Source organism: Mirounga angustirostris, unplaced genomic scaffold (genome assembly GCF_029215605.1).
Source record: "Mirounga angustirostris isolate CCGP_5_RB_7025 unplaced genomic scaffold, mMirAng1.0.hap1 SCAF_3, whole genome shotgun sequence".
Classification (NCBI taxonomy): domain Eukaryota; kingdom Metazoa; phylum Chordata; class Mammalia; order Carnivora; family Phocidae; genus Mirounga; species Mirounga angustirostris.
In genome coordinates, this window is record NW_026991711.1 from 160275099 (window position 1) to 160347187 (window position 72089).

At 38.7% G+C, this 72089-nt stretch overlaps 1 protein-coding gene and 1 non-coding gene across 2 annotated transcripts; both read right to left on the bottom strand.

Moving 5' to 3' along the window:
- Positions 1-6175: 6175 nt before the first annotated feature.
- On the bottom strand, positions 6176-6248 carry TRNAR-CCU (transfer RNA arginine (anticodon CCU)). Its single transcript has one exon. It is a non-coding gene; the product is annotated as a tRNA-Arg (tRNA).
- Positions 6249-18436: 12188 nt separating this feature from the next.
- On the bottom strand, positions 18437-58049 carry FTCDNL1 (formiminotransferase cyclodeaminase N-terminal like). The gene is given in 4 exon segments (XM_045868282.3): positions 18437-19620; positions 52841-52942; positions 55779-55900; positions 57751-58049. Coding segments are annotated over 3 exon segments (486 nt in total). The 5' UTR covers positions 55891-55900; positions 57751-58049; the 3' UTR covers positions 18437-19348.
- Between the last annotated feature and the right edge of the window lie 14040 nt (positions 58050-72089).

Consider the following 72089-nt stretch of genomic DNA (forward strand, 5'->3'; position numbering starts at 1 on the left):
AAGGATGGTTTATCCAAGGAATGCAAGGTGGCTTAATAGTAGGAAATCTATCAACTCAATCCCTTATATCTACACATTAAAGAGGACAAATCATTAAAATCATTAACAAATGTCAAAATGTTATTTGATGTGACTCAGCAGTCCTCTCCAATTATAAAAACTAAGGATAACAGCAATAAAAAACAACTTATAGTACAGAGTGCTTATAAAAAATCAAGAGCATATATTATTCTAAATAGAAAACATTGCCACCACTTTAATTAAAATTAGGAACATAGCAGATATGCTCATTGTGTTCATTATTATTTACTGTCTTGGTGATTTTTAAGGAAAATAAATAGCTGACCTAAAAATTGGACAAGAAGATGTAAAACTGTGTATTTTGTTGGTAACATGAATGCATAGCCAGGAGCCTATGAAAATGCAAGTTAAGAAAAAAACTCAGGGGTGCTTGGGAGGCTCAGTCAGTTAAGCGTCTGACTCTTGATTTCAGCTCAGGTCATGATCTCAGGGTCATGGGATCAAGCCCCACATGGGGCTCTGCGCTGAGCATCGAATCTGCTTGAGATTCTCTCTCGCCCTCTCCCTCTGTCCCTCCCCCCCAGCTTGCTCTCTCTCTCTAAAAATAAAAAAACTTCAAAATTAACAAAATTGGCAAGACAGCTGGATATAAAATAAATATCTATCAACATGTTTTCTTCAGTTAGGGATCTAAAAATGAAAAAAATATTCTATTTACAGTTGCAACAATAAAATGCATAGAATACATTTTCCTAGAAAAATGTAGGACCTGGGGGTGCCTGGGTGGCTCAGTCGTTAAGCATCTGCCTTCGGCTCAGGTCATGATCCCAGGGTCCTGCGATCAAGTCCCACATCGGGCTCCCTGCTTGGCAGGAAGCCAGCTCTCCCTCTCCCACTCCTGCTGCTTGTGCTCCTGCTCTCGCTATCTCTGTCTCTGTCAAATAAATAAATAAAATCTAAAAAAAAAAAAAAATCCCCATGATAATGAAGACTTAAAAAAAAAAAAAAAAGAAAGAAAAATGCAGGACCTGTATGAAGAGGACCATAACACTACGGAAAGTTATCAAATAAGGTCTGGCCAGTGGAAGGACATACCAGGTTCTCGGTTGGGAAGACTTAGCTCCATAAAAATGTCAATTGTATCTTGTAATGTCATTCAATTAGAATTTCAACACGGTTTGTTTTGGGGCAGTGAGAGAAGGATTAGATAATTTTATTTTTAAATATTTTTGAAGGGTTATGAAAAAAAATTTTTAAACTTGTGTATAGCATGAAACGCCTAAAAGGCAAAGAGAGCCAACAATGGATATAGAAAAAACATATTTGCATCAGAGATGATATACAAAGGGATATCTATAATATACAAAAAGACCTCACCATTTGATTTTTTTAAAGGTAAATCTAATAAGTGGGCAAGGATATGAATACACAATTCTTAAATAGATATAATTTTTCAATAAACATTCTTTAAACTCATCCAAATTTTCAACCAACAAATTCACTAATAGGAAAATTCAAATTAAAGTAACATTGAAACCTTACACCTATGAGAGGAGCAAAAACTAATGAGAATTATAATAACTTATTGCTGGTAAGGACAAGGGGAAAAGATACTTGCAAATACTGCTAGGTATAAACGTAATGTGTTACAGTTCCTTTGGAAAGTAATATGGTAACTTCTATGAAAGTTTAAAATACATAATATATTCTTTGACCTTACAACCCCAACTTCTTGGAATCTATCCCACAGAAATAAAAAACCACCAGTGAGGACATATGTACAATGATTTTTATTGAAGCATTATTCATAGTAGAAAAAGAAATGGAAACAAAATGGTTAAATAAATTATGGCCCATTCACAACATGGAGTATTAAGTAGCTATTAAAAGGAATAAATAGGAACTACTGTATATCAGTTAATTTGGAAGGATTCCCATGAAATCCTGCTTTATTTTTGTATAGGTCTGTTTGTAACTGTATGAAAATGGAGGAAAAAAATAAAAGACTACACACCATTTGTTAACATAGATTACTGGGATGGGGCAGGAAGGGGATGTAGGAATCCAGCGAAAAGAAAAAGAGAAAAAGAAGACTTCAAGAATGTGTAATATGATCAAATTATACATTTATGCTGTTATAAAATTGTATGTGTGTATACATTTTTTAATAGGAAAATTTAAACGTCACCTATTGGATTGTGATTGAAAAAACATGCAACTGAATTAAGACCCAGGGGAAAGACAACATCATAAAGCACTACAATTTAGTCACTATGGTAACTTGCAAAGTATTTTTGCAGAGCTCTTCTCACAGCTCCCACACGTACAATCAAAACAAATATGCTAAACACTAAAATTTAAAGAGAATTGGTCATTTTATGTGTTGTATTAACACATTTAATAGTGTCATTGTACATAATGTGAAATTTATGTTAAATCCATATAATATACAGTCAGGACCATCTATTTTGTTTACTTTGATGACTGGTTTTCAAAGGACTAACGGTATAAAGAAAAACTTTTGATGCTACAGTACAAAGTAATGAAAGATATCACAAGCAAATATAAGGTGTCCCTTTCAAATATATACATACACACATCCATGTATGTCTACATACCTATTTACATATACTATATGGCATAGTATATGCTATATTTGTATATACTATCAGCTTTTAACAACCCCATCTCTTCGGTATGTTAATTTCCATAATGGTACTAAAAGAATGAACTATGCTACCCCCATTTATGTAGATAAATGATGTGGAGTTGATTTCCATTATGAACTTTGCCTTTTTTCTCCTTACAATTTTATACGTAAAAAAAAAAAATCACTGTGAATTTTGTTGAAAAGGGAAAACCCAAAAATAACCTAAAAATGGTAGAAGATGGAATTTGGGGAAAACTATAATTTTTCTATTATACTTGATGAACTGTTATCAATTTTCACAAATACTTGAAATAATAAGTCCCAAAGCAATTGTACGACAAAGTCTCATAAGGTAGTAGGTCTTTTGGTAAATTTAGAAATAGCTGATACTAGATGAATCACAGACCTATACCCCTGAAACAAATAACACATTATATGTTAATTTAAAAATTTTTTTTAAAAATAAATAGCTGATACTAGATTTTAAAAGTACAAGGAAGATTATTTCCCACCAGAGAGCTCACTTCTATCCAACTATATCTCATATTCTCTTTGCCTGAAAGTCCCTGTCTCCTTCTTCAAATTTTACCTCCTCCTTCAAGAAGCCTTCCCAGACTCGCTCCACCAGAGAATTTTTTGCTTTCTATCTATCCTCACTTACCACTGGTGCTATGAGTGGTTTGCATATTCTTCCCCCTGCTTGGCTGTGAGCATTTTGAGGGGGAAAAGAAAAAACAAGGTCTGGTCTTTTCTGGACCTTCTGTGTTGACTGCACACATGCTTATCAATGGCCCATTTATGTATCACTTATTTCCCATTTTTGTGTTCTTGCTCATATTTCATTCTTTAATATTCTCAACCTTCTCAGCAATCTGTGTTTCCTGCAAAACTGATTGTCTTTCCCTCTGATGTTTTCTTGTCTCTACAGTCCATTTATGCCCAGCATAGAGATTTATCTCCTTCTTGTGTCCACGCACGACTTCAAATTCCTCTCTAATTACTCCATATGTGCATACTTCATATCCAAAGCAAGATCCTAAACAGAATTCATGGGAACTATTTTAAAATTTTTCAAATATCCTAGTACCAAGCATAAGTAATTTCATCATCGATTCTGGTTAAATTAAGGAACACACCCTTCCCCCCCGCCACCAGATTCTCACTGTACCATCAAATATGTTATTAAATTTATAATTTTCTGATTTGTATTTAATGGGTGTATTAGGGATCACACACACAAAGACAATGACTTCAAAATGCGTCTGGCATCATACAATGGCGACAGCAGACCCTGGGAAAATGATGAAATGAGCCTTCCTTTACCACTCTAGAAGAGAAGCCAAGCTCTGTCCTCCTCCTAGAGACGGCTCTTGCTCCTAACTACCACGCTCGTACATGGGGAATTCACATTTCCAACTGCCTGCAAGTATCTCCTTAGAAACCTGATGAAACTATTCTGGAAATGATACATGAGGTCAAAAAAAAATAATAATAAGTCAGGTGAAAGACAAATAAAGAACAAATAATCCAAGTCATAATTCTTGTTTAGTCTTCCAGAGAAACCCTCTGAGAGTTGATGCAAGTTGCCTGGGAATAGATAAAGGAGGGGGATATTTACTCGAGAAGCAACTGACAGAAACATAAAATATATATGAATGTTCATCCTCAATTTTAAAAATAATAAAATTACCAAAAACAAACTAGAGAACAAAGAGGGGATGAAAGTATTTTAAGTTTGGTGTAGTGTATTTATATAGACATTCTGCCCTTGTGAATCTTTACCACAAAGTCTCATCCACTCTTCAAAGCTAATCATGATTTCATTACAAAGAAAATTAAAACTCTAAGCCAGTTTTTGATATAGACATTTTCATTTAAAAAAAAAAAAACAACAGAGTCCGGTATCAAAATATATGTGTAGCACACATGAATGAAGGCAGGGTCTAAATAGCTGTTGGAATGATATTTATTCCCCCTAAACATATGGCATTGACATCAAGAACTTACAACTACTTGGGCCAAGACCTAAAACCAGCTGTAATGTGAATCTGCTAAAGAACTAGAGAAAATTGCTGTGTTGCATTAAACTTCAGTTTCTTTCCAGAGCTATTATTTTAACAGATACTCATTATGTGTGTACTTCACTTCATTATCACTTCTTTCTCTGCAAGGTTAGTTCAAAGTGTAGGACCAAAATCTTAGAGAAAGAAGCAGCATAGCAAGTAAGATCTGTATCTCTAATTAAGCCAGTAGAAGATCACTTTTCCACACATCAATGTTCAAGGGAATCAATACTCCAGCTGATGTGTCTTAAATAGATAGAAATCTTTACACTTCATCATTGAAAATACAGATGCCCTAAAAAGGGTATAGTTCTGGATAAATAGTAACGGATATTAATCTTATCATCTGTTTGAATACAGATTGGTAAAGTTGAGAGCTGGCAAATTTTTAATACATTTTCAAAGCTGCTTAAAGGAGCTGGGTGGTTTTTACTCATAATAGTGGGCTGGCTATATCTGCATAGAAGAACCAGCATTCCTAATAAAGTACATAAAAGTTTAAAAATGAAAAAAGCATTGTGGCCAAAGCAAATATTTCTCATTTGAGAGGAGAACGGAGTCCTGCATTATGGGGATCAGTGGCCCTACATGTCCAAACTTACAAGATAAGAGTCACGTTTCCACTTCTCTGTGATAGAAAATCTTGCTGTCTTTAATGAAGCCAACCAACGGTTGGTAGCCATTTATTTTTCTGAAATTTTCCAGTATAAAATTCAGCCTTTCTCACTAGTTAAGAACATTAATATCTGTCACATTTTGAAGCTATTTAAAAAATTCATTCACGTTGCCATTTCCCCATGCATTTTACCCTCTTGGAGAGACAACAGCATGCACAGAGGGACTCTGGTGTAAGACTGACCCCAGATCATATGCTGGCTCCACAATGCAAAGCTCTATGGGCCTGAGCAAGTCACTTCATTCATATAAAACTGTTTTTCCAGGATGGTATGTACTTGAGAATACTCTCGTAAGTTGTCTCTTACCCACTTGTTATGCTACATCAGACATGATCGCTGAATACAAGGTGGCTAGAGAGGAGGGTTTTGCCTGCTTTATTCTAGGGGTCTTACTGCCTTGCCTTTCTTCCCATACCAGCACACTCTGTTCTTTCTGCCCTGTCTCTGCTCAAAAGGCATCTTATCAATGAGGCCTTCTCTGACCACCTTACAAAAAGACAAACGCACTCCAGGCCTGATTTTTTTTTTTCTTCTTCTTCTTTTTTTTTTTTTTAAGATTTTATTTATTTATTTGAGAGAGAGAATGAGATAGAGAGAGCACGAGAGGGGGGAGGGTCAGAGGGAGAAGCAGACTCCCTGCTGATCAGGGAGCCCGATGCGGGACTCGATCCCGGGACTCCAGGATCATGACCTGAGCCGAAGGCAGTCACTTAACCAACTGATCCATCCAGGCACCCCCTTTTTTTTTTTTTAAGTAAGCTTTATGCCCAACATGGGGCTTGAACTCATAACCCTGAGATCAGGAGTCACAAGCTCTACCAACTGAGCCAGCCAGGCACCCCTCAGACCTGATTTTTAAACAGGACTAAAAATAATCCTACTCTGCTTTATATTCTTATGTGGCACTTAGCATCTCTGACAATTTTTCTATTTCCTTGTTTATTTGTAGACTGTCATTAGGCAGCAAGTTCCCTGAGGGCAGGGAGCACTGCTTCTTAGAACACCACCTGACACATAATAGATCCTCAAGTTATTGAATACTGTTCTGGGAAGAATAAGCTGCCTCCTGCCAGGTAACGATCTGGAAATGCCAGAAGACTGGCACATTTTCCAAATCCCCTGTTGGATCTCCTTCAAAGATGGGGACCTCTATGCTCGCCTTCAGGCTGAAAATGACAATGCAGCTTGAGGAACACTTGTCCCTCTGATCTGTCGGTGCACTCATCTATATCACACTGTCATTCATCCTACTCTTACTTGTTTGGATAAGTGCCATCTCTCTTAATTTCATGTTCTTAGGGAAAAAGCACCATGTCTATATAACTCTCTACCACCACTAACTTTTAGGTGCTTAACAAATGCTGAGAGGTGATGATCTTTGCTTTGTGGAAAACATGCAGCCTTCTTAATTTTGGCCTTAAAGACAATCTCTACTTTCTAGAAATGGTACACAACATATTGGGATGTATCTTCAATCTCTTCCAGAGATTTATGTTATGAAAAGGATACAGCAGAACATGTGGAAGTGACTTTAAATTAAGTGATTTTAAAATTTCAAACAGGATTGAAAATGATTTTTTACTTTTTTGTTACTGTTCTTTAAAAATCTTGTATAAGTTTGTCACGGTGACAATAAAAACAATAAATATACCAAATAATTCAGAAAAACCAAAATTTCATCTGAATTATTTAGAATTTTGCTCCAAACAGCTACTTTCCTATATGTCATATTAAATAATGAACTAAAAAATCAATAGTAATCAAAATATACTCATTTATGGACTTATCCTCAAACTGAAGCATATTTCTCTAGCAAACAGTACCATCATTGGAGTTAAAATATGTGAACTGTATTTATAACACTCACAAATTGTATACTACTTAAAATTGACTTTATTGAATTACAATTAAGAGACTATTGACCTTCTGGATGTTGAGTGCAATTGGTTTTAACTTTAAACAATCAACTCTAGGTCAGTCATTTCTTCAAGTCGATGTCCAGATTTTAACGGATAATTGAAGATTTCAGGTCACATACTCATAAGCTGATTAACTGTGATTGACACAGTCCCTGCTGCTAAAGTCTGGATCAATGGCAAATTTACTCATATTACAAAATTTGTTCATGCAGTGGTTTCCTTTTGCTAAGTACTATCCTTAAAAAACAAAAACAAAACAAAACAAAAGAAAACACCCCAATCAGCTTACACTAAAATGCCCTTCTGGCTCAGAAAACAAGCAGTAAATATTTAATAGCCTTTTAAATGCCTAATCCTTTACAAAGTAAACTGTATTAAATTGTGGGACGATATGCTTTAAGCCCTCATTGACCAACTCCACACCATGAGATCTAAATGTTAGCAGTACCGCTCCCTCATCTTACAGCTTCTCAGGGAACTGGCACTAAATATTCCAGAAAAAAAAAAAGTAAAACATAAACAAATGCTACATTTTCTCTTATTAAATATTAGGATCACAAGCACAATTACAGCAATAGAGCATTATTGATGTGTAGTATGTATGCTCATAAGAGGCAGCAATCATTTTTAATGAGAAATATAATGTTGAATAGTGATGAAAGATACACTTTCTATTTCATTTTCAATCTATGTTCATTAACAATAGTGGAGGCTAAATCTTATTTAAGTAGAAATGAATTTCAAAACACAGGACAAATGAATCCATTTATACCACAGGTGAAATTCCACAAGATAAACATATATTTACTTTAAGTAAGTAGAAAACTACATATTCCACTGTCTGGGTAGGAATACCTGAAATTTCATGCAATTTTGAATGCTTTAATTCTTTTTTTATTTACTAAAAAGTCACACACCCAAAATGCTATTTTAAAATCAAAGAAATCTGTTCTGAATCTCATTTTACTATTTAATAGAGCAGCTGAAAAATGACTTAAAGATGTGGCCATATGGTGTGAAAATCCAGAATCAAGGAAAGAATGAGATACTATAAACATGCAAAAAGCAATAAAAGGAGGCAACTCTGAGCTCAGTTAATGAAAAGCTGATGATGGAGACTGTCTCTTATTCATGACATTTGAGGACAGTGACTCACTGGTGTTTTCCAAAACACGAATTCTCCATTTCAAGTGTTTGAGAGATTCAGCTAAGTCTCTTTCCCTCTGCCTGGGATTGTTTGTACAGAAAGACTCCATAGAATAAATTACTGAACCTTCCAGCACAGCTCAATTAACTGAATAAAGCAGGGAGAGAAAGCTCCAATCTGGTAGCCACAGAACAGAACCTGGCATCATTTTTGCTTAACGAGTTTCCAAGTGGATCATGGGGCATTTAAAAGACAGCCTGAATTTAAGAGTAAAGATGACAGGAAGAGGTGTGAGCACTCAAGCTAACACTTCATCCTCTGCTAATGTTTCCATGGGAAGTCAGAGTCAGGTGTTTGCATTCTGGAGTCATTTTACTGCCTTTCTTTATGAAGAATTTTGGTGTCTCCATCCCGTTTCCCCAACATCACACACCAGCTGAGCCAAACTTTGTGTTCCCTAGAAGTTCCAAACAGCTCCTTCCTTTAAATATACCTCCAAAATGGAAGTTGACTTCAGGCAAGAAAACATCAGGTCAGTTGGTAAGTGACTAAACCATCTATGCCTAGAGAGTTGTCTAGTTCTGACCCAACACAAGGACTCTGAATTCAGTTATTTGCACATTAATTTATTCAACAAAAATTTTCTGATGCCAGACACTGGAATTACCAAGGTGAACAAAGCAGTCTCTGTTCTCAAAGAGCTCACAGTCAAGCAAGGAAAACACCCTTGCACACAAAATTTATAATAAATGAGTTAAGTACACCAGCCAAAGTGTGTAGTAAAGTTTTCAGAGGAGACTTCCGAATTGGGGAAGTGCTACAGGTTCTGCTGAGTTTTAGTTTACTCATGTCCACAGAGCAATTTTAGATTTAACTTCTTAGGAAACATGTGGATCCTTTAAAGCATGTGAGATGTTTCCCTTGCGTCCTTGAAAATGTGACCCTTCCCAGCCAACCCTTCCTCTTAATTCCAGCATGTAGGTGGCAGAGAGAGATCAGAAGGGACTGCTCTGAGGTTGACTTGCAGAACAAGGCACTTAAGACTCTGCCCCTTGGCTCTCCCAAACCACTTGGTGACAAGACAACAATAAAGGAAGAATAATGCTAACAGTGGTAGGGTTTGCTTACACATTAACAACTATTGCCCTCGACCATACATGATCCCACAGTCAAATAAGTCAGTAGCTGGGGAAGGGGGGAAAACCACAACGAAAAGGCTGAAAGCCCCAAATTGTACCAATGGTGTTTTCTTACAAATAGAGGACATCCTCATCAGTAGCAAGTGCTGAAAACACAAAGAATGACTGAAAGATAGGAAGAGTGGGCATTTGAGAAAGGAAAGAGATGTTTTTGAGAGTGAGAGGAAATCCTGACATAACAACCTGACCCCTTCCCCCCAAATTTCTAGGTCTTCTTTCAGCCAACTCCCTCCTGCCTGGGGAATCTGGCCTCATTCCAGTGGCAGTGCCCTAATGTGCTACACCAAAAATAAAACAAAGGATACCATTCATCTTATTTTTCAACAACTGGTTTCTTAGTTTGGAAAAAAAACTTGGCAATCATAAAGCTAAGTTTTTTATTTTTATATATTTTCTTCTTAGTGTCAAAATAAACTGAAAGAGAAAAAAAAAAACTTGCCCAATGGTAAGAAAAGAAAAATACACAAAACCCTTCAGAGCTCAGTCGGCCACACACTGCCATTCGACTGACACCAAAGCGTGGAATGCAATACTCTCAAGCTCTCCCAGTCCAAAGAGCCGCCTGCCTTCTGCTTCTGTAAGATGTGGCTACTTAGGGAAATTCAAATAGGCTCCCAGTGTTAACTATGTTGCATATTTACTTTAATCAAAGTGACATTTCCCAGATGGTGTCATCCAGAAAACCTCATCTGAAATGGGGAGCATAAGAGAACTAAGTTGCACATTCCAGGGAAAATTGCATACAGGTGTTTCCCCATTTTAAGATGACTCAGTTTATGAAAATACAGAACTATGAAACGGATGCACTTGTGGCATGAAAACCACCACACCTACCACCTTGGAAATGGGTCCCTAGTACCCAAAATGGGTACCAGACATCCGTTTGGGGGAGTGAATGAGCAAATAATAACATCTCTCCAGGACCAACTGCAGAACCCTAACACACTCGGGGATGAATTCTGAGCCTAATGTTTTGTGTTCCCGGACGCCTCCTTTGCCTGGGAGGAGGAAAGTGAGAAAATGTTTGAAGCATGAAGCTGTTCTAAGGTGCCTCTGAAAATTAGTAAACCTAAAGGAACGAATTCATCAACTGTACATGCTGAGTCCCTATGTTGTAAACAAAACAGCTTCCTTCATGGAGGCTGAAGCACAGTGATGACATTCTCTTTAATAATTCAATAATTTACAAAATAATAATAATTCAATAATTGATATGGGCTATGAAAGAAAGGATGGATGAGCATGAATTTATATATATAAATATATAAATATAAATATATAAATATAACTAACCTGGTGATCTTAGAAGACTTTTTTAAGGAAATGTCTCATTGCTCCAGACACTAGAGAACAATATGTAAAAAGCATGAACTTTAGAAAGGTCAGACCTAAACCTGGTCCTACAATCCACCAGCTTATGACCTCAAGGTAACCTCTCTGAGCCTCAGTTTCTGAACCCGTACAGCAGGAATAGTATCAACCTCAGATGGATGTTGTGAGGATTAAATAAGATAATGTACGAGTCAAGTACGCAAATGTATTCAGCGCACAGGTGTAGATCCAGGTTTCGGCAAGGCCTGAAACTCGTACAATGTTGAGTGCCATCTTTAAGGAAAATAGTCATATGGTGACAGATGTTACTGGACTTGCTGTGATGATCATTTTATGATACATACAAATAACAAACCAATATATTATACAAGTGAAACTAACAATGTCATGTCAATCATACCTCAAAAATAAATAAATGAAAAATAAAAAATAAGCTCATAATTGAATTTAGAATGAGAAAATAAATCACAATAAATTACACATTTTTAAAAGCAGAGAAATATTATCATTGTGAATTCCTAAAAAATAACGTGACATTTTTATGAATTATTCTCTAATACTTCTCTACATGTTTCCCACAGTTTTATGGCAGCATACCCTTTGATCACCTATTCAAATGACAATGATTTATCATTTATATAAAGAGAATATAAAGCCAATTCATTCTTTTTTCTAGAATGGTTGATAGAAATCCATTTATAATTATTAATGTTTGGAATGCAACTTCCCACACAGACACAGTTGCTCTTTGTAGTTCTACCAGAGATTTGTTTCCCCCCAAAAAACAGGAATTTTGAGTTCTATTTCATATAATTATCATGAAAAAAAGGAAATAACCTAGTGTATTTACAACTATATACACTACATCAACACATATATTTCTGCAGAACAGAGTTTCTGTTTTGGGTGGGCATTATGAAGAACCACATCCTCTGCTTACAGTTTTACGCTACTAATAATTGGAAGGATTTTCCACAGACTGGCCTACGTTTTTCCTCCTGAACCTTGTTTTTCCTCCACAACCTACGTATTTCTGGTGCTGGCACCAGAGGACACATTCACTTGTGACGATGCTCTGGCCCTGCTTTGTGGTGAACCATCACAGGGGGTGAGAGGGGTCCTGAGGGCCATTCCTCCACTGCAAGAGTTGGCACTAACTGAACTGTGTATGGAAGTGACTGTGAACCACATACATATATCCTGCTAAACCCAAATTACCTCCGGCTCAACTTCCCCTTTAACTGGGTCCAAAAACGCCCATGGCTACTCCTAGAACCAGCTATGTAATTTGTGGGACCCGGTGCGAATGAAAATGAGGGTCCTCTTCTTAAAGTGATTCAGAATCTCAGGGACAGCAGAGCACTTAAACCAAGCACAGGACGCTGCGCTGCTGCCCAGGCTGCAAGCCCATGAAGTGGGCCCTGGTCACTTTACTGCCACCTTCAGAAGAGGATGTTTAATGGAGAAGAGACAGCAGTTCCAACAAACTGTGGCTAAAATAGCATGCGTTTGCCAGGTTTACAAAATCATACAACCTTATGAGCTTATTACCAGGGCCTGTCCCAGGCCTCACAAGGGCTTCACGCAAGTGAGGGTACCTGTGGCTTCTGTGTCATCAGCATCATGGTAAAGCGGCACCACTAAAACATAATAGGTGCTCAATAAATACTGTGACCGACGCCTAAGAGACTGTGCTGTCTAGCCAACACAACAAGGGAGAGATGAATAAAACACTGCCACAACTCAATGTGTCAAGTCCAAAAAACATTCTTGCATAAAATATGGGGATGTGAAGTCAAAGCAAAAGAAATAACCCAAGTAACTCTCTCCGGTCAGGCAGTCTGGAGTTCAGGGGGGCTGGCTGCACAACCCAAACCTACCTGGTCCTAGCTGCAGTTCTGGCACCATCTGGTGGCAATTTTCTTCCCTGATTTCAACACTGAGGGGACCATTTTAGATCCTGTGGCTGACTTGGCTCTTTCAGGACAGTGGGAGTGATTTCAGGAATCTCCTAATTAATTGGAGCAAGTTTTGAGCCTCAATCTGGGAAATTCAGCGGGGAGAAATCTAGGGATGTGGGGCCTCATCTTCTTCTGCTTCCTCACTTGCTGAGGCAGGGTTGTGCCCAGCAGCACAGAATCGGGCCTGCAGAGGAGGCAATGATAGTCCAGGGGAGGAAGCTATGAAATTAGATGCTGATGCATCTTCCAGATACAGGAAGGAATAAATGGGCAAGAATTCAGTATATTCTAGCTGTGCAAAAGACAGATCTGGATGAAATTTTAAGTGAGAAAAGACTGTAGAAGCACTGGAAAGAGTCTAAGGTCTGGAAAAAAATGTCAGGATTCTGAGGTGGACTATCCTATAGAAGCACCACAGAAGGGGAGGATCAACCAACTGGATGTCCAAATCTAACCAGATCACCAGAAACCAAAGATAAAAGCTGACCAGGCCTAGCAGGAGAGGCCTGGAGTTCTGAGGATCTGGGTTCAAGGGTACTGTGTTCAGGGTTAGAGTGGCGACATAAATCTATAGGATATGAGATACGGTAGGGAGGGGCTCCTGGTTGACCCAGTGGACTAAAAAAGAATGTGGGGAATTTTATTACTTTACAGTCACCTACTCCAGAGAGTTGTGAAAATCACATAAGAGTACCTGACACTTACTAAGAATTCAATAGAAGGTAGCCACAATTAATGATGCTAAAAGAGTTCACTAAAGACTTCTGTTCCCATGTTTCTATTTCATCTTCCTTTTATCCTTATGAAATACTGGTGTGGATATGGTGAATGAAGATGAACTATGGAACATAAGTTTGGGACGGTGAGTAATGCCAATTACGAAAAATTCTTTATACTCACTAGAAACAATACAGTTTTATAACAGTAAGTCATTACTAGACTATATCAGTAACAATGATGACTTTTTTCCCAAAGAAGTTGGTCTTCATGAAGATATAGGCACTTAAGAAGTTAGGAAACAGTGACTGGCTACATACGGGGTTTCCTAAGAAAAAGTTAATAGGATGCTACACAGAAGGTTTGGGAAAGGTGTTTGGCAGGGAGTCTACCATCAGCTAAAAAGCATCATCTACCTGGCAGGGGAAGATGGGTGCAAAAGGAAAGACACATAACTGTTATAACAGAAAAGAATTTAAGTTTTAGGGATGCCTGGGTGACTCAGTCGGTTAAGTGGCTGCCTTCAGCTCAGGTCATGATCTCAGGGTCCTGGGACAGAGCCCCGCATCGGGCTCCCTGCTCAGCGGGGAACCTGCTTCTCCCTCTGCCTGCCGCTCCCCCTGCTTGTGCTCTCTCTCTCTCTGACAAATAAATAAAATCTTTTTTAAAAAGAATTTAAGCTTTAAAATTTAATATTAGTCTACACTTCTAATTGTAGAATAAGCTATTACATGAAAGGCATTCATTGGAAAACTCTGCCCAATAGTTTACCATAATACTTCCCACCCTTACCCCAGATCAATATTCAGACTCCATATTAGCTGAAGGAACAGCAAGACTGTCAAAGGGAACATAGGATTTGACAATAAAGAAAATAATGAAATTAGGAGAATAAAATGCTAACGAGAAAAGAAGGCGAGTAATCTTCAATGGGCTGTTTTTAATAAAACTATATTCAAACTGAGTATTTTCTGCCTTACTCTCCCTTCCTTCGATTCAGTCTGCTAAGAGATTTATTCCTGACAGGATCCAGTCAGGGAAACAGAAACCCCATTAAGTATTTCAAAAGAGATAACATAAAAAATTGGTCAACCAAGAGTTGTTGGAGAACCAAAAGCACAAAGACAGAAAAGGGTACCCCAGACATCCAAGGGCAGGAAGCAGTACTCCCTCAGGCATAAAGGGAGGAGGCTGGGGTTCTCAGAGCCTAGAAGCTAGAGGAGAGCCCTTGCCCAGAGCCCAGAGCCCAGAGCCCAGAGCTGGGGCTCAGCCGCTGCTGGGGCTTCTGAGGAACAGGATGAGGTCAGTTCTGAAAGTGTCAGGAAAAGAAGCTGGAACCTAGAAGCAGGAGCTACTACTCTGTCAGTTCAAGAGCCACTGCTGTGGTGGGGCTGCCAGAAACAGGAAGCAAATAGGAAAGCGCAAGCCCCTTTCTCTCGTCCTGCAGCTCGGCAGCCTCCCCATCCAGCACTGGCGGGGCCCAACAGGAAACCAACCGGCATGAAAGAAATAGGGCTTGCAGAGTCCCAGCGGTATAAAGCAGTGTGTGGAAGGGTGGGCGTGTGGCTGAGAGACAATAGCTGGACGACGCATGCACTACACATTTAGAAAGAGAAATTTATTCCTGTTCAGGTCTCTGACTCACATCTTAATTTACAACAAACTAATTTGCCTCAAAATACTGCGAACAGGGACAAAAGAAGTGGCAGGGTTATCCAACATCAGACAGAGTCCAACAGAACCATGCTTGCCAGGACCTTTTCTTACACCTTAGAGAAGTATTCTAATTCTGTCCTAATTGTTCTTACCTATGAAAAATGGGCTCCTACGAAGCCATATGCAGGCCTGCTTAAAACAATAAGCTTTTCTAACCCCCCGAGCACAACATACTCCGGGAGCATGGTCTGGATGCTTATCAAACAAGTTCCTGAGCTGTTCTCTGAAGTTTCTGGGCAAGTACAAACAACAGAGTCAAATAAATGCCTTTTAAAAGCAAGGCAGTGGAGCACGTACCCTGTCAGTGAGATCCTCATATCCCCACAGAGTAAACAGTAACATGAGAATATTTATACTAAACAAAATTGTATATCAAGCCTGCTTTGGCTCAGCCAGAGGGAATGATAAATTCCTTGCAGATCTCTCATAGAGTGGTCCTTTGTGGGCCATGGACGCCACTTCCAAGACAGTACAAACCAATTACAGAGCAAGGCTTTTCATTATGTTGAGGAATGAAAATATCATCCCCCGCCATTTTGTTTTATTTTGCAGTTGTATTTTATTTAGCCCACCCCCTGCCCCTTACGTTGAAATAATTTTAATTTATTGGTGAGTCAAGCCCAAATTCAGGTTGGAAACAAAGGCCGGCCCTCCCTGCAATACTGACATCAAAAGTCCTTATCACCCTCATAACCTAGCTTTCTGCTTTCCTTGTCCTTCTTCCAAGAAACTAAAAGTTGAAGTTCAAAATGGGATAGAAGAATAGCACTAAAGAGTCAATAAACTGTAAAATCTATTTGCCCACATCAATTTGTTCTATTCGCAACTGGCACAGGTCATGGGCAAAGCCCTCGGGTAGGAGCCGGAGGTTAGACAGGCTAGGAAGCCACACTCCATACAATGTCCACTCTGTGGCCCAACGAAAAGAAAAGTACTGCCGAAACATTTCCACAAACCGTCAGTTTGCTTTTAAGAGGCCAATAAGAGAAAAGGTTAATAGGAGTCAGGGTGTTTCTTAGCTCATTTTGTCAGATTTTCTCAACCCAAGCTGATAATCCTTAGTTGTTACAGACCCACCCCAGCTACTTCCACCGGCTCCTGCACAGAAAGAGCTGGGGCACATCCTGCAGCTGTCCACAGCGCAGACCTCCAGGGACTCACAGCTGCTTCAGACTTCCCAAAGAGCTGTGCTGGGGCAACGGGGAGGGGGAGGAGATAAAGACAACAGAAGGAAAAGGGGAATTACAGTATGGACAGGAGGTAAGAAATGTGATTGTGCTGGTTTTGAAAATTACTTATTTAACAAAAATAGCAAATTATTGCTTTTAAATAGACAGCTGAATCAAAGGCCAAATTTAATTAACTCTATTTTAAACCATTAACTAAACCTTACATGCAGGGCCAGAGTCCATCATCATAGGTTTAAAGGGAAAAACAGGTCTTAGATGCTTGTATACTTCACCAGATATTAGAAATTTGCCAACATTTTATTTAGAAAGTGTAGGCTTAGTAAAATCAACTCACTCAGATTTTTTTTTAACTTTTGTGAAATTAGTTATATACTTTTTTAATTAATTGTAAAATACACATACCATAAAATTTACCATTTAAACCATTTTTAAATACAGTTCAGTGGCATTTAGTATTCACATTGATGTGCAACCATCGCCACCATCCATTTCCAGAACTTTTTTCAACTTCAAAAACTGAAACTCTGTACTCATTAAATGGGTATTTGGCTTTATATAGGCCTTACTCAAAGCCAGTAGCCTAGAATGCAGTGATAGGAACCTGAAGAGGCTAATTCACATAACTGGCAAATCAATCAACTCCTCCTACAACCCCAAATGATCCAGTGGCATCAGATGCTTTTACCCTCTCTCATCTGTTTAATATTGATGCCCAAAACTGAACCAAAGCTCTACAACAGATCTGCAAGAGTATGAATAATATATTTCATTTTTACATTACAGTTTACCAAGTATTTCCATTTTATTCCCCCAGAATATAGCCTTCAATCAAGGCAGGAACTATGTTCCCTAATTAATAGGTAATGGAGATACAGGTCTGTGACTCAACAGTCTTACACAATTCACAGTGCTCACCATAGCACTCTGAAACAAATAATACATTATATGTTTTAAAAAAAAGAAGAATATAGCAGAAGGGAAAAATGAAAGGGGGGAAATCGGAGGGGGAGACGAACCATGAGAGACCATGGACTCTGAGAAACAAACTGAGGGTTCTAGAGGGAAGGGGGGTGGGGGGATGGGCTAGCCTGGTGATGGGTATTAAAGAGGGCACGTACTGAATGGAGCACTGGGTGTTATATGCAAACAATGAATCATGGAACACTACATCAAAAACTAATGATGTAATGTATGGTGATTAACATAACACAATAAAATTAAAAAAAAAAATAAATCTTCAAAAAAAAAAATAGGTAATGGAACTATGGCTATATGGAAGGTGATAGCAAGGACCATAACCCACGTCCTCTAATCCAGTGCTCACGCTACTAGGCCATGTGGCCTCTACCAAAGTAAGAGAAGAATGAAGCGCTTCTGCTTCTCAGCTTTCACAGAGAAATTGGCCCATCAGGTCTAAAAGGACAGCATTTGCTCTCTTCACCACAGCAATTAAACTTCTTTATGACTGAAAACCACACCTAATCCATCACTTCTCTATCTTTGTTGTATTTATAGTGACAGTGAAAAGAAAACACCCATAGAATCACAATTCTGGAACAAAATTAATGCAATCATATTCAAGAGTCAAATGTAAGTTAAAAAAATGATAGGTGACTAAATCCTATAAAAAGATTGAGTTCAACCTCTTTTTTATTCTTTTACTCATTAAAATAAATTCACATTATAGGTTCTTACTAGACAAGAACATAATCTTTCTTGCTAAACAAAATCTATGGAAAAAATTCATTTCTTTGTGCCTTATGGAGAGAAAGCACCTTGTACTAAAGCAATATAAATACTAAGGATTTACATAAAATTGCCAGAATCAACAAGTGGCTTCTTTTAGTTCACAAAGAGGCTACATATTTTGATTTCTCTCAAATAAAATTCTTCCACTGATACCCTTCTCTTTGCTCAAAAGCAATACATTCCCTAAATCTTCAGATTTTCCATTTAAACTCCAAAAAAGATAAACACAATTCCTTGAAGTAATGCCCAATACCACCATTCCATCTCCCTATATAAACATTAAAAAATTAGACAAGTCTGGCTTTTGGAGTTACCTCTAAAATGAACAACAGGTCATCCTAAAAGTGGGAAGGTAAAAATGGACAATCATGGCTTTGAAAAAGGAACTTTATTTTCTAATTCTCCCCACACTTTAGTCACTTAGTACTTGATCTTTTAAAGTGTATGTTTTAAAAAATGATTACTCAAAAAATGAGAGTTGAATACAGAACTCGGGAATAAAGAGTTCAGGAAAATCAAGTAAGTTGAATCCGTTTTTAGGTTTGTTCATGATAATTAAAGGTAGTTCAGCAACCATTTTATTCATCCAATTCAGGAAGGCTTCTAATGTACACAAGGACATAAACTTGATACAGAGTAGGTTCTCATGAAGTTTTAACAACAGCTAGAAACACCTTAGGGTGATTACAGACATTCGATAAACACCTGTTTTTGTTGAACAGAGAATTTTCCACCACACAACTACAACCAAGCTCTTTGTATCTTCTTTTCACCTTCATTGGCCAAAAGAAAACTTTGTCGTGATTGATATTTTCCTTAAAATTTAAGTGAAGCCTTAGATTGGATCACATGAAAATACTTCCTTCCCCATATCTTCCAGAATTCCCCAATACTTTCTTTTACAGCACATTCGGCACAGTTCTTGCATTCTTGGGGTGTAAATCCAATCAATGCTCTTCCCATAGTACCAATTCCCTGATCACTCACCAACTTTTTAACTTGAGCTTCTATGTAATTAGGATACAAAAGAAGAATGATCCCAAGGTCACTGTAAGCCATGTGTTGAGAGTCTTCTGAGGTTTCTGTAGCTTCTTGGTTCTTCTGGCAACATTGCAAGCTATCTCAATTTTCCCTTCATGAGGAAAAGTCATTGTTTGGACACCCTTCAATCCATTGGCATTTGAGCCCTGAATAGCATTCAAGATCTCTTTTCCCAAAGCCAAGTCTTGAGAGTCTATGGTAACATTGCAGCTCATCACGTATGGGCTGGCTCCAATGCCTAAGTCATTACAAAAGCATGTTAATCAAGCAAAGCAAAAGCCTCATTTTTGAAGATTTTATCCTTTAGCCAATTTCAATCCAAGAAACTTCCTTTACTTTATTTAAAAAGAGTTCAAATATTCCTCATTATCAACTCCAGAATTTTCTAAAGGTTATTTGTTAATTTGTTTGTTTATATATAACAGAGCTATATTTGAGCTAAGGCAGATACTTTTATCTACTCTAAAAGTACCTGAAAGATACTTTTTCTAGAATAGTTAAGAAGAGCCCAGACCTTCTAAAATATCAACAGAAAAAGGAAAGCACACTTGATAACTAAATATCAACAGCAGCAAAAACCCTTGGCCTTTCATTCATCTTCAAGGCCATTTCCACAGGGGTTGAAATTCAGTGCCAAGACTCAGGGTCAGGAAGATAGAAGTAAACCACACTATGTACCCATCCCTTCCTCCCCAAATACACACCTGTCATCATTGAGTTACGTTAACATCTGATTCAAATTAATCTCAACAACAGTCTTGACTAGGGAAGAAGGTCTCTAAAAAGTGACACAGGGCCTTGGAATTGGCAAGGGCAAAGACACTTGTGTCTCATGAAATGTGGATTTGGCAGGCGTGGGAGTATTATGTATACCTTCTTCGGTATAACCTGTTGGAGGCACCTCTTTCTTTTTTCCAGCTTCCCAAGGGACTGGGACTGTCATTGCCACTCTAGAGCACTGTTACTCTAGAGCTCAGGGGCAAATGTCCTGGCTTTTCCCTGCCTCAGGGATGGTGTAGCTCATGTTACATAAATAGCCCTGCTCTAATTATAGTTTACATTATAAGATGGACAACTTGGTTAAATTAACATTGGTATAAAAAGCTTAGGTTTGCAATTTCTTCATTTTGGGGAACCTTACATTTCTAAAAGCAAAGTTAACTAGAGATTGATGGGGGATAAAAGGCTGACCTCATCTTCGGCATATGACAATTACTTAGCTACTACTTCAACATTATTTTACTGTCATTGCTTTCTCTTGCTACTTTCAAACCTATTACTCATGATGTCAGTCTCCATCAGAGATATCCTGCTGAGTTCACTTTCTCCCAGACAGCCGTGGTTTGGGGGTTTTGCTGCCTAGCCTGTGTACTTTCATACTAATAGATGTTTTACGGAAAATCAGCACACGGAAACCACATTTCATCTTTTTCCCACACATGTACAGAATGAAACATTTTAACTCCCGAAGCTGGGCCTCCTCCTACTGGGAATTCTGCAGGAATGAATCAGATTACATTTCTCCATAATGCTGATTTCATAAAAATTAAATTTCCTAACAGTCAATACATCTCTCTCATAATTTCATATACCAATCACTTACTCTAAATATCTTTGAGAATTATATCAGTTTTAACATTTCACAGAATACAATTGGAAATTTTTTTGTCAATGCTAATGTCATTCATTAACAAAATATCCAAGCAAGGTTTCTCTCTTCTGCCCCTCAACAGGTAATGTTACAAATAGTCCTATTTCCTCAAAGTGGATATATATACCCTACTCTGACTTAAGAAGTGGCCTCATCTTTACCATATTCCCAACAAATAGTTGGATCACACTCAGATTTTGCTAAGGAGTATATATGTACTGGGTTATAGTAAGAACAACTATTCAAAATACATATTGTGCCTACTGTGCTTTGATCTGCCAATCAACATTCAGATATTCACATGCAGTTTATCCCATTGGGGAAGCAAGTGACTTTCTTTTTGTTGTTGTTGTTGTTGTCTTTTAAGATTTTATTTATTTATTAGAGAGAGAGACAGAGCACAAGGGGGGGGGGGCGGTGCAGAGGGAAAGGAATAAGCAGACTCCCCACTGAGCACGGAGCCTGATGCAGAGCCATCGGGCTCCATCCCAGGGCCCTGAGGATATGACCTGAGCTAAAGTCAGATGCTTAACTGACTGAGCCACCCAGGTGCCCCAGGGAAGCAAGTCATTTTCAACAGAAATTCCTTCATAGAGACCCAGGGCTCTTCCTTCCCACACTACATTGGCATGGGCCATTCCATCCCTATAGCCATGGGACTTTTCCTGAATCTCCCACCCAGTAAATTCTAAAGGGTCTTTTACCACCACATGCCTAATAACTATCCCTGTTGTTTTTTAAGAGAGTGGGGGTGAGGGGCAGAGGGAGAGGGAGAAAGAGAATCTTAAGCAGGCTCCATACCCAGCTCAGGGCTCGATCTTACAACCCTGAGATCATGAGCTGAACAGAAATCAAGAGTCAGCGATGCTTAACCGACTAAGCCACCCATGTGCCCCAATAACTATCCCTTTTTTCGTAGAATTTGCAAAGTTGATCATTTGTGTTAATAAATGAATTAATTGCCTAAGATAAATTATTAAAAATGTAAAAGTTTAGATGTTAAGCCTAGAGTGCAAGAGTTCCATAAAGAAAACACTTGTCCAGGGGCGCCTGGGTGGCTCAGATGGTTAAGCGTCTGCCTTCAGCTCAGGTCGTGATCCCAGGGTCCTGGGATCGAGCCCCACATCGGGCTCCTGGCTCAGCAGGGAGCCTGCTTCTCCCTCTCCCTCTGCCTCTGCCTCTCCCCCTGCTCATGCTCTCTCTCTAACTCTGTGTCTCAAATGAATAAACAAAATATTTTTTTAAAAAAGAAAACACTTGTCCCAACAGTTTTATTTAAATAAAACCCTATTTTAAAAATTCCTTCAAAAGTATACTTTAAAGTTAACTATTTCTGTGAAAAATAAAATGAAACATCAGCAATAGCTTTTACATTCTTTTAACTAACATAAGAGGCAACCACTTAAACAACAGAGAATGATCATTTTTGTATATGCCCTTGTTATATGTATTTTAAATTCTGTTAAACTTCAGTTACACAATAGCTTATTTTGTTTTAGAGCTTTACCTTATTCAAGCAGTGAATACAGAGACATTCAATGAATCTAAGAAGTTCTGAACTAATCAGGTAGTAGTTTCCTCCCTGTGGGGTTATGAGGCCATGACCCATTTCTCCCTTGAAAAAAGAGAGGGAAAGAGGGAAGGGGAAAAAAAAAACAAAACCCTGCTTTCTGCCCAAAGGCTTTTCCAATTTCCTCCATTTAATCCTTCCCGAGTCCAGCACCAATATGGTGATCCAATTCGGAAGAATCAAATTCTGCGTTTAAATTCAGCAGTCCCATTGACCTTATTCAAATGCTGCATTTGATTTTTTATGCTAATTTAAACTCAGTGAGAATTTTTAAATAAGGGAGATAATTAATCCCAGCAAATCGTATTTCTAGTTAAATGTCACAATTAAAGTAATTCCATTTTTTGCTCTAAAATTAGAAACCTGATGTGAAAGTTTGTTTCTCAGTTTGCGGTTTCGCTCCGCTCCTGCCTCCCGCAGATTGGCACTCGGCTGCTCTGGCGGCAGCATGAATCTCCTCACTGCAAAGCTGAAATTCCAATTTTATTCCAACGCAACTGTCAAAACGCCCTGAAGCAAGCTAAAAACAAGGAAAAAAATCTTTGGTATGATTTCACTTTCCATGTGTTCTTTAATGAAAAATTTATCATTCTAAATATTGGTGTTTACTCCTAGTTAAATACTTTTTTTTATCAAAAAGAAAAAGAAACTGAGATTCAGTTGCTATTATTTCACAGGGAAATATAACAGGCCTGATGTTTCCCTGACAATTCTGTTATTTTCTTGTGTGGAAACACTGTATTTATCATATACTGTATGGCTGGTGATTCAGATATTGTAGAGACCTTATGGTGAACTGATATAGATGTAAACTCTTTATGCCAGATTGTTTAAGCAGAAAAAAACAAAATGCACTTAATTAACATCTGATGTGTAGCTTTTGCAAACACAAATGCAATATTTGTGTTTGAGCACTGGCAGTAATGACTGTGAACTATGCTATTAATGTCTGGTTTAAAGATGCTTGTGGTAGGACCACGTCTGGAATAACACAAATAAAAAACTGCATTCAGACAAAACAATAGTGAAGAGCCCATTAGAAAAATGAAAAAGTAGCACTCAGAAGAAACACATGTATTTTTTTCCCTTTAGATCAAAATTATTTTCAAAAATAGTTCCAGGCACCATCATCTTCAATCAATTAAAGGTGAAAAAGTTCTATATATTTTCCTCTACAGAAAGATTTTCATTTTAAGGGGTCAGAAGTGGCTTAGGGATGTCTTTAGAAGTTCTACTTATTTTATTAAGCTACTCTTTGGTGGGTAGTATCAAAACATGCGTGAGCAAAGAGTCGAGATGGTATTTTGGGACATCTTGCATTCTTATATTTGAAGAGAGAACTTCAAATTTGTGGATTGCATTGCAGTTTGAATAAAGAGAGAGACTCTTGTGGACCGAGGTGCAATTCCCTCACTAAATATGTTTTTACTGAAATCCTGCTGGGTGCCAGGAACCATGCAGGTTGCTGGGTATAAAAACACAAAGAAGGTTAAAATAAGATAAAACCTAGCCTAAATGTGGTCTTTGTTTCAGAGTAATTCACACAATAACAAACAGACTTGGAACTCAGTTTCAAAAACATAAACAGTTATTACACCAAAAGCAATTAGTCATCGTTACATATCGGTACTTTACAGTTTTGAGAACATGTACTAAAGGGAAACCGCAGCCGAAACAGGTCATTTGATGACTAAAGCCATAAAACTCAAACATAATTGCTAAGCCTGATGCTCCCATGGCAGGAAGAATGCGGGACTCTTACGCATGCGGCTGGATCCACAGAAAATAAAGCTATTGAAAATCATATGGCCCTGGGCTAGGAGTGGCTCCCCAAGGCTCTGAAATCAAGGTCCGCCTCTTGAGGACACTGCCTCTGCTCAGCTGTCTTTCTGCAAAATGCCTAAGATGCTTTCCCACTCTGTGAGGAATTGGGAGCCTCAATTTCTCATTTCTGAATCTCTCAGAGTAACAATAACTCAGAAAGGAAATTACAGAAGTAGGTACACATTAGCATCGTCAGGGAATGAAGCCAGCCCATGTGAGGGGGGAACCTTAGGTGACTTGCCAGCTCCCAGGTATTCCACAGCAGAACAGCGCCCTTCACCGGTTCATTCGGAGACCAGACCTAAGTCCTTCACGTTTCAATCCCAGGTTGGTTACATACTTAATTACACACTGAGAATTTCATCGTCCATCACCCCAACTAAATTTACAAGAAAACAAAGCAAATTATGAAAACAGGTTCTTTAAAACAAGACTCATTTGGGACACTTGGGTGGCTCAGTAGGTTAAACGTCTGCCTTCGGCTCAGGTCATGATTGCAGGGTCCTGGGATCAAGTCCCTCATCAGCTCCTTGCTCAGCAGGGAGCCTGCTTCTCCTTCTGCCTGCTCTGCCTGCCACTTCCCCTGTTTGTGCTCTTTCTCTCTCTCTGACAAATAAATTAAATCTTAAAAAAAAAAAGACTCATTCTAAAATTAGAAATTATTTCTCAAAGGCTAGGCAAATTTTTGGTATGGAGTAAATTGGGTTATTCAACATCAAGAAAAGCACTTCTTATTTACAGAGAGCAAAGTAAGCAGAGGCAGCTCTCAGTAACCCGCTTAAAAAACTGGATGGAAGTTCCTGATTCCAAGATGTACCAATTCCCTCCATCGATGATTCCTAAGGCACCATATGAAACTACAGCTCATAGAATTGTCCTTGTATTTTTAAACAATGATGCATATATGCAAGCCCAGTCATACAACATACCATCCAGGAGTGTTTAAATTACCTCACAAATGTTTAGGGTTTTTAAATATATACATATAAAGTATTTATTTATAGACCTAAAAGTATCAACTATTACTGCTTTGCCCTTATGAGCCGGCCAACTACAAACTTTTAAAAGGAATTTGGCTTAAAAGATTTTGCGTGTTTGGCACTAACTAAAGCTGTTAATCATTTCTGAACTCATTCTTTTCTTCTCTTCTGTTTGTAATATTCTTAGGGAACTTCAAAACAGAAACCTGTTCCCCTATAGGTTTTGCCTTCACTCAGGTACTAGGTAGTACAGTTAGCTAGAAGTGTTCAGCGGAGAGCCCCGACCATTTCTATTTAATTTTTTTAAGAAAAATAAATAAACACAGCCACAATGTGTTGAGGCTTTTCTGTTTTACTGGGAGGAGTGAGAAAATATGCTGAGAAACACTGATGTAACTAAAAAGGTTAGGAAAGTATATAAAGTTGTTCAATTTAAAAATAAGGAGGGAAATTGCCACTGTTGGGAACTAAATTCACTGAAAAACCAGATGAATAACATCTACCCAAATGATAAAAGTGTTATAAATTCTACTTCAATAGATATTATTGTAAAAAATTAAAGCATTTACTCCTTCCCACATAAATGTTCTTTTAAGGAAGAATTCATGCTAAGATTTCAGTTGATCATATCTCTTAAATTTTAATTACAATCTGGTTTGTGAAATATTAGAAACTGTTTATCCACATCCCTTATTCACTGTTCCTCCTTGAAACATTTTTTCTGCTATTAGCATCTGCTTTGAGCCTCCTAAATGAGGGGGTCTCTTGATGAACAATGGCCTGCCTAACTTTGGCAACTCTTGTAATTTTCAAGTTTTTTGCACAAACTAAGATTTCTACCACTTGTCAGGAAAGACACAGGGAAAAAAGTTGTGCTAGTATTTCCTTCTTAACTTGAATCTTCCATCTAACCCAAACTGAAAGAATGCACTGAAACCCAAGTCTTGTAAAATTGACCACTGCAAAACCTTAATAATTATTCTCTATGAAGACAACAGAAAATAATTACAAAATTGATTTAGAGAAATTTTGAAAGTAATTTGTAAGCATTAAGAATTTAAAAATATTTTTCTTATAAATATATGAGATAAATAAAATGCATGCACATATATTTTACAATACTGAAATCAAACTGTTCATAGTACTTGATATCCTTTGGCCTTGACACTGGCTATCCCTTCTTCCTAAGACTCTTCACATCTCCACATGGCTAACAGTCTCACCCCTTCAAATCTTTGCTCCAATGCTGCCTTCACAATGATGCCTACTTTGGATTATCCCATTTATTTTTATTTTTTTAGAAGATTTATTTATTTGAGAGAGAGCCCAAGCAGGGAGTGGGGCAGAGGCAAAGCGAGCGAGAATCTCCAGCAGACTCCACGCTGACTAGGGAGCCCAATGCGGGGCTCAATCTCATGACCTGAGACGAAATCAAGAGTGGGATGCTTAACTGACTGAGCCACCCAGGTGCCCCTGGATTATCCCATTTAAAATCATAACTCACTTCCATCCTAGAACTCATGATGATGCCCCTTGTCCCGTTCAATTTTTTTTTTCCTTTAGGCTACATCACCTATCATTTTTCTATCACACTATATAAATTCCTTATTTATTAAGCATGTTATTTATCATCTGTATCTTCACTCCCTCCCCACTGGAATATAAATTCTTTGAGGGCATATAAATTCTATTTTGCACACTGATGATAGTGCCTGGCACATACTAGGTACTTAATAAATATTTGTCGCCTTAATCCATTAATTACAAATTTTCTCTCTACATTGTATTGCATTTTCCATGTTGCCAAAAATTCTTCCAAGACTTCACACTTAATTGCTTGTGCAACAATCTTTCACGTGGGTATGCTATAGTCTGCTTAACCATTCCCAAATTCTGAACATTTATAATGTTTCTAGTATCCACGGTAATAAATAATGCTTTGATAAACATACTTGTATAAGTACATGCACCTTTTATTATTTCCCTGGGATTTATCACTAGAACTGGAATTCCTGCAAGGCATTTCTATGCATTTTGAGAGCTATTGATACATATCACTGACTCGCTTCCAGGAGGTTTTTTTATACTACCACTCATTAGCAGTATGAGTGCCTCTAACTACATCTTTCCCAGCACTAAACATTACCTTTAAAATACCATCTTTAAACATTTTTGTGACAATTTTGGCATCTTAAAGTTTTAATTTAGGATTTGCAGATGTTGATGAAATTATTCATGTAAATCACAGCTCTCCGTGTGGAGTAAAATAAAGCAGAAATTAGAAATCCCGAAGGGTTATCCATTTCAAATCAAACAATGTAAAATAGGTGAGGATGGAGTAGAGACACAGATTAGCTCAACCATAAGCTATTCTTTCATGAGATGGGGAAGCAATATCCACCTTTACAGACAATAATACAGACAATATCCGCAATTACAGACCAAATTTGTTCCTAAGAGACTTAATATGAACACTGAACTCAGATTTACTTTTACTATCAGGTTAAATTTCTTCCCAAATACTGATGCATTCATTCTCACTGCACCACAAAAACAAGAATTAAGTTTTCAAGGGTTTGCTTAACCTAATGCTAAAGCCAGTTCTTCTGTCGCCCAATACTGGTAACCCCATTTCTAATCCTGTCCACCTGACCAATCCCAGTCACCTGGCACTGCAATGACTTGGTCTGTGGTGCGATCCCTTCAGTCTTCAGTGAGCTCAAATTAGAAACCAGGAAACAGATTTCTTGAAAGTTAGAAAACTTACACTTCTACATTTGTGAGACAAATTGTGGGAAAATATGTGAGGTTCAAATTGGCAGGAAGCAATCAGTTTCTTCCTTTTTTCCATAACTAAATACTGAAAAACATTTATAATCACTCTTTAATAAATCTCTCTACAGTGGATTTAAAAAATGGCCCTTTAGGCCACTTGGGTGGCTCAGTCAGTTGGGTTTCTGCCTTCGGCTCAGGTCATGATCTCAGGGTCCTGGGATGGAGCCCCACATCATACTCCCTGCTCAGCAGGGAGTCTGCTTCTCCCTCTCCTTCTGCCCCTCCCCTCTGCTCATGCTCTATCTCAAGCAAATAATAAATAAAATCTTTTTAAAAAAATGGCCCATTAGTATCATATCTGGCACTTAATAGACGTGATTTCAACTTCACAGTGTCATGAGGGAGATACAATTACTATGTCCATTTTATAGATATGGGAACTGAGGCTTAATGAGATTAATGGCTAATACACAGCCAGGCCAAGATTTGAGCACAGCCTCACAGCCTATGCTTTTTTCATTGTGCTATTCTACTTGATTGTAGATATCATTTGTTTGAGAGCAGAATTCTGCACAAGGCCTGTGTGTAACCACAGCGGAGCTATGCCTCAAGGAAATGTGCCTGCCCACCTTTTGCTCCCTGGGTATCTAGTATTTTAATACCTGCTAGGTAGGTATTAACAACCAAAATGTTACCTAACGTGATTTAATTGGTCACCCCCACAGAAGATATTTGAGAATGGAAGAATTAAGACTCAAATAAACAGCACTGGGCTGGAGACGGGCAGGAATGGGGGCTGGGTTTTGGAGAGGGGCACTGCGTTTTCCTAAAGTTAGCCCTAAGCACAGGGGATGAATGGAGTAGCAGAGAGAGGCAAGAGTTGATGAGATCCAAGGGAAGAGAGAACACCTTCCCAGTGTTTGTTCTCTCTGTCCTAGGAGCCTGTTGCCTAGAAAAGCTTTTTCCCAGGGTGGCTCTAGAACTGATTTCAAGCTGTAAGCATCCACCCTGCCACCCTGGATGTTCAAGTACTGAAAGATTTTCCTACCAGCTCAAAGTAGTCTCTGCTCAGGTCCCTACCCCTCAAGTGTCCCCATCACACCCCAGGATACAACCTCATAACCATAGACACAGCAGCAGGCCCCCAGGCACCTTCCCCAGTGTCAGGAGCTGCAACCATTCTCATCACTGGCCATGTTGCAGGGCTCATTAAAGATCCTGAATATCATTCTTGGGGGCTCTCATCAAGTATATTACCAGGGCTTCTAGCCTCTCCGGTCAGCTTATAAAGGCATGGATGAGAGTAAAAGCCAAGAGAAGACTCACTCGATTCAAGGAGGAACCCCCAACTGTAAACCCTTCTGCTGACATGGGAGAGACCAAACGAAGGGAACTTCAGGATGCTGATAAGTTTAAAAACAAAAGCAGGACAAAAACATACTGAGAACCTGTTAAACCACATTTTTGGGTGGGCAGGTGCCACTCCCAGGTCAGATTCAAGAGCACTGAGATCCCTCCTCCTAAACCATCCAGTTGCTTCCTTCTCTGGACAGAATGCACTTCTCAGGCAGGTCAGCCTCACTGAGGAGAAACACACCACAGCCAGGGACATGCAGGACCAAATTCTCAGCAAGGCCCATGAGCAGCAGGAAATTTTAACAAAATTAAATTGAAATCAAACCCAATAAAAAAGTAGAGCATATAATTTTTTATAGTGATAAAACATATATAACATAAAATCTATCATTTTAACCTATTCTCAGAGTTCATTAAGTATCCTCCCATCACTGTGTAACCATCACCACTATACCATATAATTTATACAATTTTTAAAAATCAAAGTTTGGGTATAATTAATTTTCCCTTGAAGGTAGTCTCATGATAAAAGTTTGTCTTTGTACAAGGAGGCTAAAATCTCCAACCCATTACAAATCTAGTTTTGCAGGGAAAATTCATCACAAGAATTAATGAAATTGGTGCCTTCAATTTTTTTTTTTAAAGATTTTATTTATTTATTTGACAGAGAGAGACACAGCGAGAGAGGGAACACAAGCAGGGGGAGTGGGAGAGGGAGAAGCAGGCTCCCCGCAGAGCAGGGAGCCTGATGCGGGACTCGATCCCAGGACCCCGGGATCATGACCTGAGCTGAAGGCAGTCGCTTAACCAACTGAGCCACCCAGGCGCCCAGTGCCTTCAATTTTTAAGCAATTTTATAACAGCACCAAGTTGTGTATATTGTTAAGAAAAATATAAAGTTAAGAGTAAAAGGGCCAGATCCTCACTGGAACCTGTAACTACATGTACTATTAAATTTAAATTTTCATTAAATTAATTGGAGAGGAAAAAGTGAAATTGTCACTATTTGCAGATGACATGATATTATATAGAGAAAACCCTAAAGACTCCATCAAAAAACTGTTAGAACTAATAAAATCAGTAAAGTTGCAGCATACAAGATCAATAAACAAAAAGCTGTTTCATTTCTATCCACTAATAACGAACTATCAAAAAGAAAACAATCCTGTTTATAACTGCATCAAAAAGAATAAAATACCTAGAAATAAACTCAGCCAAGGAGGTAAAATGTATATTGAAAATGAGACGTTAATGAAAGAAATTGAAGACAATACATAAATATAGAAAGATATTCCATGCTCATGGATTGGTAGAATCAACATTGTTAAAATGTCCATACTACCCAAAGCAATCTACAGATTCAAAGCAATCCTTATCAAAATTCCAACTGCATTTTTCACAGAAATAGAATACACAATTCTAAAATTTGTATGAAGCCACAAAAACCCTGATAGGCAAAGAAATCTTGAGAAAGAAGAACAAAGCTAAAGCCATCATGCTCCCTGATTTCAAACTATATTACAAAGCTATGGTAATAAAAAACAGTATAGTATTGGCATAAAAACAGACACATATATCAAGGGAACAGAATAGAGAGTCCAGAAATAAACCCACACGTATATGGTCAATTAATTTATGGCAAAGGAGCCAAGAACATACAATAGAGAAAGAACAGTCTCTTTAACAAATGGAGCTGAGAAAACTGGACAGCCACATGCAAAAGAAGGAAACTGGAGCACTATTTTGCACCATACATAAAAATCAACTCAAAATGGATTAAAGATGAATGTGGGGCATCCGGATGACTCAGTTGGTTGAGTGTCTGGCTCTTGGTTTCGGCTCAAGTCATGATCTCATGAGTTGTGGGGGCCCAATCCCACGACTCATGAGATCATGACCAATGCTCAATGGGGAGTCAGCTTGAAGACTCTCCCCCTCAGTCCCTCCCCCCACTTGCATGCGCACTCTCTCCCACTCTCTAAAATAAATAAGTCTTAAAAAAAAACCCCCAAAACTTGAATGTAAGACCTGAAACCATAGAACTCCTAAAAGAAAACATAGGTAAGTTCCTTGATATAGGTCTTAGCAATGATTTTTTGCATCTGACATCAAAAGCAAAAGCAATGAAAGCAAAAATAAAGTGGGACTACATCATACTAAAATAAAAAGCTCTGCAGAGCAAAGGAACCCAGCAACCCAGCAAAGGTAACCTTATTGAATGGGAGAAAATATTTGCAAATTATGTATCTGATAAGTGGCTAATATCCAAATTAAATAAACAATTCATATAACTCATAGCAAAAAACAATCTAATTTAAAAATGGCAGAAGAGCTAAACAGACATTTTTCCAAAGAAGAGTTACAGATGGCCAACAGGCACATGGAACGATGCTCAACATCATTAATCATCAGGGAAATGCAAATCAAAACCAATGAGAAATCACCTCACACCTGTGAGAATGGCTATCATCAAAAAAGCAAGAAACAACAAGTGCTGGTGAGGATGTGGAGAAAAGGGAACCCTTGTGCACTTTTGGTGGGAATGTAATTTAGTGCAGTGCTCCCTTTGGCAGCACATATACTAAAATTGGAATATAATTTAGTGAAGCCACTATGGAAAACAGCATGGAGGTTCCTCAAAAAATTAAAAATAGAACTACCATATGATACAGCAATTCCACTTCTGGGTACTTATTTGAAAAAAATGAAAACATTAACTTGAAAAGATATCTGAATAATAAAAAAAAAAAATAAAAAAAAAAAAAAAAAAAAAAAAAAAAAAAAAGAAAAGATATCTGCACCATCCTGTTCATTGCAGGATTATTTACAACAGCCAAGAAGATATGGAAGCAACCTAAGTGTCCACTGATGGATGAATGGATAAAGAAATTGTGTCTGATACACATACACATAGTATTTTTCAGCCATTAAAAAAAAGAAGGAAATCTTGCCATTTGCAACAACGTGGATGGACCTTGAGGGCATTATGCTAAGTGAAATACATCAAACAGAGAAAAACAACAAATACCATATGATCTCTGGTATGTGTAGAATCTAAAACAAACAAACACCAAACAAACAAAAAACAAGCTCATAGATACAGAGAACATATTGGTGGTTGTCAGAGGTGGAGTGTGGGAGAGCGGGAGAAATGGAAGTCAAAAGGTAAAAATAAAAATTTAAATTTAAATACATAAATAAAATATAATTAAAAATTAAGTTAAATGTGGCACTAGCCACATTTCAAGTGTTAGTAATCACACATGGCTAGTAGTCTCCCTATTGGACAGTGCAGACAGAACATTTCCATCATCACAGAAAGTTCTATTGGATAAACACTAAACCAGATATTTTATAAGGAAGTCTAATATTTCCACATTATTAGAGGCTACTCTGAATGACAACTTGTTTTCATCCTCTTCCTCCATTCCTCATATCTGGACTTTCCATCTCTAACCTTATCTTCCAAGGCAGATTACAGAATTGCTTTCCAATTTTTTCTGGAGAACTGTCCCAGAGGACTTCTGTTTGCTGCTGATGGCATCTTTTTATGGGTCTAATACAGTCCCCTGTAAGCAAGGATAGAGATAACATATGTGTGTGTGTATGTGTGTGTGATGTACAAAATTTTATTTAGAGAATGGTGGTATTGCCTTGGTGTGGCAGGAGTGTAGGCCTTCTTTATTTGTAGGTACATTATGGAACATCAGAGGCTAAGATGGGCCTCTAGCCACAATAAGCATAGGAAATCTGTCCAACTGCAATTTAGGGTTTGTTATTTGTTTTCTGTTTCTAATGTAGACTGCCATGTTGATGGGAGGGGTAAACATTTTGTACGCCTGGGTTGTATGAAATCTTGGGAAATGTTCTTTCTTTGAGTCAGGCTGGGACTCTAGCACTGGAAGCCCATGATGTACACACCACAAAGAAAATCTCCCAAATTTACTAAGTGATCTTTGCTTCTTTAACACTACATTAAGATACTAGAGGACACCGCTGGTGGGTAGGGCCAGATGCCTGGGACACATACAGCCAGCTGAGGTTTAGGAATTGTAAAATGTTTAGGTGGTTGGGTAAATTCTCCCCTCAAATCTGGAATGGCAGGGGTTGGGCATGGCAAGAACATTTAGGAGAGTTAGGATATTAAGACATTGTAACATCTGACAACTGTCCAAATTGTTCTGATCATCTGTACCTGCTCCACCATAACGCAGAGTGACTCACACTTCCCTACTGCAGGAGACTAAAGTACAAACTGTGATGCCTAAAGTCTCTCCTGCTAAATAGTGTGACATATTTTCTGGCTTTGCCTAGCTCTCTGCCTATCCAGGCCAGCACCTCCATATGGAACTATAGTTCTGGAGCACTGCAGAAGTTTATAAAGCCTGGAATGTCTGCAAAGAAGGATTTTTGGAGCCTAGTACCTAAAGGGCAAAGCTGTAGGAGATATTTGCAGTAGCAACCCCCAGCTGTTAGTCAGCAATGGGGGTTCAAGGGCAGGGGTGCATTTTGTTTAGTGCAAATCACATATGCTTTCTTGAAGCCAGAAGATATCAGTTTGAATATCATTTCTGCTCCTTAATACCTATTTGGGATCTTGAACAATTTACTGGACATCTCTGAGCTTCAACTTCTCTGTAAAATTAAAAAAAAAAAATGTTTTAAAGCTTCCTCTAAAGCACCAACTCATTATCTAGAAATTTAGCAATTAAAAGGAATAGGAAAAGGCATTTATCCTGCCTTTCCTGTATAAACTGTGTTTCAGGGTAGCTAGATAGCCTGAACTGAGGAAAGATTTTTTTTTAACAGAAAAAATGCAACTACTAAATGTGCAAGTAATGAAATAAGTAGAAAATCATCATTTTACAGCCCCTAAGAAATAATTGTTTCAGACAAAGATCATCAATAGATGAAGACCTCAATTGAACTTCAAATCAATCAAGCCTCTAAATCTAACTTAAAGTTTATTAAAAATATGAGAGATGAAGATACAAGTTAAATGATACCACAAGGGAGTAAACAGACAGATTTGGGACAACTGACCCAGTTTCTGTAACCAGTAAGGGCAGGAAAAAAGGGAAAGGGCGATGCAGGGGCACTGGTCTAGATCAACACCAGCAGAGAAACAATGAATCAATGTTGTGCATGAACCATGTGGAGATCCAGATTCAGATAAGCCCATCACAGGAAGACATGTGCCCAGATTATACAATGGATACGAGATGGTACCAGAGAATTCTCATTTTGCTGGGTGTGATGACACTGAGGTTATGTAAGAGCATGTCCGTAGTGCTTAGTGACATATATTCAATACGTAGGGGTGACATGACATGATCTTTGGAACTTGCTTTAAAATACTTCAGTAAAATCAAAGGAAAAGAAAAAAGAAGGAGGAAAGGAGAGAAAAATAAAGGAAGTAAAGAAAAAAAAACCAGAAAGTGAACAAATGACTCAATAGAATGAATGAAGAAATAAGCTTAAATAAGCTAAGAAAAGCACCTGGCATGAAGCCTGCTGCATGGTACTCGGTAGACGCTAGCTTCCTTTCCCCTTGGCAAGCCCACACCACTGTTCTGAATTCTGAAAGTTCTGAATACCTTCCTGGACAGCTATGTCTGCACTTACTAGAAACCCCCGGATATTTTAACGATGCTCCTCTTCCATTATGTCTTCTACACAAAATCAGGATGGAAGGAATCCAATTTAATTTTTGTTTTTTAATGAAGCCAGAAAAGGAAATATTTCATTATTCAAGTACAATGAAAAGACAACCAAAGCCAAAATGATAGTTAGTAATAGAGTTAGCACGCTATACTCTTCATATTCAAAGAACTAACATTTGTGTTTCTAATAATTGCAACTTAAGGGCCCGTGGCCGGTGGGTATTTGTAATTTTGCTGAAAAGTAAATTTAGATTGCCTGTATTTTCAAGAAAAGCATCAAATTTAGTCAGAAGCTTATTAGCAAGTTATTTTATTTGTGATATAAATTACATATTCAAAAGAGCTAGTTTTAATTTTATCATTTTATTTTCACAATTAATCTACATTAAAATCATTCCCACGTAACTTCAAATCCTCACATCATGCAAATCAAACAGGCCTTTTGCAGAAGATAAAAATTCTGAATACTTCAAGCTCGAGCCAGTGGGAACCGACTCATTGGTTTTCAGGTAAGTGGGTTATTATTTAAAACAACAGTTCCGTGTGCATTTCCTGTGAAGCCACCACTCCCTCTCCAGTGGAGTCAAATGCTTCCAGAGCGGGAACTTTTAGCGCTTGTAATGAATCCCCCAAACCCAGAACATCTGAACTAAGAATCCCTGCTTCTTATTTGTGTTCTCCATCCACTGAAATTCATTTTTCTTTTTTTTTTTTTTCTTTTTTTTATTCTTATGTTAATCCCCATACATTACAACATTAGTTTTAGATGAAGTGTTCCATGATTCATTGTTTGTGCATAACACCCAGTGCTCCATGCAGAATGTGCCCTCCTCAATACCCACCACCAGGCTAACCCATCCTCCCACCCCCCTCCCCTCTAGAACCCTGTTTGTTTTTCAGAGTCCATCGTCTCTCATGGTTCGTCTACCCCTCCTATTTCCCCCGCTTCATTCTTCCCCTCCCGCTACCTTCTTCTTCTTCTTTTTTTTTTCCTTAACATATATTGCATTATTTGTTTCAGAGGTACAGATCTGAGATTCAACAGTCTTGCACAATTCACAGCGCTTAACAGAGCACATACCCTCCCCAGTGTCTATCACCCAGTCCCCCCATCCCTCCCACCCCAACCCCCACTCCAACAACACTCAGTTTGTTTCCTGCGATTAAGAATTCCTCCTATCAGTGAGATCATATGATACATGTCCATTTTTCTCTCTCTCATGTTCACAGAGTATTTTACAGCTTTTATAGGACATAACATCAAACCTAATCTACTTGTATTATATAGTTAATTGTGGACTTTTGCTCCTCCATTAGGTTTCATACTCCCTGAGGCAGTGCCTTGTAGTTAATCAACATGTGTTAGGTTGAATGACTTGAATTTGGTTCCCAAGCCCTTTGCAGGCATTGGATACTACAAACCTGAAGAATGGGGTCCATTCCAAACACACAAATGACAGTAAGGAGTCACTGTGCGAACAAAGTGAGAAACCCTGGGATCCATTTTCCAGGATTATTCTCATGTTTCCCAAGCTGTGCTCAGAACACTCAGCCCATCAGCAGCCATCAAAGCCACCAGTCCCTGTGGGCTACCTGAACCAGTTGGTACTGTCAGACAAGACAAATGTCTGAATCACCTGGTGCAGAAAGAGTATGATGCCATCGCGCTGGTCTTGAAACAGGCAAAGCAAAACTCTGCAGCTTCCTAAATGGTGCTCTATTAAAAGACCAATATTTTTTCATTTTTCTTCCCTTTTTGACAATCTTTTCCCACCATCATTAACAGTTCTGATCTTTCAATTTTCACTAGTTTTGTTTTGAAAAGGTTGATAAATGATATTTTTTCAATGTATTTTAACCCTCATGGTTGGCTGACCTTATTTACTCAAAAATGATTTTTAGCCATTTTTATATGTGTACATTTATCACTTTTAGTCTTAAATTTAGAGACTTCTATGAGTTTGCTTATACCTCTTTGCAAAAGGAGAACCGTTGCAATGAGATGTACCTCCATGCAATGAGAAGCTTAAGCTTCATATTCTTAACTAAATGCTTTTCTCTGAGCCTATAACAGACATAAGTGTGGCTGAAATGTACTATTTAGAGAAGATACAATAAAGTTGAATGTAAAGACATTAAGAATCTGCTTAATTAAATGGATATGCCTGCCTTATACTAACATACACTTCATGTCTACAGTGTTATTTAATATTGTCCTTTTCCCTTCTGCTTTTGTTTCTTTTAGGAACAATTTAGGACTACTGGCATAAATGGAGTTAAAATTTAACTGTTAAACAGACTTGCATTTCAGCAGCTAGAGGAACATGACTGATGAGCTCAGGTTTGTTATATTTTCAATAGCACCCGAAAGGCACAACTAGAAAAAAACTCAGGTCTGTCATTCCCTTTCCTCTAGGAATAGATAAATTTTCCTTCCTCTGACCCCTGGTATGATGTGTGGCTTATTATTAATATTATTTTCAAACCAGAACTCTAGTGATACTCAAAGAAGAATCAAATTTTTTCATAAGTACATAGCAATCAAAAAGTATTTTTCAACCCTGTCACCTCTTACCCAATAACAAGTAAAGGGAAAGAAGCACAGAATCTAAAAATTAAACTGGGTGCTAGACTTGAAATCTTACAAGCGTCCTCTAGTTTCAGTCTAGCTCTCTTAATATAGCCAAGATTTTTGTTTAGTTGATTTTTTTATTTATGTATTTTTTAATGAGAAGGAAAAAAAAAAGATTCTCTACCAGAAGCCATAAAAATCTCTCAGATGGTAAAACAGATAGCCCTAAAAGTTTTTGCCTAAATTCATACACATACCTAAAATAAAACTGGCCCATTCATCTCACTACAGTCCTTTGAAAGAGAAGTCATTTGGAAATACAGCTAGTAGTGCGATGCTGCACTGCCTCTAATTAAGTGCAGACCAGGAAAAAAATATTCTTAGTTCAATCCATGGTGGGGGGGGGTGGAAATTTCTCTCTTTGCAATTCAAGATTATTTTAAAGATAGACCATTTCTTTTCCAATATCTTCATCAAACAGAGCTGTTAAGAATTGTCTCCCAACCATCCACCCCCAAGAGCACGAAGCTACCCGGTATTCACCCCATATGCTTGGCTTTGAAGTGTGAAGCTGGGAAGTCCCACTAGACTCTTCAGCCACCATCAAAGCCATCTCATTACGCCCAGCGCTGAGAGTTGAAGCACGGGGCCCTAACCGCTCCAACACAAACACTGCATTAACAAAGCAACCACAATATTCCTCCCCCACATGGCTAGAACTTGAAGAAATTTTTACCATATGTACACATGCACGAGATACGAAAATTTATTATGCTAGAACATCATTGAGAAATACATTAAACATGCTGACTAGAACTGGATGTTATTCTAAGGGACTGAAAAAAAATAAAATGCAGCTGATCTTTATGATGAAAGAACAGAAACATCAGGCTGAAAAACAAGATCAAGTACAATTCCTAAATTGTATTTCTACTGACACATTCTGTTGCCTGTTCTTTCTTGAAGTAGCAGAAAACAATTTGGGGGGGAACAAAACTCTATGGCACATCTCTGGATGCTACTGTTTACTCTGCCAAGTTCATTTCTAAAGGACAAATAAGCTTACTGATAAAAGCATCTATGATTCAAAATGAATAGGACTTACTAAGAAAAAATAATTCCACTTGTGTCTCTGAGTTGTCAGTTTATCATTGGCATGCGGTAAAAAATAAAGTGCAAAGAAAAAACTTGTTACATGCTATGGAAATGAGGTAATGAAGAAATGAGGGTGAACACTTAATTGGCTTTCATGTAAAAACTAATCTGTCAAAATATTTTAAAATATTTGTACCTAATGACTCCATTCCTTTAGAGAAATTCTTGCATTTGTACACAAGAAAGACTATTCAAGAATGTTCACTGCTACATTATTTGTAGTAGGGAAAAATGAGAAATAATCTGAATGTCCATAAATAGAGAAATAAGTAAAATGTGATATATTCATACCATGATATTACATAGCAATTAAAAGGAATAAACTAGAACTATATGTAATACCATGGATAGTTTTCCAAGATATCTTGCTGAATAAAAAAGTTCTATCTTGATCGCATTTATATTACAAACACACACAAGCGATATTATATTGGGTTTATGAGTATATACATATATGTAAACAAAAGCATGCGGAAATTTTCTGAATTCAGAGTGCACATAATATTCTCACACCATAACCTGGCAGGGGGTGGTTCAGGGAACCAGGAATGGGGATGATGGTCAGAGGTGAACTTTAACCTTACATGGAACACTTGAAATTTTGAAAAAGAGAATTAATATAAAGTCCTAGGCAAGGTCTAATAAATAAAAAGTTGTGAGGATCCTTCATTCTGCTGCTGTCTTGATGCAAAAACATGAGTAAGTTTCTTAATATTTCTACATCTGTTTTTCAGCTATAGAATGAAAAAATTCACCTATCCTCTATCTTTATTATAAACATTAAGAATTACATGCCTCTAAACTCTTAATATATCATCTACTTTCATGGAGAAATAGGTATCCATGAAAATATATAGTATATTAGTAGTTTTGGGGTACATTTTATATATTTTTTCACATCCAAGAATCCAAGAATTTTGTAATTTCCTTGTATATGACATATACTTTCATAGAGACGTGTACATACAAAAGCTTGTTATTCCCATGGAGGGCATATGCTAAGATAATTATCACTTTGTGCAGACATGGTATCACTCATTTAAAGAATTATACTTTCCTGCGTAATACGAATGTTTTTTGTTTGTTTGTTTTGTTTTGTTTTTTTAAGATTTTATTTATTTATTTGACAGAGAGAGACACAGTGAGAGAGGGAACACAAGCAAGGGGGAGTGGGAGAGGGAGAAGCAGGCTTCCCACAGAGGAGAGAGCCCGATATGGGACTCGATCCCAGGACCCTGGGACCATGACCTGAGCCGAAGGCAGTTGCTTAACAACTGAGCCACCCAGGCGCCCCAGGGTAATACGAATGTTTTAATCTGTCCTATGGTGTTCTCTAATTGTTTCATGTACAGATCCCACTGGCCCGTCTTTCTTAGGGGAAGGTACTCCACTACACTTCTCTGATAGTCACAATAGCATTAACTACGGTAAATGGAAAGATAATAGGCACTCCGATACTATCTGGATGTTCACAAATACCTCTTCATGTAGCTTCATAGTATTTGTCTGAAATAGGCACTGAATATTATTTTGCAAAGAAGAATCAACAGGAAGAAGCCGTCTGCTACAGAAGTTAGAATTTTAGAGCTGAAAGCACTTTACCAATCTCCTGCTCAAGAGGTTTTCAAACATCTTGTCCTGCAATCCTTTTTCTCAAAAGGCACCCTATTTGGAATTCTGCTAACACAAAAGGGAGACCAGGGATCTGTTCCTTTTATGGTGGAGGGCAATCGCCTGGGCCCCCACTGCTCAGCACTCTGCTCCACAAGGCCACAGAGAATTGCTGCAAACGGTGACAGCTATACTTACGGGTGGGAAGTAGTGTACCAGGACCTTTACATACAGGCATTATTTCTCATAATCCTCCTGGCAGGATGGTATTATTCCCCATTGAATAGAGCAAAACCAAAAAAAGACTATAAAAGAGACTAAAAAATTTTCCTAACATCAGCTGGCAAATAAGTAGCAGATCTGAAATTTGAACTCAGATTTATTCAGCTCCAAAATCCTTATTTTGACCACTTACGATTTGGCTTTCCTGTCTAGCCACCCAATGTGATATAATCTTTTAGTTCATGCTGATCAAAAATACCTGGCACATATACATACACATGTAAGGTGTACATGGGATAGAATTGGGCCTGTCCCTAAGGACTTCTCACTCTCTTTCAGGGGGCTGTGGAAAAGCTGGGGCTGCCCCAAAGAAGAGTTCAGATGGGACATAGCAAAGCCTTGGGAATGGCTCCGCCAGAAGGAATCCTTCTGCAGGCCAATATATCATCATTGTGTAATTTGCCTTTAATATAAAGCCCACTCCCCACAACAGCAAAGAGTTAATTTGGCTCTCCCACCCAACTAGAGCTCCCCAAATGGCAAACAAACTGAGTGAGTTTGGTTGCCTTGTGCGTGTCTGGCTCCCACACATCTTCCTGGCCACTGACCACTGACCATACTCAACAACCTCTCAGTCATCGCAAGCCTAGCCATAACTCTCACCATGTGCCCCCTTAATAGGTCCACTTCTCCCAGTGCCCTTCCCACAGTCCCTCTGTTCTTTGCCACCTCTCATGGGAACCCTATGCCTACTTTTTTAAAACTCCTCTGGGGGAAAAATGTTTCTTGCTCACTACGGACATTTTTTCTACATGGAGAGAGTTCTGCTGGTCTTGCTGGTTAAACTGCGCCCCACCCCAAATCCATATGTTGAAGTCATAGCCCCAGGACATGAGACTATGAATTTGGGAATAGGGTCATTGTAGATAAAATTAGTTAAGATGAGGTCATATACAGGAGTAGGGTGGGGCCCTAATCCAATATGACTGGTGTCCTCATAAAAGAGAAATTTGGGGGGCACCCGGGTGTCTCAGTCGGTTAAGTATCTGCCTCTTGGTTTCAGCTCAGGTCATGATCTCAGGGTCGTGCGATCAAGCCCCGTGTCAGGCTCTGTGCTCAGCTGAGTGTCTACTGGAGATTCTCTCTCTCCCCGTGCTTTCACTCTCCCTCCCCCCTGCTCCCCGTGCTCTCACTCTCTTTCTCTAAAATAAATAAAATAAATAAAATCTCTTAAAAGAGAGAGAGAGAAATTTGGACATAGACAATATATGGGGAAATGACATGTGAACATGAAGAGGGCCATCTAAAAGCCAAAATGAAATAGATCCTACCCTCACGGCCCCCAGAAGGAACCAACCCTGCTGACACCTGGATCTCTGACTTCTAGCCTTCAGAGCTGTGAGATAACAAATTTTGTTGTTTAAACCACCTGGTGTGTGGCACTTTGTTACTGAAGCCCTAGGAAATAAACATTGGCCTTGCTCCTCCTAAATGTCATTCCCTGATGGGGAATTTGGAAGAGAAGCTGTGTTTGCATAGGCATACCCTTTCTCCTTCTTCCTTCTTAGGAGCTAGCTGTCAGCAGGAAACACATATTATGGTCCACTCCTCCTTGCCAAAAGCTTTCCAGGGGCAGGCCTGTGCTGTCCAGTGCTGCCTGTGACTGGCTGGATGAGTCTGTCTGATTCTCTGGTTGAGTAAGCTCAGCAGTCAGTGTTAGTTTCATCAGTATTAAAGTTAGTATTTCCTGGGTGCCTGGGTGGTCAGTCAGTTAAGCATCTGCCTTCAGCTCAGGTCATAATCCTGGGGTCCTGGGATTGAGTCCCACATCGGGCTCCCTGCTCAGCGGGAAGCCTGCTTCTCCCTCTGCCCTTGCTCCTCCCCCACTGGTCATGCTCTCTCTCCCTCTGTGTGTCAAATAAATAAATAAAATCTTTAAAAAAAAAATAAAAGTTACTACTTCCATTTCTCATCTGCCTTTCTTTACTCACAAACTGGTTCAAAATTTGGGAAAGGAAAGAGTGTACTATTTATAACGAACATCCTCCTTTCAAACCTGGACCCCAGTCCTCATCTTCTTCTGGGCAGGGAGTGAGGTGGCCTCCTCCCTCGTCTTTTCTACTGCAATGGTATAAACTTTGTGCACTGCTTTTCCCAGGCCTCTCCTTTAATTTGTCAAAAATTCAAACATGAACACTGACTGCTACTTCCTTTATTTTTTCTTTGAGAGGGAGGGGGAGGAGTGGCAGAGAGAGAAAGAGAGAGAAGCTTAAGCAGGCTCCACGTCCAGTGTGGAGCCTGATGCGGGGCTCCATCTCACGACCCTGAGATCATGACCTGAGCCAAAATCAAAGTCGGAGGCTTAACCAACTGGGCCACCCAAGTAAACCCTGACTGCTACTTCCTCACTCCCACTATAAAAATTCAATACCCCTCAAGGTAGCAGATAACTCAGTCTGTCCAGGAAACAGTCACTCATAGTCTATGGGGGAAAGCACACAAAAATTAGTATCTCAAGATATTATCTTACTGTATGTTTTTAGTTAACTAAAATTGGGCAATGAATTTTTTAATATATCAATTTTAGTAGTCAAACAACAAATGATAATTGATCTAATTAAAACCATGTTATAACCATATGTTGTTGTCATTACTATTATCACATGCTCTGGGTCTCCTGAAGAAGTACACCCTCACTTAACCAATGGAGAGCAGGTAGACAGGCTGGTAGATCCAGGAGAGTGTGGACAGACTTGGGTCAAATCAATCTTAATATTTTAAGTACTTTCCTAATGCACAATCCCCTGTTTTTTCAGTTTTCTTAAACTGTAGCTCACTTTACAGGCCCATCAGTGTCACTAGCATCACTATGTCATTTCTTCAGAATTTTCTAATCCTAGTGACTTTGACTTTGGGAGTCATTACAAATGCTAGGAAGCAGGGATAAAAAAGAAAAGAAACTCAGGAAAAGAAGTGCCAAAGTCAGGGGGCATCTGGGTGGCTCAGTCAGTTGAACATCTGACTCCTGATTTCAGCTCAGGTCATGATCTCAGGGTCATGATATCAAGCCCCGAGTCAGGCTCTGTGCTCAATGTGGAGTCTCCTTGTCCCTTTCCCTCTGTTCCTCCCCCCACTCGCACACATGTGCTCTCTCCCTCTCATATTAATTAATTAATTAATTAAATCTTAAAAAAAAAAAAAAAAGAATTGCCAAGATCCAGGAACCTGGGCTCAAAAAGTTAGCTTTGATGTCAGTGACTTGCTATAAATCCCTTATTAGGTTCACACTCTCTGAAACACCATCAGCAATCACATAAAATCAATCTCTGGATACTATAAATAACTACTCAAAACCAGAAAACCTGGAGCCCTTAAACTTTGAGAGCCCCCCAGGGCTGCCTTTACTCGTAAGTAGTGAATGTTAATATCTCCCACAATGACCCATGGCTTCATCATAAGTATTCTGAGACCCTTTAGAGGTAGGGTGGGAGGCCTCCCAATTTTTAACTATAAATCTTCTAAGTGACTTCTAGATTAGGGCAGAATTACAAGAAGTATGCAGTTAGGCAGCAAAGATTTCATGCACTCCACCCAATCATCCCAAGATTCTTATAATATAGTCATTTTTTGGTCAATATTTGCAATAAATCCTATTCAATATGCATCAAGAGTAAAACAGGGAAGGAGGGAGAGCCAATACAAAGGTGTGTTATCAAGCTAGTCATCACTGTGAGCAACTGGGGCTTGGCCTTGCTGGAATGGGCCTCAGAATTGTCCATCTCAAGGACAAAAGATGAGAGTATGCATCTACCAATTCAGGTCCCTCCACTGGTCATGGCTTGCTCCATGGGGTAACTTGCTTGGACTTCAGGTTACCACAGAGTCAAAGCAAAAGAAAAGAGTGCAGCTTTTTTCAAGTATGGTTGGGTTCATCTGTAATTGCTGTGGAAGAACAGATTAGTTTATTCCATTTCTCCCATTTGGCCTTATCCTTCCTCATTAGTACCTCTGTTTACATTAGTAGATATAATCCTGTTGCATTTATTAAACCTGTAGTAATATGCATTTATGAACAACCTGGTAATTCTCCTTTGTAGTTAAAATGTACTAAATCAATCTTAATATTTTAAGTACTTTCCTAATGCACAATCCCCTGTTTTTTCAGTTTTCTTAAAATACGGTGCCAGTATCCTTAAAATTCTCAAACTAAAAGCTATGTCCTAAAACTATGTTAACATATGCTCGTAAAACCAACCACTGTTTTTATGCTATGGCAATGAGGGCATTGCTGATGGTGGAGAGAATTATATCAGAACCCAGCATCTAAATTGACTAATCTCAACCAAATCCAGGGCTGTTTTATGAGACAATCTCCATAGCAACTAGAGAATCGGGGTAGAAAATTCTTGAAGTGGAAAGTTGTGCCTGATTTGCCAGATCAGCCCATGTTTTGACAATCCGTAATAAGGTAATCAAAGGGTCTCAAGACTATCACACAAGTGTTGACATCGTGTGAATCTGTCATGGCACGTGTCCTCCAAGTCATAAAAATACTCAAAAAAACATCTAACAAGGCTGATATTTCTAATCAAATTCATTGTTTTATATATTTTGAGGTAAATCAAAAAATAAAAATCAATCATGTAGGAGCTATTTCTTTACTCACGTAACTTACTTAGCTAGCACTTTATCTTTCCAGTCTTCTAAATAATGTCCATTTATATGGCATTGTACAAACATTATTTCATTTGGTTAATGACATAAAACAAAAAACAGGTTTCCATATCATTTATAAAAATCATAGCTATCATCCAGACTTTTAAAGCTGATGTTATAAGTCTACATGTTAGGTAAGCCCATTGTCACTGGCAAATCATTGGGAGAACTTGCCTGAGCACCTTCTGCCCTGACCCCTCCCCCAAATTTTCATTCAATCCTTCTCACGAAGATTTATGTGTGAATGGGAAACAGGGTCATGTTTCAGAAACACTGGCTCCCACGTGTAAAAACACTGAGTAAGGAAGAAGGGAAAAACATACAGGAAGCAGTATGGCCCACAGCAATCCTTCAGAGAAAAATGCTTATTAAAAAATTTATAAAAACCCAGAAACTGAGACTAAATATCTTCAATATTGAGTTAGACATCAGACAAAAGAATATGTTCCTGTAAACTTACCACTGATTCCAAATTAGGTGAATTAAGTGTTCTTGAATGATCCAAATTAATTAAAAATCATCAAGAAGAACTACAGAAGTAGGGACTTCCAAGTAAAATGAGAGTATGGATCCTTATGTTTACTTTCACTGCTTCCCAAAATCCCAGGAAAAAGATGGGAAAGGGATACTTTTTAAAAGCAAGGACTCACTCAAACAAATGGACGTGAAATGGAGGAGGAGGCAATAGCACTGGAACTTGGAAAACAGATATAAGAGTGGTAGGTGATTAAGCAGATGCAAGGCAGCAAGAGGAACAGCAGAGAAGCAACCTGACTTAGGCCACAGGTACTTGATAATGATCAGAAATGGCAGACTCACTTTGGAAGGGAAGATAAAGGCAAAGCTCAAAACAGGGAAGCTGGTGGAAAGTCTGTTTAAGCAGCAGTTAGATGTTACCCGCCCTCCACATAGACAGGCAAGTGCCCTGCCCCCACCCTGACAGAAGACACAAGAGGCATCTGGCACCAAGGTATCTGGGCTGGGGAATACTGGGCACAGCTGAGGGTAGGGATGAGTAATGAAGAGCTAAGAGAATATTTACAAACTAAATGCTGAGACTCTATCAGCCCTCGTCTACAATTCATCTCCTAAAACATGGACAGCTGTGTCTACCCTCCAGGCTGAAGACTGGAAGATCCTTCTCCGAGGAACTTGAACAGCCCAAGAGGAAAGACCAAAAAAAAAAAAAAAATACTGACATAGGGGTTCCCCAAGAAATGATCTAGTCAGATGAGTCTACAGCTGACAAACTCCACCTATATACGGAGAATATCCATTCAGTCTCTTAGTGTCCACTCTTAGAGTAAGCAGTCAACCAAGAATCATCAGACATCCAAGGACAGCCTTTAAAACAAACAAACAACCTGTGGGTGAGGATGAGGGTAGGGGTTGAAAAACAGACATAATACAGGAAGAAGAAAATATCAAAAATTATCCATTGATACTGCATTCATGAAACATGGCCAGGATGTCATTTCAAATAATAAGATAAAAGGACCATTCAGAGAGTATATAAAAGCATTTGGAAACTAATATAGAAGAAATGAAAGACTTACTGAAGGCTTGGCATATAGAGGAAATTTGCCAGAAAGTATTATAAAAATATAAAATGATGGGGAAAAGAGAGAAAATAAGTGTCGAGAACCAGTATAAGAGTTCCAATATCCAAATAACGGAGCTTCCAGAAAGAACAGAGAAAATGGAAGAAATCATCAGTGAGATAATTCAAGAGTTGTCTGGCACAGAGGAACAAGAGTGTCAAGGATTCAAAGGGCGTAACACATCTCCAGCATAATAAATGAAAACAGACCCATACAAAGGCACATCACAGAAATTTCAGAACACTAGGAACAAAGTGAAGATCTTACAAGCTTCCAGAGAGAAATGACAGATCACATACAAAGATTAGGACTCATAATGGCTTTAGAGGTTTCAACAGTAACATAAAAATAAGAATTCAATAATACAATGTTTTCAAAATAAAGGAATTATTATTTTATACCTAGCCAAACTAACAAGTGTGATGCTAGAATAATAGCATTTTCAGACATGAAAGGTCTCAAAAATATACTCCCCCCCCTTTTTAAAGGAAGCAAGCAGACAATATGTTCCCCTAAAACAAGGACGTAAGCCAAGGGGGACAAAAAAGAGAAGATATGAGATTTAGGAACCAGTATATCCAACATGGAGAGAGGTGCAGGGAACACCCAGGATGATAGTTAAGGGAGATTCCATGATGACAGTTATCCTCAACAAACTGAGGGCAACCAGTACTAATTGGAACAGGTCAGAGAGGTCTAGAAGATGATTCTTTAAGAAGATGAAACTGATAGAACATTCAATGCAGGGAATGTTCTATCTAAATGCATGGAGAGATGCTATTATTAACAGACAGGTTGGGGCTAAACCATTGATCAGTATATTAAAAACTAAGTAGGGCGCCTGGGTGGCTCAGTTGGTTAAGCGACTGCCTTCAGCTCAGGTCATGATCCTGGAGTCCCGGGATCGAGTCCCACATCGGGCTCCCTGCTCAGCAGGGAGTCTGCTTCTCCCTCTGACCCTCCTCCCTCTCCTGCTCTCTGTCTCTCATTCTCTCTCTCTCAAATAAATAAATAAAATCTTTAAAAAAAAAAAAATAAAATAAATAAATAAATAAATAAAAACTAAGTAAACAAACAATCAAAATTATAATGATCCATTCAGCAAAAGAAAAAGTTGTGCAGAAAGGGTAAAATAATAACAACATTCTAAATGCTTCATTGTGAATAATGTTTACATAGTTATAATAACGTAACCACTAAATATTTATCCAAATTTTGATATAACTGCATGGAAAAGAGGGAGAATTAGGAAGAGTGTGTGAGTGTGTGTATGTTGGGGGTCAGGGGTGGGTGGTGAAAGGAAGCTAAATTTTCACCTTCTGCAGGGAGAAGTCTATAGACAATGCCTAAAACCGAAAAACCAAGAAGCACCAATATGAATTGATATTTAGATATCTGGAGTTGAATCCTAAATGATTAAGACAAGAGAGTTGAAAGCACTTGGCTCTGGGGAGAAGGAAATTAAAGTGATAGGGAAAAGGGAGTTATGTAGGTACTTAGAGTTTTGGGAACAAACCCTGTGAAACAGTCAACTTTCAGCCACATGTGTGTATCATTTGGATAATAACAAAGAGGAAAAAGGAGGAAAGGAAGGAGGAAAGAGGACAGAGAGGTAAGGACACAGGGAGGAAGGGGAAAAAAGAGGAAAGAAAAAATTTTAAGAGACAATACAGATAAAAATGAAAGAGCCTAACAGATAAAATGTGGTTTTTATTGAAAAGGAAAACCAAAGTCCAAACATTTTTGGAAAAGTGTAAGCTTTAAATAAATACAGACTAGATCTCTGTGTCTCCTAGCTCTCAATTTTATATCTAATTGCCAAATGGCAGCATATAAAAAAATATTCATGCTCTTTCCCTCCAAATCCCCTTTTTTCCATCATTTGTAAGTGATGACACTTTCATACCACTGCTTTGTTCCCACGCCCCCTCCCCCAACATCCTATGGGTTCTCTCCATTCTTTCCACTTTATTATCTAGGGCACCATCACCTTTCCAAACTGGTCTGCCTGCTTCCTGTCCATCCTCTAACAGGCAGGCAGAGCAAGCTTTCTAAAATTCAAAGCCATTCACACCACTCTCTTGCTTAAAACTCTTCTGTGGTTCTCACTGCCTTTAGGATAGGTTTAAACTCCTTAATCTGGCATATAGGACTTCATGCTCTGACCTCTAACTACCTCTGAAGCTTCATTTTTTTAACATACTCAGGAATGCCTCTCATTCCACCCCATCTCTAAGTTCCAGCCTGCCACACTGAAGGCTTTTGCAGGTCCTCAAACCCAGGGTGCTCTCACATCTGAGCCCCCGCATTGCTGTGCCCTTTATCCTAAAAGTTCTTCAAAGAATATTATATGCAAAAGTATGTGTGTTTGTGCCTATGTATGCATACATGCATAAAACTTGCAAATGATTTTGACATTATTTATAAGGCCCCCGAACACTAATTTTGGACCCCACTTTAAGAACCCATTCCTTGGGCGCCTGGGTGGCTCAGATGGTTAGGCAGCTGCCTTCGGCTTGGGTCATGATCCCAGGGTCCTGGGATCGAGTCCTGCATCGGGCTCCCTGCTCCTTGGGGAGCTTGCTTTTCCCTCTGCCTCTGCCTCTCTCTGTGTGTGTCTCTCATGAATAAATAAATAAAATCTTAAAAAAAAAAGAGCCCATTCCTTAAGTTATAAGCAAGCTTACAAGTGCTATAAAAAAGTTCTGAAATACATCATTCAGAATATTTACATATAAAGCATACATGAATTACACATATTAATATTAGCTATTTTTCATGTCACTGGAATATTCTCCATTGCCCTTCCTCCCAAAGAAAGTTGGTTAAATGATTATCCTAAAGTTGGTTTCCGTGAGAAGGGGTAACCCTAAGTGAAAACATCCCTTCACTGTTTTGAGAACAGTAAGATCCTAGAATTTGAATACTTCTACCTCATAAGAATGCCTGAGCATGCTGTTACAAAAAAAAAAAAAAAAAAAACTTAAAAAAACTGGATATTAGATGAACAGCTGTGTAGAAAGGGGAATGTAAAAATAAAAACTGCGTGTTGCAGCATCAAAATAGTAACCATATACAGTATATGACTGTTTTTAATCAGATGAAGATTGAAGCTATTACATTTCAAATCAAATGTTATAAATTAGTTCAAGAATGCAGCTGAGCTCTCATTTAATTAGAAATGTCCATGTTTAAATCATGAGGTACAGTAGCTGCCAATGGAGCAAAAGGGCAAGGGAAGGGAGAAATCTGTGTCCAGACCCTCAACTGTCTCCTATGCAGGATGAACATCTGGGGGTGGACTATCCTGATGTCATGAAGAACTTCATGTACTAGCTAATTTGAGATTTAATGTAATTGAACATAATTGTTTTGAAGACAATTAAAATCATTATTCTGGTCTGGACAATTCTGAACTCTTCATTTTTGTGTGAAACGTATTTTCCCCCATGCTGAATTTTAACCCTTTCTTGGATAAAAAGTATGGCAAATTTTGGGCCAGGATTTCCCTGGGAAATAATCTTTAAATTGTCAGCTCACATTAAAATGCAGCACAAGCAGTGAGGTGCTCCTCTGGAAACAAGTCTCTTTTCCTATGGCTAGTACTTGGTGTAGCTCAGCTTAGCCAGAGTCCAAATCTACATCCCAAATGTTAGACAATTCAGCATTAAATAAAAATGAGGCAACATCATACAGGGACTTCTGAGGTCATACAGAGAAGAATGCAATTATCCTAAGGCGGACTTCCCTCCAAAGGTTATGAGCCTCTGCATCTTGTAATTAACCACGGTGCAGCTAGACAGTCCAGGCAAAAGGTCTTTCTTTTCTCCCAATTTGCCTAATTCAAAAACACCTCAAGTGACATAGCTCAAATTTTCCAAATTAAATTCACCCCTGGGGCTGAAATCAAGCACGTGACAGTTCAGTTCCAAAGCAAATCTTAAAGAGAGTTGTGCATAGGGAAAGAAAAAAAAAATCAGAGGAAAAAGGGGTAGGAGTTAACATTTAAGTGGTTTTTCAACCTCATCATTACCCCTGCTCAAGAAAATAGGACACAGATGGGCAAAACACACCATTGTTCTGCCCTGAAGAGTCTAAGGAACTCATTAGAAACTACTGTTTTTCTCATGATCTATGGTGAATCTGTAAGGGACAAATGGTTGATTTGCCCCATCCCAGGGCATTTAGAGTTCCACAGTGTTGTCGGGTGGAAAGTGGAAAGATAGTCACAGAGACACAGTATGCATTGCAACCCATGAGAGCCTATTGTTGATGTAGTTCTTCAAGGTCAACTCTTACCAGGGAGTTGAGGAATGATTATATTATCACAAACTGTTCTGATTTGTGAAAAATGGTTTCCAATCAGGAATGACACACTACCCTCAACTTTCTCGTACTTCTGGCCACAGCTCCACACTCGTCCCGTGGGACACCAGAGAGAGGGTAAATGGGAAAGAGGTTCACTGCTCCCAGGCAAGAGTGGATCCCCTCTCGAACCTCCATAGTAATAGACTTAAAGGCCTCCAAGCTGGCAGCCAGAAGAGAATTGCCTTAAAATGTGAAATTGTAAACAGCAATCACTAAACTTTCACTTGCATCTAAAGAAGCAGCTATAATTTTACTGTCCCACTTGTTGTTTTTCTTTTGCAATCTGTATAGGAGGTTATTTTTATCCAAATAAAAAAAAAAAAGATCCAACCGTTTCCTTTCATCTCACCTCCCAATTGTCATAAAGTTTCACATTTCTGCCAGCAATTTTATTCCCAAAAGTGGAGGAATTATGCAATGTTCATCAGTCTTAAACAATTTCGTATTTTTTTTCAGTTGGTTACTTCAAATTTTTTCAATTTTATCAAATTAATCTGATAAAATTCCGTGTTATTTTCAGAATGCTTTATGAATAATTACATTACAATATACACACATACATTTTTCTGAAACGTAAGTATTTGATTTTGCTCTTGTTCAGTAATTAGATTTTTCCATTGAATCATTCATCTAAGTGCATTTTATGGACACCTATACCACTAGGACTCTGAGTTTTCATTAGTGCAATATGGCCATTTTAGCAATAGAGATAAACAACAAAGAAGCAAATTTACATCCTATGATTAACATTCAAGATAATCTGTCCTATGTTTGCTGGAAGTTATCAGTCCACTCTGCTCTCCAAACAAATAGGCCTTTTGAAAGAAGACACTGCCAAGTTGAAATCAGGTTTATTTGAAAATATCTTGAACCCTTTACTAAGCAATATTAAGATGATATAGGCTTTTCTTTAAACAGTTATGATCCTTCCAATTCAAGTTGTCCTATTAAGCCTGACAACATCCCTATGAGACATGGAGTTCATTTCATTTCAACTCATGAACTAAAGATTTCAGGGTCCCAACTCAAAACACAACTGCTTAGTGTATTTCATTCCATGCCAACTTATCAGTGAAATCAAGGTTGATTTCAACACTATTACTTCACAGGTTAAAACTAGAAAAGGTTTCCTTAACCACATAAGATTTGGGATCATCATCTTCAATGAAAGAATATTATTAAATCTTGGACCCCAAGGTTTATTTTAATAAAGAGGAAATGGGAAATGTTTGAGATACACATGATCAGAAGAATAATGAAATGATCTTTTGGGGTATACTCTCTTGAGTATTCAGATTTATATAGGAAATCAATGGTTAAAGAGCATTCAGGTCTACCTGAAGCTTACCCGTCATCAAAAGACATATAGATAAACAAAGAAACTGAAATCTTACCTAATTCATTAATAGAAGCCGATATTGTAATGACTGATTTGATGTAGTCTTGATCAGAAAATGAAAATATATTGAGCATTGATGCTTCAGGTTATTTCTGCCCTGTAAAGAAAACACATATGTGCAAGAATTTTTTTTCTGTGATGGAATCTTAATAATTTATTTCTTCTGATACAATTAAACTTAGCTTGATAGAAAAATTCTGGGATTTGACCTCTGAAGTGACATTGACTAATCACGAAATTCACTAGTAATGTCTACTTCTTATCACATTACTATATAACCAGATTATAGTTATAACTAGATCTGTTATCCAGTTAGAACAGTTCAGAGGCTCCATTCGGAGGCTAGCCTTTGGTGTTTATGACAGATCATCTCTTGGACTTGCTACTGGGCTTGCCAAAGTTCTCTCAACTCAGTTTAAGATGGTAGCCTCTTCTTTCTTTCTTTCTTTTTTTTTTTTTTAAAGATTTTCAGAGGGAGAAGCAGACTCCCTGCCGAGCAGGGAGCCCGATGCGGGACTCGATCCTGGGACTCCAGGATCATGACCTGAGCCGAAGGCAGTAGCTTAACCAACTGAGCCACCCATAGCCTCTTCTTTCAATCGCCAAATCACACACTCTAAATTCTGGTCCTTCTCAATCTCATCCTCTAGGCTTTGTCAGTTTTTTCTTCCAAAACCCACAAAACAAACTGCCTGGATCAAAACCTGACATCTGGAAAAGCTAAGATAGGCCAATGAGTGCCTGAAGCACAGGTTCCTGGGATGTATGCACCTGCTAGAAACTGGTCTGTCTCCACCATCTCCTTTTCAGAGGCCACCAACAGTCTTCAGATGTTAACGACTTCCAGCTTTTGGTGGCTTGTGACTCATTTGAATGTGTAACCTGGAGGAGAAAGCTGCCATACACTTGTATGGCAGCCGCACATTACCCCAAAGTTATTTTTAAAGTTTACAAGCCTGGTTCAGCCTCCTTAAAAGTCCCCCTTAAGCCTACAAAAGCAAATTCAAAGTGAAGGACAAAAGTTTTCAGGCAGTAATTAAACCGTTAGCTATGCTATTATACCTTTGTTGCCCTGTCCCCTGGCAGCCTAACAATTAATCTTTTCAGAAGAGAGGAAAAATGAGTTACACACAGGAACTACAGAGCTTACAGCAGCCCTGTGCTATTAATTTTAATAACATGAAAAGATAAACATATGTCACTCACTCATAGCCAAATGAGCATCTACAGAGCCCTGCCCTGGTGTACATCTAAAATTTATAACTCAGGTTTCTTTACCTAAGACATTTTAGGCCATTTAAATATTTTCACATTGCTTAATCAGAAAAAATATGGGTATATAATTTTATTCCACTCATTTAAAAATAAATGCATTTAAAATATTTGTAAAACGACAGGTCATTTTCTTAGCTAGTGCCACCTTCCTTCATTTTTAAAACCATAAAAGACGAAGCAAGAACAAGATTATACAACCTCTTATTTTATGTATTTTTTCAACATACTCTAGCTCCTGGAAGAAAAGAGATGATTTTATTTTTTCATCCTAAATCTTCTTCTGAAAAGCTTTTATTCTCAGTTTCATATGATACAATTGAATCAAATGCTAAAAGAATGAAACACTCTCTCCCGCAATTTCTTAAGCATGCGTCTAGAAAAAAAAATTACTGCTGGCAGGAGGAACTGTCAGTATGAATCTCAGCAGAAGTAAATTGTTTGGTATTTGTAATGGAGTATAATAGCTATAATTCCACTTGAGTTGCTGCCACTAATAAGCTGATAAAAACTGTGAGTTGAGACCCAGGTGTCCATCAGTCTATGGCTTCCACAAATGTCCCTGCACATTCACTTAATCACAGAGACAGGTAACCCAATCCCTTTAGAAGTACTGTGTCTGACAATGAGGGGCCCAAGCTGGCTCTTCCCACAAAGAGAATGCAAAAGCACAGCTGCATACTGACTCCAGAGGAGTTTTCTTATCAGCAATTACCAGGAATTTTCTTAGACGTTCCCAGCTCCTGCAAAGTTGTAAGACAGTAAACTTAAATGTGCTCACCATTAGAAATGGGCTAGGTGAAAATACTTCTTTCTCATGAAAAGTAGTCACCAAATCAAAAATGACTCAGAAATTAAAATATACTGTCTCACATGCTTCAGGATTGTGACCCTAATGCTCACCTGTTGCCAAAAAGTTGATTTAGTAACAAAGCATTTCTACTTAAATGATTAGAAGTCCGAATACACTGTTTGGTTTGTGTGTGAAGGCAAAAACAACTGGAATCCAGAACTGTGTGTCATCACACGAACATTTTAACAAGAGTAAAATAAAGAGTAATATCTCTCATTGGAAATACTGGCCCAGGGAGTAAAGAGGCTTGAGGTCCAGTCTTCTGACTTGCTGAGTGATCTTACACACATCACTTAAATGCAATTGCCTACAAGTTTTTATATGGAGAAAATGGAGTAGAAATAATAATGTTGTAATAAAAGCATGGGCTTTGTTGGCAGGAGAGCTTTGAAAAGTAGCTGGTATTTGGCAAGTTTATTTTTTATTTAACCTGTTGAATAAAAAGCATAATGTACAATTATGCTCATTCTATTAATGATCAAATAAATGGCCCATGCAGGAAACATTAAACCTTTATGTAAATATATCGTCCTCAGGAGCCTGAACTCCTGAACAATGCTCATCTCACACACTCACTCTCCAATGTGAATAGGTGCACTGCTGAGCTTACGCAGGCTTTCGGAAAGAGCACATGTCCACATATGAGTAACTGTTCTATCTCAGTATCCTGGAGTCCTGCAGAAGCTGTAACAGCCCCAGAACAAGGAGGAAAGTCTTAGAAGAAGGAAGAGTGTTCTATAGCACTGTCTGCAGAATAAAAAAACTACTGTACTCATACATATTCGCTTCAATTGTGTGTTGTTCCTACCATTTTTTTCATGAAGAGATGCTTGTGCTATGTTCTCAACAATGTATTTTCTTCTGGCTTCTGAAATATTTAGTAAACAAGCAGCCAAACGGAGCCCCATGGAAGAAGACATGGTGATTTTTCTAGAATAGGAAAAAAATTACTGTTCATTTTGGTCTGTATGGCTCATTCATATTTTCATGTTCATTAACCATAAATATAGTTTTTGGAAACCAGACAGTCATAATATGAACACTTCACTATTTTATTCCCGGAGAACACCTAAAAGAAAAAATCCTCAGATTGAGTCAACCAAGACACCATGTGTATGCAGTCATGCACATATGAACCTACAAACATAGTAACAATACTAGAAAATATAGGGCAAGTTACTCAGCCTGAATTGTCATGCAAATGAAAATACTTGTTAAAGTATTTTATTCCCTTTTAAACACCATTTTCCTTAGATTATCCCCATTTTCAAGGTCTATACTACTTAACATATAAGCTTAATCCTCGTTAAATGAGATTTACTAGGGAAATGTAGAAAAGGGAAATGAACAAAATTCTTATAAAAACTACTTTTCTGGCAAAAAGAAAAGTTATCTCTATGCGCCATGCTATAGGCAATATGTGAACAAATAAAAAGGACTCATTTGGGTGCTGTAAGATACCAGGTGTTTAGACAACTATTTGACTAAATTCCTCTCATACTTTAATCCCCAAAGTTCCTTTATGAGTTTAAAATCTTTTCACAGGACTCTCTTCCTTGAACTAAATCTGACATATATTCTATAATGAATCAATAATGCCAAAAACGTGACTGATGCCCTTTTGTTGAAAGTGGATTAATTACAAAATAATTCCCCTTTTCAAGATCAGGCCATATTTTGGTCTCTTTTAAATATAACTAAACATGGCCCTCACGAATTCATTCAACAAATTATTTCATAAGGGTTATCTTGTATCAGGCAATGTTCTCAGGGTGAGGAATACCGCAGTGAATGCTGTCCAAGTTTGAGACAAACGTTAAGCTTATGAGTTTAAGCTAAACTGTGCTCTGGTGCAAATAACAGTGCAGTCGATGCATAAATGCTCTGGCTTCTGTTCACTAGGATTTTCATTGGCCTAATCGTCCTAACCTAGAGGGAATGCAGGGCTCCGTGGCTAGTTTAGGTTTATAAGCAACTTTTCATATCGGGACCATCATCTCATGACTGAAAATTAATTAAAATATGGCCATTAGGTTTTTGTAGACATTAATAACATCGTTGTAATAAAGCAGCTCAGACCTCTCTCGTTTCTGTGTAAACAAAAAATTGCTTTACACAAGGGGTGTGGGCGTCTTCTGGCTTTCATTTGTTTTCAGTGTGTTTATGTAGCTTAATTGTCTCATCAGGCACTTTCCCAACATAATTATGCTTTTTAACAAATGGTGTTTATGGCAACCCCTAACAGTGCAAAAGAAAGGATTAGTTTCATCCTCTCATTCCACATTTTGATTCCCTGTGGACAGTTAAATCACACAAAGATGGTGTTAGAAAAATCTACCTTCACAGCAAAAGCTTAAATTAGCGGCCACCAGGCTCTTGGAGAGCAGTCAGGCTTGTTAGCAAAAAGGGTAAGTGTTTCCCTGCCTCTTCCACTTACAAAGTAACCCACAGCAACCTCGCAAACAGTGGTTTGGAAGAATGCGCTCCTAGTCCGCCCATCCCTCCAATCACAATCCAATTACTTCCGGCCATAAACTAAAAAACTGCCTCCCCACGGGGAACCAGCAAGGCCAGCGCCCAGTGGAGCAGTTCGCGACAGTTCCGCCAGATCACCTGCCTGCCGGCGCACACACCACCGTTCGCGCTTTTAGGGCCGCCAAAAGGCTCGCCGAGGGGGCGGTAGTGCGTGCTGAGGCGGGAACCCGCCGCTGGGATGCCCTGCGTGGCCCCGCCCCGGTTCCGGTGTGGAGTGGCTCAGGGCCACGTGGGCAGACGCTAACCCGAGGGACTCGGCGCGGGCCTTAGGGCAGTCTCCCGCTGCCCCGCGAGGCCCGCCGGGAGCAGCGTCTGCGGGCCGCGGGGCCCGGGAGCGAAGGACGGTCGCGGCGGGGCCGCCGGGGTCGGCTCTCGAGCCAGCGCCGGCGCTCGCGGACGCATCGGGAAGGAAACCGAGCTGCGCGCGTGGAGGGACGGCGGGGTAGGGGTAGGACGGCGCGGAGCCGGGGTCGCCGCGCGACAGCGGCGCGCAGCTTCCGCCGCCGGCCCCGCCCCCTGACGCCCCGCTCGCGCTCCAGCCCGCCGCGCGCCGCCCCGAGCGCGCTCCGCGAGTCGCTGCCTGACCTCAGCTCCGCGCTCCCCGCGCTCCCCGCGCTCCCCGCGCTCCCCGCAGCCCGGCGGCCCCGAAAGCTTAACGTTCTGCTTGGAATTGCCTTTTCGCCCCCCGTCCTTTAGCTTGGGATTCCCCACAGTTGTCTCTTGTAAATGAATGACTTTTTAAAAGGGCATTAGAATCTAATGATGAGGTCATTACCCATTAATCATACACCCAGCAGGGGGCTCTGGCGCACACGCAGACGCACCCTGCTAGTAAAGTCTCTGCTGAGAAATAATGCCCGCAAGCGCTTGTGAGTAGGAGCTGGACCCACCCTCAGACGACAAAGCTGTACTAGCACCTGCCCGTTTACCCAAAAGTTACGAGCGGTATGAACCAAGCATTAAGCATTTCCCTTTTTTCTAGGCCAGTGAACCTTGAGAACACATTTCTCCTACAAAAACCTGTTTTTTTAAAAAATATATATAGCAAGGATTAAATGTCACCATTTTGATCCAATTTCGTTCCTGAAGTGAAATAATCACTAAATAACTACTTTGACAGAATAAATTAATTTTTAAATCTATTTTTTTATTTTCTAATTATACTTTTTAAACACAGATTTGAGGAAATTAACATTTATGTGGACATTTGGTTTCTAGCCTAATGTGGCATAAAAATAAGTAACATAATGAGTGTTAAAAAAAATCAGGTTCATGATGCTTCTCACATCATCATCATTGTACTTAGATGTCACAACAGTATTATGTGCGATTGTGTCAGATCCAGCCTTCTCCATCTCGGAGTGTTGGCAGGTAGGAGGGTTGTTGGCAAGAGGAGGGGTGTTAACCTCAGGATCCTGGATTCATTCCAAGGCTGGTAATTACATTCTGCCAGCCAAAATTCATCCCATAATTTTAATTGGATAAATCCTTTCTGGCCTAAGCTACTGCTATGCCTGTCAAACTGTTGCCACATTTCACCCCAGAGGTGTCTGTGTTTTAGTTGCAAGAATCAGTCCCTTTGAGGTTGGCTTATCAATTTAAATCCTCAAAGTGCTTTGGGATCCTATGGAATTAAATATATATTTAGGTATTTTTTCTACTGAATCTGCAATAGAAATGCATAAAATATACACCCATGTTAATGCCTAAAAACCAATACCCATCTAATGTCAGCAAATAATTTCAAAATAATTTAACTAGACTGATGTCCCTAACTTTCTCTTCTCTCCTTTTGAGAGCTTTTACTGACCATAGCATTAGCTTCCAGTTAACAAAAAGTACTGCAATGTCCAACATTTCCTTCCAAGGAGGACAATGGAACTGAAGGCCCTGTATCTCACCATTCCAAACAATCCCATGATGAGACTACTCGCTACAATGGAAGACGTAGTAACAGTACATCTAGTCTTATCTGTCTCTCCAGAGAAAACAGTGTGACACCTAGGGGCTCAGGGTTCTAGCTGTAACAACTGCTAGAACTGAAGCTTCTTCCCCACATCTCCTAATCCTCTCTGTGAGAAAGTCTTTCCCTTTACAGAGCTGCTGGGGTTAAGATAACATTTCTGAAAGCATCAACACCCAGCAGTTACTCAGTAAACCTTAACCCCTTTCTCCACTCTACTGAGGTCAGACAGAAATGAGAGAAGGCAGGGTCTCAGCATTCTTTGTGGAGAGGGCAGCATCTGCCCCTGCCTCAGAACTGTAAGCATGTCTTTTCGGAAAAGACAAGGAAATGGATACAAACACGTCTGATGAAAAGTTCAGCAGTAAGATTTAAAGTCTTATTTTGCTCTCTTAAAGAATTGAAAAGTATGCGATGCCTGGGTGGCTCAGTAGGTTAAGTGTCTGCCTTCGGCTCAGGTCATGATCCCAGGGTCCTGGGATAGAGCCCCACATCGGGCTCCCTGCTCAGCGAGGAGTCTGCTTCTCCCTCTGCCTCCGAGTGCTCCCCTTGCTTGTGCTCTGTATCTCTCTCTCTCTGACAAATAAATAAAATCTTTAAAAAAAAAGAAGGAAGGAAGGAAAGGAAGGAAGGATTGAAAAGTACCTTTGGTGTTACTTTAGCTCAGCCACATGTAATCCTGACTTTTTTGTTATTTAAAAGAGCTCTATGTCACATTTACAATGTATAAGCATCAAACTTCTAATTATTTAACTTAGCATGCTTTGGAGGAGTTTTTCATACATTTTAGGTGAACACGCTATTTTGACTACTCGTTTCTCCTGCTAAATCCACGTTCAGGGCATTAGGTCCTTTGATCATTACGGTTCCTGTCCAAAAACAAATAGGCACTGGAAGAGAGCATAGCTACAAGTCCCAGTGTCAATTCTGTCGGTGATACCTGTTTCCTAACACTCCCATTGGTCCCTTGTGAGACAAAGATAGTTTTCTCTACCCCTCATTTTCATTTTTGCCAGCAAGGAGAGCATAGGTCTTATAGGAGCCTCCCCTGGCCCATCAGAACTGAGGTGGGTAAAAGGGAGAGGTTGTGCTCTGGTTTGGCCCCATAGAGCTACGGGAACAGAGCGCTCAGGTGCTGCTTGAGCAGGGCTGGGATCAGGGTAAGGGATTGAGGCATTCACCTCACATGCAAAATCAAGTGGGTGCCAAAAAACTTGGTAATGCAGTACCCTAAGAAGTCAAGATTAATGCAAAATAAGAAATCCGTGGTGAACAAAATAACATTTTAAGACAGAACCATACCCTGTACTTGTCCAAGTTGGTCACCCTCAGCTCACCCTGATCCCTGCCCTGTGGTTGCATTCCCCTTTGTACCAGTCTGTTCCTGATTGAAGGGTTAAGAGGAAACTGTACCACTCTGCCCTGCCTGCATCCTCTCTTTGGGCCCCCAAAATGGGCAACAAAACCAGAAATGTCAAGGGTAAAAATTTCCAAGCCAGTGGTTACATATAATTTATAGTCTGTTCAAGAGTTCTCTAGACCTCCATATATAGGCGACTTGGCCAACTTACCTCAAGAGAAGGCAAACCCTTATTTGAACAAGCAAAAGAATCAACTCTATTAACTAAATACATTTCCTTACCTATTTATCTGACACATTTCAAAATATGGTAATTAGAAAGTTTCCTATTGCACTTGGGAATTTTGAAATAATGTTTTAAAGACCATTTAAAATCAATGCTATGAGTCTGTTTTCTATCTTCATATTCCAGCACTTACCTCTGTTCAGGAAAATGTGAGAATTTCCCTTAGAAAGACAGAAATCTAATTCCTTTTTTTAAAAAAAAGATTTATTTATTTATTTGAGAGAGAGAGAGAAAGAGCACGAGCAGGGGGAGGGGAGGAGGGAGAGGGAGAGAATCCTCAAGCAGACTCCCTGCTAAGCACAGAGCCTGACTCAGGGCTCAATCCTAGGGCCCTGAGATCATGATCTGAGCCGAAATCAAGAGTCGGATGTTGAACCAACTAAGCCACTCAGGCGCCCCAGAAATCTAATTCCTAATGCATTTTTTTTCTTCAAAGATTTTACTTTCACCCTCTTTTTGCTCTATAGCAGATTTCATTCTGCCTTCTTTCTTCGTGAAACATGGAAAGATTTTATTTCTTCTTTCATGTAAATGTGGTCTGATAAATGAATAATTTTAAAAAGGGACTTTAGTTATCATTCCAGGACAAGTTAAATACAGAAGTGGTTTTAATTACTTGTTTTAAATTGTTGAATCATGTGATATCATGGAATATCTGTTCTATTAGTCATTTTCTAAAACAGCAAATGGGTTTCACTGCTGCCATTTTTAGTTTGTAGTGGGGGAAGTTATGCTAGTAATTTATTTATTTATTTATTTATTTATTTATTTATTTATTTATTTATTTATTTATTTAAAGATTTTATTTATTTGAGAGAGAGAGAATGAGAGACAGCATGAGAGAGAGGAGGGTCAGAGGGAGAAGCAGACTCCTTGCTGAGCAGGAAGCCTGATGTGAGACTCGATCCTGGGACTCCAGGATCATGACCTGAGCCGAAGGCAGTCGCTTAACCAACTGAGCCACCCAGGCGCCCCGCTAGTAATTTATTTTAAATGAGTAAAAGGAGCTTCATGTCCAGAAAGAAGTTATAAAAACAGAAATACCTCCCTTGCCCATACACCGCTGCCTTAATTACAGGAAATGATCTCCAGCCATTTTTGTCTTAATGAAGGCATAAAAAAACCCACAAGATTTCTGGAATTAACCTTCTTCACCTACCTTTTTGGGAAATGTCTTTCCCTTTACACAATACGGATTCGGTTGGCTGAATTTACCATAAAAGAGCAGTAGGCTAGAATGTAAGCATAGTTACTAGCTTAAATTGGAATCACTTGTTATGCATTTTGTTCATTCATACTAGGAATATGTCATGTAATTAGCCAAAAATTAAGTCTATGACCTATCCACCTTAATTCATCCTTTGCCTTTTTATACCATGTATACCATGTTTTATACCACATATACCTTTTTATTCCATGTGGTCACTCAGTTGTGCATTCCTTTATTATGGAACCTAGGCATTGAATGGAATGAAGTGTCTCCTAGGCCTTTCTCCAAAGCTGTTTTTTCATAGCTATTAGTCATATTGCAGATGAAAAACAATTCCTAAAATATACTTTGCATTTTTGCTGAAAATTTATTCTTAACTTATGGGACTACATTAGAATTATTTCTAAAACTATAATTCACAGACTGTATATTATATCCAGAAAAATGCTGGGAATGTTTAGAAACATTTTCCCCCAAGTAACATGAATTTTGGTTGTGTCGTGAGGTTTTGTCAAGAAATATTTACTTTAAAATGCCCACCACTGGGTGATGACTGCCAATTTTCATTAAGAAAGATAATATATCTTGTGACAGTCCCAGTAGTGGCCAGTCATGCTCTGTGTAATTGTAGGTACTTCTGTATTGCATCATTTAATGTCCCATGTATATGCAAGAGAATGTCAACTCTTACTGATACCAGGAGAGTAACCTCCTATATGCACAGGAATCAGAGACCTTGGACAGAAGCATTCCTGTGATGTCTGATGTCCTAATTCACATGTGTGTTCAGAGCCATTCCTTGCTTTGCAAATGAGCCCTTTGGGAGAGGACCATTCTGCTCTTGGTCAGATCTCTAAGCTCTGTCTCTGCAGGACATTCAAACTGAAAGTTCCAATGAAGTTTTTCTTGCTGATTTGTTTCTCTTGTATTGTATATCTTAGTGTTTGAAGCGATTCACTTTTTAAACATATTTTTCATTACATTTAAATAGAAAGTGTCTAATTTCTTAAGAACAGGCGAGCAAGATTACTTTGTTGGTGCTGTTGTTCTTAATGTTTTCTTTATTTAACTTGTGCCCCTCAGTTATTATGCAACTCTTTTAGCTTGAAGTTTTCGGTTTTTTGGAGAGGATTTGAAAATATAAATTCACAGTTCAGGTCAGAAAAGACCTTAGAGGTTATCTGGCACCTAGTCATTACCTTTGTTTAAACAATGTCTGATCTTCAACAAAAAGACAATAAGGGTGGTAGCAGAGCTTGTGATGAAGCGCGGGGTTGGGGGGGTTGCAGGTCACCCCTACTCTTTGCCCCTGCCACTGCCTCTTCCATGGCCCCTCCCTGAACCCTAAAGTGCCTTTGAAAACCACTAGCTAGTTCAACCACTTTTCTGGGGCTTGAAATCCTTTTTTACCATGGCATATAAAGTTCTTACCTTTTGCAGATTAACTCTCTACCTTGAAACAAGTCTATGATGCCGTCTCAAAACACGAGCACTGTGAAAAATTCACACTACTTTAAATTGTTGGGTTTTAATGATAATTTCTGTGGAGGAAAATAAATATGAACGGATATTCACATCTGAAATGATCCATCAAAGGTTTTCATTAATACTCAAGGAAGTATGATACAGAAACCCGGAAGGATCACGACTGTGGGGGAAGGAGAAAAAAGGATTCAAAAAGATGCAATCAGACCCTTATAGGGAGACAACACGCCAGGATTAGAGTGGCTTAGTTCCTGCCTCCCTACCAGTTCAGAAGGCTGTACCCCAGCCCTGCCTTTCCCTGTGCCTGTCACCTTTACCACAGTATTTTCACGTCTCTACTATGGGTACAATGATGGCAGTGTTTCCCACAGGAGATTTCTGTATTCTATTTAGATCCGGGGCCCTTTTTTCTCTTCTGCTTTCCCCATCCAGTTTTTTTCTTTTATCTCATGGTATGTCATTTGATCTATGGGCTAAGTTTGGAATGACAACAGAACTGGCCTAGAGTAGGGGTTTCAGCTACCTATATTTCAAAGCTGAATTTAAATTACAGATATAAAAATATTAAATGAGAAATATAGCATGAAAATACATTTTATAAATCAAATTATATCAAATAGCCAGTTGATAACTACTCAAGTAAAGTTCAAACAATCGTTAATCTTTGAGTTCTCTTCATTTATTAATGTACAACATAAAAGACCCCAGTGTTTTCTTTCCCTAAAACACTCATATTTTTTTAATTTAATCTTTTTTTTAAAGATTTTATTTATTTATTTGACAGAGAACGAGGGAGAGCACAAGCAGTGGGGAGTGGCAGGCAGAAGGAGAGGGAGAAGCAGGCTCCCTGCTGAGCAGGGAGCCCGATGTGGAATTCGATCCCAGGACCCTGGGATCATGACCTGAGCTGAAAGCAGAATCTTAATGGACTGAGCCACCCAGGTGCCCCAAAACACTCATATTTTTTAAGTAATTACTCAAATTATAAAACATGTTAGGTTACTTATATATAATTAGATTGTCTAAAACTTACTGATAAAAGCAGAGAAGTTTAAGGAAAATACATTTTAAAAATCTACCCCAGGGGCGCCTGGGTGGCTCAGTCGTTAAGCGTCTGCCTTCAGCTCAGGTCATGATCCCAGGGTCCTGGGATCGAGCCCCGCATCGGGCTCGCTGCTCGGCGGGAAGCCTGCTTCTCCCTCTCCCACTCCGCCTCCTTGTGTTCCCTCTCTCGCTGTGTCTCTCTCTGTCACATAAATAAATAAAAAATATTTAAAAAAAAAAAAAAAATATGGGGCGCCTGGGTGGCTCAGTTGGTTAAGCGACTGCCTTCGGCTCAGGTCATGATCCTGGAGTCCCGGGATCGAGTCCCGCATCGGGCTCCCTGCTCGGCAGGGAGTCTGCTTCTCCCTCTGACCCTCCTCCCTCTCATGTTCTCTGTCTCTCATTGTCTCTCTCGCAAATAAATAAAATCTCAAGAAAAAAAAAATTAAAAAAAAATAAATAAATAAATAAAATAAAAAAATAAAAAAAAATAAAAAATAATTAAAAAAAATAAAAATCTACCCCAGGTGCAACCGAAAGTAGCTATTGACACAGGAATTAACCAATTGGAAGACTATATTCTGCAGAATAACTTGATCTTCTCAAGTATGTCCACCCTTAAAAAAAACACCAAATAATATGTTAATAGGAATATATTATATTTTGTTCGTTATAATGAAAGCACATATCTGCAACAACACTTTTATGTATAAAGATATTTTCTTTATAGATACCGTGATTTTTATTGATAGTCGTAATATCAATCTAAAAATGTACAGCATTTAGTATATCTAATGGATTGACTTTATAATTACAAAATGTAATTTTATAACTAAAAGTACCCTGAAACGTATCCCATCAAATACTTTAAGGGTGGGAAACCAGGCCTAAAGAGGTGACATGATTACCACATGTTTAATGTTATTCTTCTATTTTAAGTTTTGATGCCTGGAGGGTGAATTCCAAGGCCCCTCTCAGCAGGACCCCATTCTACCTTTTTTTTTTTAAGATTTTATTTATTTATTTGACAGAGAGAGACACAGCGAGAGAGGGAACACAAGCAGGGGGAGTGGGAGAGGGAGAAGCAGGCCTCCCGCCAAGCAGGGAGCCTGATGCGGGGCTCGATCCCAGGACCCTGGGATCATGACCTGAGCTGAAGGCAGACGCTTAACCGACTGAGCCACCCAGGAGCCCCCCATTCTACCTTTTTAAGAGTTTCGCCTTTCCTTTTTCCAACCTCCCTCCTCTAATCGCATGCCACAGCAGCGAGCACCGAGCATGCTCTGGACTACTGTGTATCTCTGGCTTAGCTTGTGCATTACTCCAAATTTCATTCTATGACCACCGTCCACCTCCCCAGTAAACAACCTCCATCCCTGGGAGGCCTTCCTGAATTCTGCCCTCCAATCCAGTATTTATCATTCTCTTCTGTGTTCTCAGAACATCCTGCATTTAACACTGAAACATTGATCACCTATTGTTATGGTATTTCATAAGTGTCTCTCTCCCCTGCAAGGTTGAACAGGAATAGGATAATTTTTGTCTTTTTTTTTTTAAAGATTTTATTTGACAGAGAGAGACACAGCGAGAGAGGGAACACAAGCAGGGGGGAGTAGGAGAGGGAGAAGCAGGCTCTCTGCCAAGCAGGGAGCCCGATGCACGGCTCGATCCCAGGACCCCGGGATCATGACCTGAGCCGAAGGCAGGCTCTTAACGACTGAGCCACCCAGGCACCCCAATTTTTGTCTTTTTAATCCCTAGACCTTAGTCTGGTCTTGAATCATAGTAGACATAGTAGATGCTTTATAAAAATTCGTTGAAAGGATGAATATGTACATGCAGAAGTCAATGAATGTGTGAACTAATTCACGAACGAACAGACAAACCAACAAAAGAGTGAATGAATAGGTCAAGTTACGCAACCTGGGCACTTTTAATCTTGGGCAGGATAATTCTTTGTTGTGGATAAATCTGGCCATTCTTTGTTGTGGATAAATCTGGCATTGTAGGATACTCAGAGGCATCCCTGACCTCTACCCACAGGTGCCAGGGGCAGCCCCCTCTCCCAAGTTGTTATGATCAAAAATGTCTCCAAGGCATTGCTAAATATTCCCCAGGGATAAAATCGCCCTTGGTGGAAAACAGCTGAAATACATGGAAGGCTGGCTGAATGCAGCAATTTCAGGTGGAGGGCAGAGATTAGAACTCTGCTCTCTATTTCAGTCCAGAACTTTTTCCATTACGACTTAGCCCTGCTAAGATCCAAGTTCAATACTTAGACTTCTCATAAGACATTTTTAAAACCTGAGACCAATAACAGAATTTCAGAAGTATAATTTTGGGGACAAAGTATCAAAGAAGCAACATTAGGAATAAAGATATGCCTTCCTTATATCAACTAGTCTGATTGATGTTAATTTTTTTAAATGGCATTTACCGGGACGCCTGCGTGGCTCAGTCATTAAGCGGCTGCCTTGGGCTCAGTTCATGATCACAGGGTCCTGGGATCGAGTCCTACATCGGGCTCCCTGCTCGGTGGGAAGCCTGCTTCTCCCTCTCCCGCTCCCCCTGCTTGTGTTCCTGCTCTCGCTGTCTCTCTCTGTCAAATAAATAAATAAAATCTTTTTTTTAAAAAAAAGGCATTTACCTATAGTCAGTATTATTAAATGGTACTTATTTGGCCCTGCCTAAAAGCTGCTCCTACAAGGCATATGGTTTTCAAAAATTTTCTAAATGCCACGTCAGAGCACCATCTTGTGGATCTTAGAGGAATTCACCGATTTCAGTTGAAAATGTCTAGTTACTTCTCCAGAAAAGGAGACAAAAAGAATAGAAAAACTATAGAAGATTAGGACATTCTTTGCTTATTGAAATGTTCTACCAAACTCTGAATTAGGGACTTCCTAAAGTTTGATTTTGACTTTGGTATTTGGCCAAGATTGCTATTTGGCTTCAACTACAGCCTCCCTTTAGTCTTTGGAAAATCAAATAGCCACATATCTATGTCATCATCATCATGTCTGCATCATGTACAGTCAGTAAAGCAGGGGCATAATGCCAACGAGGAAGGCCATCCTAATGTATTGGTTAACATTTGAATATTCACTTTGAATGTACAGATATAACTTGGAATTAAAATTTCCTTATATGCCGGAAGTATTGGAAGAGCAAAGTGTTGCAAAATTAGGGAAGATTATGAAAGCTGATAATGTTATATAGAAAACAAATAAGAATTTTTAAGCTGTTAAATTGAGAAATAGGGCAATAGATTGATATAAATATGAATATTTGTGCCTGTACCATATCAAACTTTAAAAATTCCATTACTGGCTTTTTTAAATTATAAAAGTGTAATTGTGATTACATTTCACATTTCTTCCTGTATCCGAGAAGTTCCTTCTGTGATGATATCTAGCTTCAGCCTCTGACACGTGTTGTAATACTAAGCTGTTTGGCATTCAGCCTAAATATGTATTTATATAAATCTATTCTAAATCTAAAAGGAGAGTAGAATGAAAAGAAGATAATGTAAAACATAATAGATTTGAAGTTTCTTCTCTTTTTCAAATATGTAAGTTTTCCTTTTAAGACTTGAAAGAAAATATTCAGCACAAACTACCAGGAGCACCATATGCAAAGGGCAGTGTGGGAAAGCCTACATGGGATTACTGATATGGAAAAAGCATTTCTACTAATTACATCTGCAATTAAATTCTAATTTTATAGACAAAATGTTCAATTGGTTATAATTATTATTTGTTTTCCCCATCCCAATACACAATTGCCTTCTCTTCTCCCTGAGAGAAAGTGAGCATAGCCATACACTATAAGGTTTTGTTACCCGATCATCTCCTTTGTTCATCTCTTCAAATGGAAACACCAAAAATTGCTAGCCAGGTTCAGCTAGGGGCAATTCTGTATCCAAAGTCCATTCTTCTCTAAGATAAGTTACCTTCATTTTGGAAAATGGGAGAAGGCAGGGGTGTTAAAAAGAGAACTTTTCCTGCAGGAACTTTCACGTAATTGTTTTGACCCCAATGTAACTATTTTATGTTACAGGACAGTAGACTACTTGGCTTGCCTGTGTGCCTTAAAATGGAGCCCCAGCAGATGGATAATGGCCATGAAATCTAACAACCACGACGACAATAATTGTTATGGCATTTAGGTCCCACATTACCTCTGTAAGAAGATAATCAAAGTTATGAATAACACGTTTTGGTTTTGAATTGACATAGAGATGTCCCTGATTAGTAATACTGCATAGTGGAAAGATCCCTGGACCAGAGATCAAGAAGCCATGTTTTTATTCCAGCCCATCACCAAGTGTGTAACATTGGACAAATGACTCAGGCTCCCTGCTCCTCAGTTTCTATATCTCTAGAATGAGGGAGTTGGACGAGGGATTCGATCATGTCCTTTCCAGCTTAATAGCTTAAGTTTCTATGACATGCCTTTTTGGGTAGAAGCATAGCCCAATCTGCATATTTTTTCTGAGACTGGGTACCAAGGGATGAGTTGAATAGTGTTGCCCTGCACAGTTTAGGAATCTAACAAGACCATCTCTAACTTCTCTTTCTAGTGATTAGAAGTAAGTTGTTTTTTTTTTTAACTTTTCTCAATACCATTTATTTTCCATATATACATCTCTGCAGACAAGTTTCACTTTACTTATAAATATTTCCTTCAAATTTCAGAGGAGTCCTCCTAATCCTACTACTCAAAAATCTAGTTTCCAATTCTCTGAACTTTCCATATTTTATAGACCACAACCATATATCCTGTAAACAATCTATTCCTGAAGAGGACCTGCAGAGCATTTACTCCCTGAGGTGTAAGTTTTCCACAAGGAAAACAAGATTGGGTCTCACCAAATGGTATACTGTTTTCTTGGATATGTACAATAGCCAGTATAATTTTAATGATTAGGAAATCCATTTTTATCTTTATTTTCTTATTGTTCTTGTCTTGGTGTAGTTTATTCTGGTTTTGTTAATCTGGTGGGATTTGGGGGGGCATGGGGTGGGGGTGGGGGTTGGCTATTACTTCAGGAAATGGCTTGATCTTTCTAAACCTATCATTTTATCCTGACCTGACACAAAAGCCTTTCCTGTGAAGATGTGATGCTTCTCTGGATGTTTCCCAGCTCCTCTGTTGTTATTGTATTTAATTAGGTCTTCCTAGAAACAAGTAAGAACCTCTGAACTTTCTCTTTAATATGATGGCCATTTAACAGATAAATGAACTACCTTGATCCAACATTTATGTATTCTCAATGATTCAGGTATCTCATATTTTCATTGCTGCAATATCATTTAAGTATTTTATACATTTAATTCAAAGGTAAAATAAAAACATTTGAGAAGAATTTGGGGGGTTCCTTTATGCTACCTTGGTCAAACATGATTTTGGTAGTGAAAATCCATGTGCAATATTCAGTGGAATCAAAAGTACTTGAGTCTGAGAATTAAATACACATATACACACAAAAAAGTTATCCATTTGAGAACTGAGATTAGTGTAATAACCTGGAATCTGCTGCAATAGGAAATAAGATGGGATAACATTTTTTTAATTAAAAAATTATTTTAAGATTTATTTATTTATTTGAGAGAGAGAGAGAACATGAGCGGGAAAGGCAGAGGGAGAGAGAATCTCAAGCAGATTCTGCGCTGAGCGCAGAGCATGACATGGAGCTCGATCTCACGACCCCAAGATCACAACCTGAGCCGAAACCAAGAGTCAGATACTTAACAGGCTGCACCACCCAGGGTCCCCAAAGGGATAACATTTTTACCTAATGCTAACATCATACTCTGCACTAACCTCTCACCTACTGAATGAAATAATACACTAACTTCATAGAACCAGAATCCTGACGTATCTAATCTTAAACATTAGGTAATAGTTGTGGTAGAGGTAATGAGCCAGTTAATCTCAAAGTTAGGCATGGTTTTAAATTTAAGCTATAGACACACCATAATGAACAGTGTTGGGGCAACCAATATAATTTTTTTTTTGTATTGAACATGAAATTATTTTCTCAAGTATCCTGGCAAAAATAATCAGTCAAAATATTTTTGGTAAATGAATTTCTTAACATTTCTATGTCTTTATTAATACCACAACATGGACCCACCTATTTTAGTATTTTATGGCATTTACTAATGACAATTTTATTTCTATTTAGGATTTAAAGAGAAGATTTTCGCATGTTTTTTCTCTTCAAATTATCTTATACATATTATTTTTATCTTATTTACAAATTAAGCACATTTAAATTACTAATCTACTTTTAAATTTTAAATGAGAAATGCTTTTAAAAAAAGCAACAGGAATTAGACATCGAATGCCCAAAATATTGAAAACATAATCCCTTTAAAAATATCCACCATCTCTCTCCTCCCTCTCCTAATTCAAACTAGTTAGTTTCCTTTGAAGATGTCTTCTGCCAATGTTCCTGCAAACTATTTTTGTTTGAAAATTTCAGGGTGGAATAGTTTTTTAGATGAAGGAAACTGTATTTGCAATTACAGCTTATAAAGTAAAGAAAACCATAAAGTTCCTTTGGCATCAGTTTGACTCAAGGTCAAAATTAGATTTCCTGTTCCTATAATATTTGAATTATAAACCTCTCTTCTTGTAAGTAGATTTGAGCGGTCGGCTGGAAACTGCAATATATTGTATGAATACTAGAGTTATGGTACAATTTGAAGTGAACAGCTCACTTAATTTTGGTCTTCTTCCGTTACAGTAGTGATTTTTCAGTCTTAGTCCCAAACATACAGTGGGTGGGTTTCAATTGCACAATAATGCCATTGTATATTTTCTTAATTCATTAACAAGATAGGCTTAAAATTTTTCCAATTAACACTATTAAAGATTGGAATTATTTATTTTCATGTCAGGCTGTGTGGTGATAGTGATGTTAATAGAGCAAAGGAAGGTATTGGGGTCCTCTATGCAACAGAATTATTTATTAGTTGCTATGAGAAAATAAAAAAGGTACCTGTGGAGAGATAATTCCTGCCCTCGAGGACCCTGTAATACATAGCTGTTTTTTCAAAGCTTTCAAACCAAACATTCGCAAATCAATCTCAATGAAAATACTCCGAGTAGGAAAGCATGGGGATTGGGCTAGAAAAATGATCTCATTTCCTCTCACCAACTCCTATTTGAATGCATCACATTACTCATGATGGTGCCTAAAGATACGTTGAGAATTCAAACTCATTT